Below are 63,642 nucleotides of genomic sequence, written 5' to 3'. Positions count from 1 at the left end.
TCATTCCTTTCATGTGACATTGTATGACTTGGGAGAGTTCGGTGTCCCTTGTGTGGGTTTGGCCTCACCCTTTGGCATGTGACCATGTTTGTGGTGACTTTCCAAGAGTCTGCTTGTTAACATCTCACCTACAGGGAAATCACCTACAGGGTTTTTGCTAGCGGTGCCAGGATGCAACCTGTTAGCATCTCACCTAGGGGAATCATCTACAGGGTTTTTGCTAGCGGTGCGGGGGTGCTACCTGTTAGCATCTTACCTACAGGGAAATCACCCACAGGGTTTTTGCTAGCGTGCGGGGGTGCTACCTGTGCTGTGCATGGGAGTAGGGGTATTGAGTCAATATGTGAATATAGTTGGCCGACAGATGTCTTGAAACTTGATGTCTTGTCTTGAAAACATTAATAGGTCATGATATTTCATTGTGTATTTCAGGTAATATCAATATTAATTTACAGTTGCTTTGTTTTGATTGATTAAAGATAAATGTAGTAACAATAACCCCATTACAGTTCCACTAAAATTACTTGTAAAACAAAATGTTAAAAAAGTAATTATGAAAATTCATTAAAATGGAGAATATAGTGTTTTGGAACCAAACTCTAAATATATATTTGAAATGGGGGCAAATAGTGCTATTGGAGCTAGTGAGCCCACACACATCTTTCAATTGTAGGGGTAAGGTGACAGAGTTGGGGCAACTGTTAAGGAGACAGAGAGGACGAGAAGTATATAGATAGATAGATAGATACTTTATTGATTCCCAAGGGTAAATGGTCGGCCAGTAACAATATATATTGTCCATCCTCTTTGCAATTGCAAGTCTTTTGTAGACAATGTATAATAAGAAAATGGAGTGATTGGGCATTAGGCCTCTTTTATTTAATCGTTGTTTCACAGTGTATTCTCTTGGTTGTTTCTCTATCCCATGCTATATTTTATGATTATCGAAACAAATATTTAGTAATCATTTAAAGCATAACTCTCGCCAAAATGCAACCTAAGGTCTTTTTGTGAATGTACCTGAGTCAAACTTTTATTTAAAAGCATAATTAGGATGTAAACACCCCTTTTAAGATTGACCATATAGTCGTTTTCGGGTCAAATGGCCTTTTGAATGAGAGTGCTAGAGGCACTATTTTGATGCGATCATACTACGATTAAAACACTAAGAATGCTCAACACAACATGAAACTTTACTCGAAGTATCACCAGGGTCTCTACACATGAACTCTAGCATTGAGAACATTCGGCCTCATTCACCAACCGAACCGATTTCTTATGAAGAAATTTGTTCTTAAAACCCACTTACGCAGTTTTTACAAAGATTATGTTATTCACCAATGTTGTCTTGTTCTTAGGTAAGAACAGAATCTACGAACACTCAAGAGCACTCTTGTTTTTGCAAAATCAATGGTTATTGCATTTTCATCATATCTGGAGGTATAAAATATAATAGAATTTAAATAACAACTATATATTTTATCATTTAGGATATTTTTTAATAAAAATATTATAATTATTATAATTTTTTGGCCTTTTTATGCCTTTAATGATTGAGTGAAAGTGGAGAGTGACAGGAAGTGAATGGGAGAGAGAGCAGGGGTGGGATCCGGAAAGGACCACGGGGCGGGAGTCGAACCTGGGTCGCCGGCGTACGGTGCAGGTGCCCCAACCAGTTGCGCCACAGCTGGGGCCATAATTATTTTTTTAATAAAATAAATCCCACTATTTTACAATAAATTTTAGAATGAATAATTAACACAACAAATAACACTTTTTCACTTTTTCTACTAGCTACTAAATATAACGACTAATTTACTGTTCAATTCCCCTCAGCAGTAGCCTAGAAATCTATACGCGCCCCTAGCGGCAGCATATTACATTTGCTGCCAGGGCTATTCTAGCAACTCTCCGTTGACTTGTGAGCTCTAGAAATCGAAACTAAATCTGGCATTGAAATCGTGTATAGAGTCGTTTGTTGGGCTTAACATAATGATTGATGGCAGAGTTGCAATGGTTTGGCTTGAATTCCCTGCTACTTGAAAACAAATATCCTATTGCGTCCTATGACTTGTACGTGCAGAGGGAATTTGAAAGACAACTGATTATCCCGACCCTCGGACTGAGCACTGCGAACGGTGAGTGCCCAGACCCTACATTTTAATCAGCAGTGCTTTCACTTCAAAGCATGTGTCATATATAGTAATCAAATTGTCTTGCTCATGTAGTTTATAATATATGGTAGGCTACAAATGAAAGCTGGTGCCTCAGCCTCAATTTGTGTGCACAAGGCCCTGCAGTGTCATGCCCTTTTATGGTGATTGACAGGGTGTTTACAGATGCTAATTAAGAACAATTGGCACGCCCTGTCAATTTAAGAAGAAATGGGATTCAGCATGAAAAGAACAAAACTGCGAACGATTCTGAGGTTTAAGAACACCTTCGTGAATCGAGTTTGAGTTTTCGTAGGACCTTCTTAAGACCACAGTTAAGAAAATTCTAGGAAGATATTGGTGAATGAGGACCATTGTTTGTGTACACAGAGTTTACTAAAAAGAAAGGTTTTGGCAAGATGCCGGCGAGTGGAAAAACCAACTGCTAAAGTTAATTGTTTAAATCCTTTCTTTTAAAGGACAATTCCGGCGCAAAATGAACCTGGGGGTTAATAACACATTTGTACGAGTTCGACCGTTCGCTGGGATTTATTTTCATGCTAGTCGAATGTGACCAGTTTTATTGCAAACCGCTAATTAGCTTTTAACGCTAGCCTTCGGGGCACACGTACAGTAGAAAGAAATCGCTATTTCTATACCACTAAAAAGGCTCAAAATAGCACCACACTTAAACAGTAGCATAATGAGGGTCTCTACATGTAAACCGAAGCATTGAGAACTTTGTAAGTGTACAGGCAGTTTATTAAATAGAAACACATTACCGTTCACGTCTGGTTGTTCACATATACAGGCAGGCGATGTGAACTAAAATCATGTAATTTGCTCAATATAGGCCTATCAGAAATAAGCTCCGATGTAACATAACTTGTATAGTGTACTTACTTAGTGGATGTCCATCTGGTCTCTCTGGTATGGATCGCCGCCTCCAATTTCTTTTCGGGACATGGAAAAAAGTTTCAACTACAGCCCTGTTTATCAATGAGGGGGAATCTTCAGACTCTACAAAACACTGCGTCTCTTGGGGGTCAAGACGCAACAGGTCCCACTCCATGCAACACAGGCACTCCTCTTCGGTGGCTATAGCTTCACAATGTCCGCAGGTAGCCTACAGTTTCTAGAAGTGCGAGGCTGTGTGCAGCATTGACTACAGGTAGCTCTCTCTCTCTCATAGCCCTTTCACGGAGCTCCGCAGCTCTTCGTTGGTAGGCTATATTCCGACGTCCAATAAGGGTTCATCCTCGATGTCTTCAAATTCGTTCAAATAGCCTGCCATCTCTTATGTCTCCTGTTGCGTTCAGTGCTTCTCTTTTGCACAGTCCTTTCTTTCAGCAACAACGTTTCACATGAGATTCACTTCACATCCCAGAGTTTCGTTTTCCCAAGGCGCCTGCCTGTATGTGAACCAGACGTGAACGGTAATGTGTTTCTTTTTAATAAACTGCCTGTACACTTACAAAGTTCTCAATGCTTTGGTTTACATGTAGAGACCCTCATTATGCTACTGTGTAAGTGTGGTGCTATTTTGAGCCTTGTTAGTGGTATAGAAATAGCGATTTCTTTCTACTGTACGTGTGCCCCGAAGGCTAGCGTTAAACACTAATTAGCGGTTTGCAATAAAACTGGTCACATTCGACTAGCATGAAAATAAATCCCAGCGAACGGTCGAACTCGTACAAATGTGTTATTAACCCCCAGGTTCATTTTGCGCCGGAATTGTCCTTTAAGTAAACTATATCCAACATACCCGGTTATCTTGCATGGAAGTCTATGCTGAATATATTTAATTATATGCAGAAATATAATATATTCTTTATATGCAAGAATATATTCTTTATATATAATTATATGCAGAAATATAATATATTCTTTCATTCCCACACTTTTTCTTAGTAGCAGACTATTGACTGTTCGGTGTGTGTGTGTGCTCAAAAAAATAAGGGTAAGGCTATTTGCACCCCTGGTACAATTAGCAGTGTATGCTATTCGTACCCTGGTGAAATAAGAAGTGAATTCTATTCGTACCCCGGTGCACACAGCAATGTGTCCTATTAGTACCCCGTCTGGTACAAATATCAATGTACGCTATTCGTACCCCGGTGCACACAGCAATGTGTTCTATTAGTACCTCGTCTGGTACAAATATCAGTGTATGCTATTTGCACCCCTGTGCATTTAATCTGGCATATTGATCACACAATGTAATAATATTTTTTTTTTTTTTAAAAACAAGCAACATGTTTTTTGTTGTTGTTACATAACAGAGTGTGAATAGCTCAGCTGTGTGATATACACTCTGAATAAGGTATGCTGTTTGCATCAATGTACAGTTAGAAGTGGATGCTATTCGTACCCAGGTGTTTATAGTACTGCATGCTATTTACACCCTGGTGCATGAACTAGCTAATTGTTGCAATCTCCGTTTGAGAACCGATTTCTTGTTCAAATTGCGCGCCTTCTCCCCAGAGACATGCACACTCACTCAGCCAAAACGCATCACACAGGAATCGAACCCCGGTCTCTCCGCCCTCGCCTGTGACCACTGCACTATCTGCTTCGACAAGAAGTTGATGTTGAGTTTATAGACTTGAACGTCATAGTCACGAAATTTCTGTTAGCTAACAAACTGACGGTTGTATGTGTTCACTGAACAAAGATTATGAAAATAAAACACAACTTTTCCATCTCAACTTTAATTTGAACAGATATTAGTCCTGAAACCGTTCAGAATTCTTCACTTTCTGCTGACGAAAAAACGAATGTCGGCCATGTTTTTTGGGCACGCGAGCAACATGTTTTTGTTGTTATGTAACAGGGTGTGAATAGCCCAGTTGTGTGGCCAAGGCTATTCGTACCAGGGGAATAGACACTCCGAAAAAATTAATCTGGGACATTGATTCAGGAGCATGAGTGAGAGTGGTGGTATAGAGTTAGTGTTGTTTTATAGAAAATGAAAGAGGATATTCTAACATATTTATTCTAACCTATTTTAAACCATAACTCTTTATCATTCCTCTTAACAATCCTCCTATGCCTAGAACAAATTAAATGTGCTTTTATATCTCCTAACCACCCTACTCTCCCTCCTAACTGCCCCACTCTCGCTCCTAACTGCCCCACACACCCTCCTAACCACCTCAATCCCACACATAACAATCTACTCCTGACTGCCAGTCTCCTAACCTCTCATGCTTAACTACCCCCACTCTTAACTACTCCACTTCTAACTGCCTTAACTACCCCACCCATCCTAGCACCCTTTAGCCACCACCACCCGTAGCTGACTTCATGATGATAATCTGGAATATCATGTTACACAGCACCATTGTATGCTCTAAATGTCCCTACAGTATGTCTGTAGTTGTAGAACCAGCCAGACAGGAACCTGTGCCATTGAATAACTGTGATGTTTTCTTTTGTAATGTTTTTTTTCTTCTTCTTTAGATGAGGCGATATCTTTTCACCAGACTGGGGTGTTTCCCAAAAGCAGTTGCTAACCTGTTAGCAACTTACTTGATTGGCAATCGGAAATTGCATTGCAACAAACAAAGTAGCTAACTTAGTTAGCAACTATGCTTTTGGGAAACACACCCCTGATTAGTAGATGTGGGGCTGCATGTAGAAGGCAACAACAAAGCAAGTTTTAGTAAACAAAACAAAACAAAAAGTTGTATACAGTTTGCACAGTAATAAACACTGATTGTAGAGCAAAAATACACACACACATGCAGACACACACACACACAAAACCACGCAGGTGGACGCACCCGCGCGCGCGCACACACACACACACACACACACATTTTAATGCTTTTATTTGCAACTTAACACAGTGGATGAGACTTACAAACATTGATGGAAGTATGCTGTTAAGAGTCATTCACACCAAAAATGATAACGATAACTATAACAATAAAAGCGTTCATATTGAACAACGATAAACAAAATCTCTCCTTGTGTCAATGAATGTGACGGCTAATATTTGGGTTCTGATTGGCTATTAGCTTATTATTGTTCTCAAAATCGCTCTGAAAGTGATCCCCAAAGATAATCATTCTTCATGTCAATCTCTCTCTCTCTCTCTCACCAAATGTTGCTTATGTCTATTGAAGATGTGATGTGACCAAACATTTGTCTATGTCTATGCAATATTCAATTTACGATAGATGTGACGAAACATTCAACTGAGGGGCAGCTGTGGCCTACTGTAACCGGAGGGTTGCCGGTTCGAACCCCGACCAATAGGAACGGCTGAAGTGCCCTTGAGCAAGGCACCTAACCCCTCACTGCTCCCTGAGCGCCGCTGTAGCAGGCAACTCATTGCGTCGGGATTAGTGTGTGCTTCACCTCACTGTGAGTTCACTGTGTGCAGAGTGTGTTTCACTAATTCACGGATTGGGATGAATGCAGAGACCAAATTTCCCTCACAGGATAAAAAGAGTATATATATACTAATTACTCACGTTTACTAAACGATTGCCTAGTTTTGCCAAGTTTTAATTACATCTCATTCGGAATCCCATACATGTTTCTGTACCCTGAGGTATTGTTTCATTCTGCTGTTTTGCACGTCAACTTCTTTGTCGTTTCACTGTGCTGTTTACTGAGTAGACTTCCCTGTCGTTTGATTGTGTTGTATCAATCAGATATGTCGTCTTTCATGGCGTTTGATTGACAGGTGGGTCCATGTCGTCTCATTAAATTTGGACATCAGCTTTGGACCTTTAGGCAAGAAAATCATTGTGGATGTGGGTAGAGTAGCCAATGTGACTGGTTCTTGTATTTATTAACCTAATGTGTCGAAGATTAGAATGATATAGGTGCCTATTAGAAGTAGGCAAGCTAGTAAAGAAACTGAACAACAAGTTAGACTGGCTGCTGAATCCTTCAGGTCACAGAACGCCTAATTCATAGATATAATTTACATAATATATCAGGCATTGCAATCAGTGCAAAATTTGTGAATTTCACTTCACAACACTTACACTTTAAATTATTTATGAAAATTACTATAGCCTATTTACTTTTAATTCCAAAAATAATTCTAATAGATTTATGCACCTATACATTATACTTTAACACATAAAATACACAGAGTACCTCTATAACCACCTCTAAATGTAGTGTACTGTATATGTTTCCTTTGTCATTCTTCAGTTGGTTGCACCGTAATGTCCTATGTTTAATTAATGTTTTTGTGCAGCATATTTTTTCAATGCATAACATTGACCAAACCTCAACTTGAACAACATTTCCAATATGGATCAAACTCCCCCCACAAGCAGACCAGGTGGATAAACATAGCACAGTTTACAAAGTAAACAGTAGTCGCTAACAATGAAACGATATCTAAATCGCCTGGAGGATACTAACCTGCAATTACTGACCAGCAATAGGGAGGTATTAATCCACACGATAGCGGCTTCTCCGCCCTGACCTTCCCAACAATCTCAGATTTCCGTTTCTCACTGGGGTTTAAGGATGAGCTTGTGTGTGTGTGTGGTAATATTTAAGTGTGAATTGGTGTGATCTTGTGTGAAAGGAGCCGGTAAGGAGAATAATAGGTTATCTGGTTGCAGGCGCCGCACAGCAGCATCCAGAGGCTGGTCCCGCCCTGCTGAGACTTCCCATTACCCAGGAGGCCTGATCAGACACCAAGTCTTGGAACACACACATACACAGACACAGACACACACACACACACACACACACTCAACTCTCTCTCTCTCTCTCTGTCACCCTCATGCACCTGTTCTACCTGCTCTCACAGGTACCCTTTCACACCCACTCACACATACATTTAACTTTCTTCCCCCCTCTCTCTCGATCTCTCACACACACACACTCTCTCTCTCTCTCTCTCACACACACTCTCTCTATCACTCTCTCTCCCTGACCCTCATTCAGCTGCTCACTCAGACATATACATTACCCCCCCCCCCCATACACAGTATGCACATATAACTCCCCCCCTCTCTCTGTCTGTCTCTCTCTTTCCCCTTCCCTCTCTCTCCCTCCCTCCCCTCCCCCCTCTCTCTCCCTCCCTACCTCCCTCCTCTCTCTCTTCTCTCTCTCTCTCTTAACCCTCTGAACACCCTCCCACCTCATGCTCTGTGTCCCTCCTCCTCCTCCTCCTTCTCCTCTTGCTGTTGTCTCTGCTGATGTGCGTTCTCTGACAGATTATCACAGTCTGTGAAGACAACAGGACTAAGCACTGACTTCTTCCTCCTGTCACACAAGCTTCCAACAGGTATGGCCTTTATGTGCTTTAGATCAATAGCTAGAGGACACACTTAAGAACCTATTATTTAGAGAATGTATTATTGAATTATGCCAGAAAGTGTGTGTGTGTGTGCATGATAGTGCTTTATAGCCAGTGATCTTTTCCTCTGTGGTCTATGAGGGTTTTATGTGTGTGTGTGCATTTCTTTGGCAATGATGGTTTTGTGTGTGTGTGTGTGCATTTGTTTGGGTTTTTTTCCATCTTGTTTGAGTATTTGTGTATATGGATGACATCCTCATACGATAGTGATCATTCTTAAACAATATCCTTTGTGTATTGATGTCATTTGTATGTGAATGTGTCTTCGCACAGTAGACAGTGCATCCACACCTGTGGCTGTGTGCTTGATAGAGCTTTATAGCCAGTGATTTTTTCTTCTGTGGTCTATGCTCTGTAAAGCAATGAGGGTTTTGTGTGTGTGTGTGTTTGTGTGTGTGTGTGTGTGTGTGAAGACACTTTGGTACCTGTTTGTTAATGCAGCAGGCAGGTGACTTCCTCTATCTGCTCCTTAAGGCCCCATTGCGTGTTATTATTGATCAGCAGCCCAGGCAACCTGTCTGTCGGGAGTTCATTAGTCGCTGAGCTTGTGTGAAAATGTATGTGCTTTATGCTTAGTCATAATCACCTGACATGAGGTGAGGCAGGTACTGTATGCACTCTTGTGTCATGCAGGCTTGGAATTTCACCATTCTGGGGGCAAGGCCATTTGGCCTTCAGTTGGGCATATTTGGTGGGGGGGGGGGGCACAAAGGCCACATGTCAGGGCACCAAGGCCAAAGTTAACTATACAGTAGTAGGCTATAAAAATGATCAAAGTTGTTTTTAGCCTATTCACTGCAGTAGACCTGCATCACTGTATGAAACATTACAAAAACATGAAACATGACATATTACATATAACTGTAAATCATCTGATCATCTAATAAAAACAGATATCTAGGCTATATATAAAATTTATTTTATATTTGGCCTGCTATGAAATCATGTATTGAACAATTTAAATGTAGCACAGCTCAGCTTTAAGAAACTCAAATAGCCTAGATTCATGCTTAGCATTTTGTGATCATTAAGGCTACTTTCACAAACTCTTAGTCAGCTGTCCTCTGATTTACCAATATCTAGGCGATATTTGTAACATTTATTTTGTATTTGGCCCGTTATGAAATCATGTGGAACAATTTAAACACATTGTAAAACTTAAAGCCCAAATTTGGAGACATCCATGCATGTCGAAATTTACTGCAATTTCAAAACTGGATTACTCTGGAACGGCTAACTGTACAGGGGACTGCTTTACACCTTTGTGTTCGGTAAGGTCTGCTGTTTATTCTGATATGTGGTTTGTCATGTGTTAAAAGAAGGGTTCGTGAAGTATTCCACCGAGATGAATGGGTAGGGAGATCATGGACGCAAAACCTTCAGTAGAATGTATGATTAAATTGAATTATATTATTTACTTTTCTCACGAACCGTTCAACACAGCAATTATCGGCTAACATCGTTTAAAAGCTGAGAAAAGCTCTTTCATGTGATACTTGTGATGTCTGTGTGATGAATAGGCTACTTCGCGAGTAGTTCAACTGAGAAGAATGGGTGAATTTGGACACACTTTGTAAACTTATGATTTTCAAAGGGGCTTCACGGCCAACGCAAGGGGCTACGACGGCCAGTGAAATTCCTACCATGGTGTCATGTATAAATAGTCAATAGCTTTGCACAAGCTAGCGTCGCTCAGCTAACAACCCATAAAGATGTTTACGCATACACACACACACACACACACACACACAGACATATAAACCCCCATATACACACAATGTCTCTCTCACACACAGACACACAGATTTTAGTGTTCTATTTAATTTAACAAACCTTGTGCAAACAAGAACTCAAACACACACACACACATTTCTTTCCAATGTTTTGTGAGCAAAGCTGCCCATCCCTGTTAACACCTAGTGTGGTGGCGTAATGTTAAAAAGTTCCCTTTATGTCATATATGTACAAGGAGAAGCAAATATGCACTTGTGGTACATGTAAACAGTGAATAGTTTAGCAAAGCTTTCCATTGGCAAACAACTGATTTTCCTTAGGAACACATACAGATGTTATCTCTCTTTCAAATTCAAAGTTGCGTTACTATTAGCATGACTGTATGGGAACAGTGTTGTTACATACCATTGTTACATACAGCATAACACACAAGAACATAAGGCCATAGAAGGTAAACAAAAACAAAACACATAAGGAGGGGTGGGGGTACCTCTGTGTGGGGTGGGCATACAACATCTAGAATTCTCTCTCTCTCTCTCTCTTCCTCTGTCACACACACACACACACACACAAACACACACACACACAGGTATAATGGCAAACAAGCAAACACACACACACACACAAACACACCTAAACACACACAGAGACAACATATGAACACACACAAAATATGTTTTGACAAGAGGTATCAGAAAGATCAGGGGCGTTTCTAGACTTTCAGGACAACCTGGGCCCGGCTGGGCCCGGCTGGACCGGATGTAAATGTAAAGATTTTTATATATATGTACAATACATAAAAGGTGTTATTATAGTAGACAACAGACTACATTAGACTGCTCAAATTATTAATTATTGAACTAGATGTACCGCAGAGCGGTACAAAATATGACCGCCGCCCAGTCCAGCAAATTTTTTCCACAAAAAGAAATCACGCTGAAAGGCCTATATGATTCTAACTGTCTCACTAAATTGCATTATCCACACTCAATTCTCACTGGTATCTGCTAGACAACAAGTACCAAAACATGATTAGTTCATAGATTTCACATGTAAAATTAATTTTATACAACCCCACCTCCATCTTGCCTGTTCATAATTCTGAGAAATTCTTGATTGTTTGTGTTATGTTTATGTTATGTGTGTGGGTGTGTGTGTGTGTGAGTGTGTGTGTGTGTGTGGGGGTGTGTGTGTGTGTGTGTGCGTGCTTGTGTGTGTGCCTGTGCATTCAAGCGTACATGTGTCTACTGTGTGAGAATGTGTCATACGTATGATTACTGTGAATGTATGTGTGTGTGTGTGTGTATCTGTTTGTGCACATGTGTGCACATGAAATGGGTTAATATGACCCCTGGAGGCAAACATACGGAAAAAAATGGTCATCCTAGGCCCTACAGTTCTGAAGATATTCACAGAGAACTGTGTCTGCCCTACCCTCCTTTCGGGGGGTCCAGTCCAGTGGGGGGGCTACAGATCAAAACGAAAAATGACGGTTCCATTGAATGGTGGGTGAATTTCGCCACCTCATTTGTCAGTGAAGATATTCAAGATAGTGAATGGTAGATATTCACATTTCAAAAAGTTAATTTTGACTCCTGCTTAGTGTTTAGCCTACTAATGATAGCTTGCTAGCCTGCTAGCGATCAGATAGGTAACAACACTAATAGCTGGCCTTTATGGAGTTGGTCGGACAGGACTAAGCTTATATTTCAGTTCGCAAACATGAATTCTTACCCTTTGCCTTTCGTTTGAAAAAGCCTTTTCAAGTTTCAATTGTTTTTTGCTGGCCATGTCATGTCTACTTTCTCAACGTACTGCAACCTATGACGCTGAACCACCCAGTGAGTTGACAGCAGTAACGTTAGTTGAGAGCACAGATCCACTGATCTCAGACCAGACCGTGAAGCGAAGCGACCCTCTGCCGCTCTCCACCCACCCCCAGCCCAGCCCAGCCCCGCCCCGCCCCGCCCGTTCTGCTTCTCCTTGTCAGAGTTTAGTGTTCGGGATTCCTTGTTCTAACAGGCTACGAGGGATAGAATGCACAGCAAAATAAAAAAAGTTAAATAAAAAAATTTTGGCTACCCGGGCTGAGCTCAATTTACCCCGGGCTGAAGCCCTGGTAAAATCGGCTGGCGACGCCCCTGAGAAAGATCCCAGGAGACATCCAGTGTTATTTATTGTGCACTAGTTATAACGCTGCTGTGCCTATGTGACAAAGGTGACAAGTAGGCCTACACCTGGAAAAACAAGAAAGACTTGACTTTTTTTTTCTTTCTCGTTTAAGATATTAGGCTACAGTGTTGTGCATTGTTCCGTTGCTTTCTATCTGTTAAGTACTCCCTGTGAAATGTTTTCTCTTCACTAAAGCACATCCATTCTTTTGTCTTGTGGAGCCCTTTTCTCATTGTTACTCATTCACTGTGGGTGTTTGGTATGCACTGATGTTTTGTTTCTTTTTTTGGACCAAAGGTAGAAGATACATTATTCTGGCTTTTCTGCCTTGATCATTTTGGTCGCAGCTGTAAAAATGCTTCACAAATTCACATAATATTTATTGCTATTAATAATGAATTTTCTTCAACCTAAACTCAGTTATCCCATAATGATAAAATAATGACAAACATATTGCAGACATATTTGCACGTTTGTTACACTCGAATGTGTCGAAAACAATACAACTTGCGTTGTTTTTAATACATCTCTGTGTCCAGATAGGGACAACACAGTTTGTGTCGTTTCCTTTTTTTATTTGTTGCACGATATGAAAATAACACAATAAAACACAATATGAAAATAACACAACTTGCGTTGAAAACAACACAACTTGCATTGTTTTTTATCACATCCACACACGTCCAGATAGGGACAACACATTTGTTTCGTTTTTAGGAAGGAAAACAACTGTATTACATTGACATACATTTTTTGACCCTGACGTGACAAGCCTTGGCACACCTGGATTTGGAGATTCGGATTTGGAGTTCTGCCTTCTAAAGGTTTTTCTATTGAGGATGCAGGATGTCCAGTTGGATGTGTTGGTTGTCCATTCTCCGGTCTCTCTGCTGATATTCAAATGGGGTCAAGTCAGGGCTCTGGTTTGGCCATTCAAGTCCATTCAGAGTTCTCCCTAAGACAACTCTGTGTTGTCTCGGTTGAGTAATTAGGGTCATTGTCCTATTGAAAGCATTCAGCCTTGGCTGAGGTCTTAAGCCCATTTAATGTATTATCAAGGGAAAAAAACTGATGTATCACATACATATTCTGAACATTTAGTTCAGTAGAAGCATCGTTGACAGCAACGTTGTCCATATCTACTGATATTTAAGTGGGTTCAGGTCAGGGCCAGTTGGTGGATGTCCAGTTCCATGTCATGTCTCTACCAATATTTAAATGAGTTCATATCATGGCTCTGGCTTGGTTATTCAAATACATTCACAACACAACTCTGCGTTGTGTTGGTTGTGTACTAGGTTCATTGTCCTGTTCTAAGTGAACATTCATCCTGGGCTGGGGTCTTAAGCACATGGATCAGTCTTTCCTTCAGGGTATCTCTGTACTTGGTGCCATTCATGTGAACTTAAAGCATGAGGCTGCAACAATTTCAAATGTGACAATGAAGGAAATACTTTCTGATGGCGCTGTACAGTGCTGGAGAGTTTTGACACTTTCTGAGGCCTCCTAACATTTTTTGTGTTTTTTGTGACATTCTGTGTTTTTGTTTACATGTTGTATTTTTCTTGTGTTTGTGTTTGCATTCCTGTTGACCAGTGAAATCGTTCCGACCCCATGAGAGGGTCTTCCGTGTCACAATGAGAGCCCCCTGTGTGTTCCTACTGCTTTACTCGGCCTTATCAGGTCCAGGTGAGTCTCAGGTGCACTCAGGTCCACCATTTTGTCTTGATTGTGATCTTGATTGTGAGTGTTTTAAATAGCAAGGGTGGTATCTGAAGCATGTGCTTTTCCTTTAATGTCAAACCTGTCTAAGTTAACAACAACAACAACAAGCTTTTCAAGGCTCCCAGAGCACTTTACTCACTGACCACCACCAATGTATAGCTCTCACCTGGACTGGTAGGGCAGCCATTATGCTCACCACATATCAGCAAGTTAAAGGAACCATATGTAAGATTGTGGCCAAAACTGGTACTGCAATCACTTTCAAATTACTGTAGAGCGGTGTATCCCCTACCCCTCCCCGTTGACTCGAGGTTGCCAACCCGGATGCCGAAACACTACTGACTTTGTGATTAGTAGATAGGTAGAGGGTGGCGCATCCGGACAAAACATAACATCAACCTCAGTTGAGGGCTGCAACTTCACTTTGTAAATGACAATATCCTGGCCGGACTATTGTTGTCAGTGATATAAGTATTTGAAATGAACATGATTTCTTAATGTCTAGTGACATATCAGGGCCATTTTATGATTAATTGAAATACATTTCTTACATATGGTTCCTTTAACTCATAGTAGCTGGTAAACCTCCTACTAAAAGAATCAGCTTGCTTTGTGTCACTAGGTGAATGGAGGCATAGGGCTCTACTATTAGGAGGTTTACTGCTTCCTCTGGGTTAATTAACCCAGGCTTGCCATTAAACCATGAAATACACCACAGGCCTATACAACCCAAACATGGGTGATGTGGATTTACTTCACTGTCCACCACATTTACATTTTAGAGATAAGGATTGTATAAAATGTTTATAACATGAACATGTTCGAGTAGCTGCGACATGTCTTTAAGAGCACAAAAAAATGCTCATTTGAGAATGGATTCAATGTTATGCTAAAAGTTTGCATCCCCCTACTTTACAATGACAAAAGGTGTACAACAAAGAATTTCTTTCGAATTCTTTTTAAAAAAAATGTATTTTCATCGAAAAAGTAATGTATGGTTAGTCTTTACTTATATTCCTTTATCATCAAAGTAACATAAAAGGCTAAAACATGTTTAAAAAAATTGCAGAAGTTTGCATTCCCATTTACGAAATGTTCAATAACTTTGTATGTATAACCTACATGTAGGGTCAGCTGTGTCTTTGTGCACCCTCTTAGAACCCTCTCAGGTGTACTTTGAGCCCAACTTTCCGGGCCTATGTCTGGATCCTGTCTGGATCAAAGTCAAACCATTTGATTATAATTTGCACATTTAACGAGACAGAGGAAACGCAAAATGTCACAGTGTAGCCACTATACACGTGAGATATACAAAACCTGAATTTGAGTGCTGGTCAACATCAAATGACATAAATACAACAGAACTGTCACGGTGAATACATGGATACATACAGCAGGGCAAGCCGGTTCAGTAGATTACAGACAAATGAAGAGTTATGAAACACTATATCCACCATTTTAATGATTTCTTTTTTTTACTTTTTTTTTCAAGTAATTTCAGTAGAACTGTTATTGGGTATTGCTATTTGGTTCATTTTTACTCAATGAAAACAACACATCTGCAATTTGACTGATATTACCTGAAATACACAATTAAATAGCATGAGTTTTTAATGTCTTTAAAAACGGAGATATAGCGTTCTGGAACCAAACTCTTCAAATATGCCAGGGAGAACTAAATACTGAGAGGGATCAAAAGCTGATCAGAGGGTACACAGGAGACTGGACGAGGTTAAATACACAGTATTACAGAACATTATACAAGGGGATACAAACTTTTTCACTGGTATAATAGGCCTTATGCACGAAAGGCTCTTAATCTAATAAGCTAGCTAATTTATTTCTGGTGGAGCGTTAGCAGTATGTAACAGCATATTTTGTTATATTCTGCTCTTTACATGACACTGAATACATTGTTTGGCCAATAATAAACATTTTAAAGTTGTGCACCCTAATGCATGTGCAATGCATGTGCACCCTACTGTGTTATCCAGGGGGCTAACGTTCCTGAGAGTCATTGCTATTGAAATCCGGAGACGACTTCTTATTATTATTTTTCTTTTTACCTTTTTGTGCGCGCTATTCAGCCCAAACCGCTTAACGTACAAATTTGGTTCAAACACCGTTCCGTAGATCTTCCAAGGCTTTACCGTCCTATCCGTTTTTCATTTTTGAGAAGTTTATACTTTTTGAGATATTTGTAATTAAAAGTGTATTTTCCCCCATAGACTTGAATGGGTGCTGTGATGTCATAATAGAGCCAGCTGCGCTCGTTAAGTAGTTCTCAGAGCAGTTCCCAGGCTAATCAGAACACTGGCACAGGTGTCACCTGTGAGAAATCCAACTGTCTCAGCTTCTAAGCATACAATCTAGCTCTACCTGAACTATACATCCTGTTAAAGTGTTTCCTGTGTGTCAAAATAAAAGTCCCAGCCATATCTCATGCATTCAGCATTATATCTCCAGAACGGCTTGACGTACATGCTTCAAATTGGGTATTTATGGACTCAAAGGTGAAGTGAGTTGATGTTGGAGATTGAAGGTCAAATGTCAAGGTGTGATATCTCAAGAATGCCATGTCACACAAGATTCTAATTTGGTTACTCCAAAAGCACCTTTGCAGGTATCACAATTACCCTACCAACCAGCTAGCAGCAAGCTCAACAGCCCCACCAACACCCTAACCAGCAGATTGCATCCCCTCGTGTAATTCCTCGGAACTGCATTTCTAGTTGTTCCATGACATTTCACCATGGAACATGTACCATGGAGTCTGTAAATTAGTAAATAAATATAAAAAAATAATGTAGTACACAGCATCTATTGATTATTTCAATTGATGCTACTATCTACTGTAATACATACTGTAAGTACACATGCATATTACTGAAAAAAACGTATCCTTTCTCCTTTGAAGGTGTTTCGTGGGTAGAAGCACAAAAGTAAGTAATTTTAGTCACTCAGACATATCTTATAATTATACATGCATCTGTAAAATGTGTTTCTGACTGAGTATAAAGGGTAGAACGTTGAAAGTTCTCATGTATCAGGTACTTTGTGTTGAAAGACGATACATACAGTATGTCCTATCATGGCATATTCTCCTCATTATATACAGACCATGCCATAGTTTGTGTTAGATGGCTTTCTCTTTGGTTAGAACTTCTAAGGGATACTGATGTTTGCCAAAGGTTTGCCACCTCACAGCAAATCACATCATGACATTCTAATTGCATTTATTTGATTGATTATTATTTTTGCCCTCATTTGGTCTTCTTGGTCTTTGTTGAATAAAGACTCTCCACCATGAAATGCATGTTTATGTCTCACTTCACTAATTCCACTCTGTCTCTCGGATTGTCTCTCTCTCTCGATCTCTCTCTCTCACTCTCTCTCTCTCTCTCTCACAGTGACACCTGCAACACCAGCGGCAGCCTTGCACAGCAGCAATGTGGCCAAGTGAGTTTGATGTAATCTGGAAAATATGTCTGCTATCTTGCCTGTGCACCCACCACTCCTTGTCACCTCATCACTGCCAATTGGTTAAGAGTGGGTCGACAGAAGGCACACGGCAAAATCCAGTTCTGCTTCATGCACTTGGCTCTGTTGTAACAGAACATCACAGGGAAATCATTTTGTTAGGTCTATATATTACTTAAGTTATAGATAGCTTTATGAAACTCTTCAAACGAATGTGTTGAAAACAACACTACTTGCATTGCATTGTCAACACATCTCTGTGTCCAGATAGGGACAACACTGTGCTGTTTCACACACATGGCTTTTAAGAGTGTGTATACCAGTCTTCAGTCAGTCCACATTTCAGTATACTCTAGTATTCCCTCAAAACAACAAGATAATCACATAAGCGAACAACTCCCAACATAAATATTCACATAGACAAAAAAAATATTCACATAGAAAAAAAAAGCACGGAAATAAGATTAAAAATAAATATAATGTGTGTTTATATTATAAATGTAATACCGGTATATAATGTAACAATAAAACACAAGCACAGTTACTATGAATATCTAAATAACTGATTAGCCAGATACCACACATTGTTGACCAGGATCTCTCGTTGACGTTCCTCTGTCCTCCCCCTCAGGGTTCCGAGTCCACCTCCAGGTTCCTGCAGTGCGCAGGGGTTCCGTCTGGGCCTCTTGCTGGACCCCACCACGTCCAGAACCTTGTGAACCTACTGGATGCTGCACTGGATGTCTACTCTTTCATGGTAAGTCTGTCTATCTATCTGTCTATCTATCTATCTATCTATCTCTATCTATCTGTCTGTCTATCTATCTCTATCTGTCTATCTATCTCTATCTGTCTATCTATTACACTCTAGATAGATAGATTTATCTGATTTATATAAACGGCCCCCAGACAAACAGCCCAAACGTGGCAATGTAAAGATGAATAAAACCACGGAATTGAGTTGAGTTCAGTACAATTGAATTGAATTTGTGTTGGCTCTCTAGCCTCTGAAAGCCTAGCATCAGCCGGGATGCAAATGCAGAGATTCAAAGAATGCAAATAAGCAGCGTTCATCTGTTCGTCAAACCAGAGAAGTCCTCTGTCCTCTTGACCATCGTCTCTATATTCTCACGGTTATCTCTTTACATCTATATAATCTCATCTGCTCCTTCTTACCCCCTGTCTGCTCCCTCTTACCCCCCATCTGCTCCTTCTTACCCTCTGTCTGCTCCCTCTTACCCCCCATCTGCTCCTTCTTACCCTCTGTCTGCTCCCTCTTACCCCCCGTCTGCTCCTTCTTACCCCCTGTCTGCTCCCTCTTACCCCCTGCAGAGGTCCACTCTGAGCCAGGGCCCTGCGCTGGAGGTGTCGGGTGGGATCCAGCTGACCCCCGAGGGCCTGGTGAGGGACGCGGACGTGCTGAAGGTGTGGCTGGAGGTGAAGATGAAGCCCCTCCTCTCCTCCGTCTCCCGCCAGTTCCTCCGTTGCCTCGGCAACAAGAACCTCAGCTGCGAGGCCTACCACACTGTGTACGTGTTGTTGTTGTTGTTGTTTTCACACACTCGCCGAAATCTTGTTTGACTCTTTATTTGATCGCTTTGTTTCAGTATGAGCATAAATGACCAGCAAACACCCTCTATAAAAGTAGCTGTAACTACTCGCCCTATTGCTCTATTATTCGGGGTATCTCCACAATACAGTTTAATTTTGAACCATAAAAACAAAATGAACAAAATGAACCATATAAACCATATGAGGCAGAATTTATGAATTGTATGAATTTTACTAAAAGTTGACAGCCCTAGATAGTTGACAGAAGAGCCCTAGAGCTATGACATCTGCTGGTGTGCATGGGAAAATGCATGTCATATCCTCATAACCTCCTAGTAAACAGAGTAGTAAAAATGTAGCAATGACACTTGAGCAATGAGCATTTCTGCATAAGAAATGTATGTAACCTGTTTTCAGGCAGATGTAGCTACAGTATGTCCCAAGCATGTTCTATCCATCGCTTAATAAGTAATAAAAAAAATAGGATCGAGGTTTTGAGTGATACTTGAACAACTTACATATGTCCAAAAGAGATTTATCAAACATATTTTTGGATATGTGGAGGAATATCGCCCGTATCTGATAATCACTCTGCCATCTTCTATCTGCACACGCGTTCTTGCTCTGCAGGGTTAGCGAGATGAGCGAGCACTTCTCTGGAATGGACCCTGTACGGCAGAAGTGGATCTACATGTTTTTCATGTACCCCTTCCTCTCTGATAACAGAACAGCGGGTAAACACACACACACACACACACACACACGCACACACACACACACACACACACACACACACACACACACACACACAAAACACACACACAAAACACACACACACACACACACAGATACACCACAAACACACGCACAGATGCAAAACACAAACACACACACATACTGATTTAATCATACAATCAAAAACTGTTTAAACATCATTGATGATAAAAAAAAATCAACTTTGCTTTCTTCTGCAAACAACTAATTTTACGTGCACAAATTGTAGTCCAACATCTAAGAATATATGATACATTTAAAAAAAAAAACACCCTGTCTTATAACACATGCATGAGTTTGGTAGAATAAATAATGTCCATTAGTGACCTTACCCTGTGGTCTCTTCCCTGCATGTCCTCTATTTCGCTTCCCAGGATGCATGCACCTGAGCAACGGCACTGAGGACTGGCTGATGAAGAACTTTGGGTCATTCTCTGTCATGGCAACCATGAAAGATCTCTCATCGCTCAACATGGTCTTCAGTGGGGTGAGTCGTTAAGGCCAGAGCAATACACTTGGATTAGCAGTCATACACTGTGATACAAATACATTGCAATCCAAATGTGTAAGAACTGTGTAAATACTTATACTGTGAATTGCTAAGGAGGACAGTATATGCATACAAGAGTACAAAACAACAGTAAAAACATTGTGAAAATAGTATTTCTCTACTATAAAACTAAGAATTGACTACTCCTACATACCACTAACGTAAAAACCACCCCCCCCCCCTCCACACACACACACACATGCAAACACACACACACACACACACCCCTCCACACACACACACACACACCTGTAGTTGGACGTGCTCCACTTGCTGACTCCAGAGCAGAGGGCGGAGCTGCTGCTGCAGCCGGAGGTGGCGGGGCTGGACGAGGGCGTCCTCACCCTGGTGTTCGACAGCCTGCTGGACCCCCTGCTGCCAGTCCGACCTCCGACCCCTACCGCCGCTCCTCGACCTGACCCGACCGGCTTCACGCGCGACCACACAACCTCACCTGGGCCTCACCACACCCAGCACTATACCATCCCTTACAGGGACCCAGCCAGAGAGGTGTGTGTGTGTGTGTGTGTGTGTGTGTGTGTGTGTGTGTGTGTGTGTGTGTGTGTGTGTGTGTGTGTGTGTGTGTGTGTGTGTGTGTGTGTGTGTGTGTGTGTGTGTGTGTGTGTGTGTGTGTGTGTGTGTGTGTGTGTGTGTGTGTGTGTGTGCGTGCGCGTGTATGTGTTTGTGTGTCCGTGCATGTGTGTGTGTTGTAGCGGTTAGCTATGCCTGAATACTTAAATGATAATAATATAATAATTAAATAGTAACTGGTGGGGTTTTTTTGACTGGTGGCAGTTGATGGGTTCTGTTTGTGTTGGGACGTGACGCGATGACGTGAGTGAGCGTAGGCCTGTCATTATTTGAATGAAGTCTGTGGCGAGGAGAGTGTGGGCCGATGGCGGATGAGTTGCGGCAAGAGAGAAGTTTACTGAGAACGGGAAGGATCGTGTGGATTCTATTAGGATACTCTGGTGGATTATTCTAAACCCTGGGAGCGCTTTTGGACCCCGACACCCTTTCCCTAGAATTCAGCAGGGAGTACATTGGAGCTTTCTTGGACAAACAGCGCTGGATGCCGGGTTTGAGCCAAACTTTTTCTGCTGTGACCGGTTTCCATAAGCCTGTTTGTAGCCTCCAAAAACCTTTTCACCTGCCCTCCATACCTACCGCTGCCCCAATCCCATTTAAATTCTTCGTTACAGCAAACTATAGCCTACTTTTCCAAGGCAGCGCCCACACAACAAACATCTCACTTCTTTCACCCCTGACTCCTTCAGTTGATATTTTGACCTACTCTAACTTTTGATTTCGTTTCATACATTTTCTTTCTTTCATTTTCTCTCTTTTGATTAGACATCGTATGCTCTAGGAGAACGATTCACTTTGTGTTGTCGGCCTATGTTAAGACCGACGTTGTCGGAAAACTGGTAGCCTACATTTCTTTAATGTTTCTGAGCTCAATAGAGGGTTGTTGAAGCTGACTGCTATTTATATGTATGCTATTGTAAGAAAGTGGGTTAACGAACAACTGCGTATTGAACATTTTGAGTTTGGTTTGAAGGGAGTTTTTTTTATTGTTTGGGGCGATTCCTTTGTTCAACTGCGCCTTGACCGCGGCTTACCTACAGCTAGGCCTGACATTGTTAATATGCCACGGTCTGAAATACTGTTGAGAACTTGAACATTTCAATACATTATTTTTTCATTTAAAAGTTCAGAGTGAAACCGAGTCTCCTTTCCCACATACAAAAAATAAGCTGGCGTAACTGAAATGACTATGTCCGGGTTTCAGTCACGTTACAGTGTGCATGTGTGTGTGTGTGTGTGTGTGTGTGTGTGTGTGTGTGTGTGCGCATGTGTGTGTGTGTGTGTGTGTGTGTGTTTGCATGTGTGTGTGTGTGTGTATGTGCGTGCATGTGTGTGTGTGCGTGCGTGCGTGCGTGCGTGTGTGTGTGTGTGTGTAAGTACTTGGAGAGAACTGTTTATAATGCAGTCAAGAAATAGCCTGGAGTGGCATGTTGATTTTTTACAGTAGCACTATATGGCTCTATAAAGCATATTCTGCATACTGTAAAACTATAGTGACCCAGGGTTGCTACAATTGTGTATTGCTACAATTGCTACAATTGTGTATTGTGTATAGTCATTGGCATGACTTTGTTTTTTTTTCCGTATGTTATCACCAGGTGGCCAATGGATTCATGTCTGTCTTGACACCCATGGGAAGCTTTGCCAGGGACTTGGTTTCCTTCACAAATCAGGTAACATAGAGTTTTGATCATAAAATAAATCACATGGGTCAGATACATTGCATTATACTGTGCTCTAATGACTAAACGTGTCAATGAATTTAAATAATGTATGCAATATACCGTCTTTTAATATATATGCAAATATCCTGTTAACTGCACTATATATATAATTATATAATAATATATGGTATAAACTCCATCATGCCATATTCCACCATAGGAGTGCTGTTGACATTATGTGTCTCTCTCTTCTCCTGTTCCCTCTCCAGCACAATCTCACCACCGTGCGAAGTGCCACTCTCATCCAGGCCATGCTCAACTGGACCTTGGCAGAACTGGCCGCTCCTTACAAGCAGAACAGCACCGCTCCGGACCAGGTGGACTTTGACCCGCTGGACGTGAACGACTGGTTTCAGCATGTTGTGGTTCCGGTTCTGAGACGGTACCTGCCCCGAGACGAGATGGAGATCCCACAGAACATCACCGTGGTGTTCCACAACCTGTTGTAAGCAATAGGAAGTAATGGATAGCTAAATTTGTCTTAATTGCAACTTACCTTGCTGTCTGACAAGAAATGGTTTTGGTAGATACTTATAGATTTAGTATAGATTTACCAACCCAGTCTCACTCCCTACTCGTCAAAGGTCTGACGCATGGTCAAGGGTCCTTGGTGTCAAATTCCAACGAGAAAGGTGTACCTTCTGCGTTGTTTTCCGACGTGGGGGTCCGTCAGATAGACATTCATGTTAATCCCTCATCGTCAAATATAGACGAAAGGAAATAAATGTCCATCAAAGGTGATGCCGTCACGTTAGACTAATGATTTCTTTGAAATGATCTAAAAACAAAAATCGCAGACCATCAGAGCCATAGGCTACCTTAGGTTACTTTGATCTTGCATAATTTTATTCAGCTTTGGTGTAGGTGACGTAAGGTAAAATAATAATAATAATAATAACAATAATCTCTAACTAAACTAACACGCGCATATCTCTGTATTGCGACCATTGTAGCTTACAGTTGTAACAGCACGTAACAGTCGTTTTACTCCCCGTATGCGCTTATTATAATAGGCTCTGCTCCTGCCTAGATTCAAACTCAGAACTGCCTGAAAGTTGCAGACCTGTTCTGGAAATACGTGCATTAATCCACTCGACTGTCAGACAACGCTATCTGCTTCGAGTAGGCCTATTAGGTAGGACTGTACAGTCCTCAGTACACAGTACAGTACTCAGTCCTACTCGAAGCAGATAGCGTTGTCTGACAGTCGAGTGGCAGCTTTCAGGCAGTTCTGAGTTCGAATCTAGGCAGGAGCAGAGCCTATTATAATGAGCGCATACGGGGAGTAAAACGACTGTTACGCGATGTTACAACTGTAGGGTACAATGATCGCAATACAGAGATATGCGCGTGTTAGTTTAGTTTAGTTTAGTAATTTGACGCCAAGGACCCTTGACCATGCGTCAGACCTTTGACGAGTAGGGAGTGAGACTGTGTTACGATTTACATGTTGAACCTTTAATTATATTATATATTATTAAAGGAGAAATCAGCGACTTTTCACATAGATCTCTGTTTTTCGAGGTCACCGAGTAGGCTACTGTCGGTACGAAAAATCCGAAAACAATCGGTTTTACCTAGCTCAAGTTGCTACACCCAGCAGCTAGCACAGCCAGGCCGCTACAGCGCTACACTCTGGGGGCATGTACATGGGAGCTCACAGACATGCCCCCGGAGTGTAGTGCTGTTGCTGCCTGGCTATGTTAGCTGCTGGCTGTAGCAAGCTAGGTGCTAAGCGATTGTTTTCGCTTTTTTCGGACAGGAGACGGATATGTGAAAACTCGCCGGATTTCTCCTTTAAGTTATATTATTTAAGTTCTTGAATTTCCCCTTGGGGATCAATAAAGTATCTATCTATCTTATATTATATTATATTATATTATATTATATTATTGATATTTATATTAATATTCATGCTTGATTTTAACTGTTTCTTCAGCCACATCCAGACCGGTTTGGAGCCAGACTCAGAGGAAACTGACTCTGATTCTGATATCTGCAGTGTGTCCATTGATGAGAGATCTTGTGCTGTAAGTCCTGTGCTGTTTTACGTTTTTTCATTTTGTGCGATTCGGTCAACTGTAAATATATTTTACCTTGAAGTGTGTGTGTGTGTGTGTGTCTATAGTGTGTGTGTGTAGTGTGTATTGATTCAGAAAACCCTTTGTCATGACACAGTTCTGTAATTGTTCTGTGTGTGTGTGTGTGTGTATGTGTGTGTGTAGCTCACCGATGCAGTGGAGGAGGTGGCTCGTGTCATGCACTGTGCAGCCAAGACCAACCTGAGTCTGACAGAGGAGACGCTGATGAGACTGGTGATGGAGCTCTCCGGCAGCCTCAACTCACTCATCCAGGAACTCGCCCAAATGGTATGGCACAAACAGCTTCTTCTCCTCTTCTTCCCCTGGCATTTTCTGTTGACTTATGTCTTTGCCTTTACTTCCGGTTCACTTATGCCTACGTTGTTTACTTCCTCACTACAGTATTGTGTCCCTGCCTCCATGTCCTGTATACAGATGCCTGTCCCCTTTACTTCCTTCAACGTGTGTCATTTCCTCTACTCCTGTGTCCTAGCATTTGTTTTGTGGACTGTCAGTGGCAATTGAGATTGGCATTTGAGGTTGATTTCAATACTGTGTCTCTGTTCACCCATGTGATATGGAACCCCTCACCCCCACCCTTACATTAGTACTTTTGCTTCTTAGTAGTGGTTAGTACTTCTGCTTCTTAGTAGTGTTAGTGCTTCTGCTTCTTAGTAGTGGTTAGTACTTCTGCTTTCTAGGCTGTCAATGTCACTTCTCCCGGCTCCTCCATTACTGTTCCTTCATTTGTCATCTACCTCACTTGGAATTCATGTTGGATGAAAGATGTTCCTTACCATTGCGGTACTGATTCTCAATCTCATTGTTTACATTTCAGAACTTCACCTCCCCTGACTCTCCATTCTTCGGAATCCTCGACCAGATCATCTCCGGTCCCCTGACGCAGGACAACCTCCATGACGTGTCCTTCATCAGGCTGTGGTTCCAGATCAAGCTGCGGCCTCTGTTGCCCTCACTCACCCCAGAGTACCTGTCCTGCCTCAGTGCCAAAGGATTCAGCTGTGAAACCTACCAAGCACTGTACGTTCATAACTTGATACTAACTATACACACCTCCACATTGAATTATGTTTCATAACACTTTTTTTATTGAGCACACAAGTATACAGCATCTTGTGTACAATACAGGTCAACTGTCAACTATGCCAGGGGAGATATACAACATAATTATAATAAAAAGTATACAGCATCTTGTGTACAATACAGGTCAACTGTCAACTATGCCAGGGGAGATATACAAAATAATTATAATAAAAAGAAAGAAAGAAGGGCAATTCCATGCAAAGGTCATCCTTACCATGGAAAAAAAAGTTGTACATACGCAAATAGAACTGTTGTTAAAATCTTCATTTAGGTCTATATTTTATTGTTTGTAACTGATCTGATTGAATTTGATGGAGAAATACACTCTTTTTACATCATAAATATGGTGTGCAACCATACAGAAACAACATTTTTCACATGGTAATATTATACATATTTAAAAAGTGGATAAATGGACCCAAGGTTCAAACAAATTGTGTCATTTGACAAATTCCAGATTGACAAGGGAATGGTAGAGTAATGTCTATGCTCAGCTTGCCTTTAAGAGGACAACTCCTTACATTTGTAAGGCTTTTGTTTTTAAGTCAGCAAGTTCCATGGCCATGTCACATCCATAACGTTTTATAGGAAAAGTTTATGCTACACATACAGTGTTGATGCGACAATGTCCATAGTGTCTGTGCAAAGCTGATTTATATCAATGTAAAGTGTGATGACCAAATTGTGCCCCTTTCTTACTTTTAAAACCTTTAATGGTGCGTTATGGATGTGACGTTATGGATGTTACATAATGTGAATTTACAAGACTGGAGACTTTATTATACCTCAAAGCTGATAAAATGTCTGTTCTGGGGCATATCAATTTCAACGCATTTCACCTTAGTGTTTACAATTGACATTTCAAAGATTATTAGGTTGATTAAAACCACAGGGAGGCCTTGCCTAACCATTAGCAAAACAAACATAATATTAAAATACCTCCAGTGATTAGCCTAGCCATAGCGTATTTTCAAGTTGCCTAATAACGAAAATCTGAGCGATTATCTTCCTGTAACTGTCATACTGTTGTTGTACAGTAACTGGATTATCGTGTTAGCTGGTGAAGATGGCTGACCTTGCAGTTGGAGTTAACATAGCAACCTCCTTCTGTTGCAGATCTGTTCAGCCTGCCGTTCACGTCTGCTTAACACAGTTTAATTTTAAATGTGACGCGATATGCCAGCATTTCAAGTGTCAGGTCCTCTGTAGCTAATACCCACAGAGTAACATGAGTAACGGCAGCAATAAACTAGATGTACCGCATAGCGGTACCAATTATGACCGCCTCTCAGTCCTGCATATTCTCTTCACAAAAATAAATCACGCTTATCAATTTGTCTCCATCTCCTACTCCTGCAACTCATGTGCATGTAAATGAGTGTGTGCATATGTGAGTTTACTTTTGTTTATAAGAGTGTGTGTGTGTGTGTGTGTGTATGCATGTGTGTCTGTGTGTGTGCATGTGCGTATGCGTGCCTGTGTTTGTGTGTTTATGTGTGTGTGTGTGTGTGTGTGCGTGTGTGTTTGCATGCGCACATGCGTATGCGTGCCTGTGTGTGTGTGTTTATGTGTCTGCATCCATGTGGGTGGGTGTTTGTGCATGTGTGTGTGCGTGCTTGCCTGTCTGTATGTGTTTATGTGTGTGTGTGCTTGCCTGTCTGTATGTGTGCGACTGTGCGTGCGTGTGTGTGTGTGTGTGTGTGTGTGTGTGTGTGTGTGTGTGCGTGTGTGTGCATGTGCGTGTGTGCACGTGCGTGTGCATGTACTTTATGTGTGCAAATCACAAATGAATGGGTATGGGTTAGGTTGATGCGGGCTCTTGAGACTAACATACCATAAATATTTTGTCATCTTGGGTGCAACGGTTCAGGGAGGGCTAGTTATTTAGGGGAGTGGCCACCAAGTTTCATGTTCCCTGGTGTTTCAGTGACCCGGGAATCACTGACCAAAATTGATGACGGTAAAAGAAAAAAATTAATTTCTTTTTTATATTTTAAATGACTTGTTGTCCTGATTCTTCCTGTGGATCTTAGTGGGCATTGAGGAAGCAATAATTTCATCGCTAGTTTTTCATGATTACTATTTCAATTGTTTCATGTCAAAATTCACTACTTAAATATGTGTTTTATGTTTGTCGAGGAATGGTGTAGACACGTCACATCCATAACGTGAAACCGTCACATAACGCCAGTTTTTCCTACATAATGCATTACAAAAATGACGCATAGTTTCAAAAACACACTTTTTGTGTTCATTCAAGTCTCCTTCATGCTACATATATCATAGTTTCCATACCTGTCAACACTCCCGTTTTTCCCGGGTTTCTCCCGTATTTCAAGGTCATCTCCCAGCACCCTCCCGTTTTGTTATTTCTCCCGGAAAACTCCCGTAATTTGCATGGCCATCAAACTTCATTTTAAAATCATTGATCCATTCAGGTTGCCAGATTGTGTATGAAATACACCCTACACGATCACTTAGTTTCAATTTCAACCGTTTTGTCATAGGCTAAAACCTGGCAACCCAAAACCCAAATAAGGAAGCGGGTGCCGACTGCCAGCCTGAGTCTCGTCGTAAGCAAGCGGGCTAGTTGAATGGCCTACTCCAGAACTAGCTGTTGTGAAATTGTTGGGAATTTAATTGATTAACACATCACATAAACTGTTATTGAGTGTTGTTGATACACTGAACTTGTGCCCTCGGAACCAAATCTGACAGCAAGCAGCTACATGTCTGGCATAAGGTATGGTGAGGTAAAAGCAACGACCGAAATGCAGTGTTGAAACATGAAACGTATTAAATATGCAAACACAGATCCGGTATAAACACTAAATAAAATCTCCCGTTTTTGGAAAGCTAAATGTTGACAGGTATGACATAATCCCAACACAAGTTTTAATAGAGAACAATGTTTTTGATGCATGATAATCCATAATACTGTCGCACTGTTATAGCAGAAGTGCAGTCTGTTACTCTGCTACTCAGAGACATGTAATGTCTGTATGTATGGATCTATATGTTATAAGCATGTATTATCTTACACTACAGACATGTAATGTCTGTATGTATGGATCTATATGTTATAAGCATGTATTATCTTACACTACAGCCATGTAATGTATGTATGGTTCTATATGTCATCAGCATTAGAGACAGTCAGAGGCTTGTAATCTTATCGCCTTGTCTTGTGTCTCAGTGTGAAGGCTCTGGGTGATCACATGTCTGACATGCATGAGAGGGGACCTGAGATGGTCCTTCAGCACTTCATCATTCCTTTCCTCTTCAACCCCAACCATACAGGTGGGCCACAGCACCATATCATTGTCCAAAGGCCACAAACACACATGTAATATTACTGATATTAACAATGTACAAACATGATATACTGCCTATATAAATGGAAATGATGAGTAGGATGGTAGGCTTTCTATTTACTAAAATGTATCTAAATGCATTCATTTATTTAACCTATTCTCTTCATTTTTACATTTAGGCAACCTGTATGTTTCAATAACATGTAGCCCTACGCCAAATGAATGTTATGGTTATGAATTAATGTGTGCACTTTAATGGATTTATAGAATTTATGTTAACGTATTTACCCCCCTCCCTGGCTGTAGACCCTGGCTGCGTGAGATCGGTTGAGAACAGCACTGACTGGATGTTGAAAAACTTGGGTGGCTTCGCTCCCCTGGCTACACTTGTGGACATGTACCAGCTCAACCCCGAGTTCTCTGCAGTAAGATCAGATTGTCAACACACTATCGGTTAATACCAAAGATTCTAGAACAGAGCGCTCTGTTCTAGAATCTTTGGTTCACACTCTGTTAATAACAATTTATGATCACGGTAAAAGCTAAGGGTTGGATTTGATTAAGGTGATCTTCAGTAATTTATCAATAACACTTTTACACACAGTAATTTCCTGTGTATTAGCCACATTGTGTATAAGCCGCAGGGCAGTGTTTTATGCAAGTTAAAAGAACAAAACCATATTAATACCATAACTGCCCTTGTGCATTAATCTCATAGCTGAAGACATTTTGCAAAATCAATGTATAAGCAGCCGTCTGTACTGTTTGTACTGAATGTATACACTGTGTTTGTGTGTATACATTCAGTACAAACAGTACACACATATACTGAATTATACTGTACATACAAGGAAGCACAAAGAGGGATATTAAGAAAGGAATGCATGCATATATGTGTGTGTGAGTTTCTGTATCTCCCCCTGCCAAGTAGGACTATTTATTGCCAATATCTCCTTGCTCCTCGAATGTATTTCCATATTGTCAACTCCTAACCGTCTCAATTGTAAAGCACTTTGGGTCAACTTGACTATATTGACTCGACTTGACTATATGAATGTGTTCATGAGTGTTTGCATTTATTTATTTCCCTTACAGATTGAAGTCATCCCCTTGCTGTCCCCCAGACAGATGGCAGAGCTCATGGTCGTTCCTCTCCCAAGGCTGCCGCCGAAACGAGAGGTGGTCGACCTCGTCTTCGACCACCTCTTGGGAGACCCCATTGGAAGGAACATGCCTGAAGTCCTGGAGCACCTTGTGCAATTCAGCCATGATGTAATGAACACTCATTCGATTTCTTACCTGGACGATATAGTGTTTTTTGCATATATGTAGATGATGTTTGCATGTTGCTTGCATGTACAGCTTAGTCATTGTGTTGCTAGTCTGTGTTTACTTGTCTATTCATGCGTGTATTGATTGATTCATTTATAGATGGGAATGGACTGTGAGACCTACCAGATCATGTAAGTGACTTTGTAAAGGTTCTTCTTCTCAGTCTCATCTTTTTTCTGTTCCCAATCAAGATTTTTAATTAAAAAAAAATCCAGTCAATTTTCTGTATGTTTAAAAACTAATTTTTTGTAGTATTGAGAAGACACAAAAGGGCTTAGGGCGCTCAGGAGACTTCAGATAATTCCTTGCTCAGGTGCTCTTCTGCGACGGGTGAATGCCCATAGATGCCCTGATGAAGGCCAATATGGCCGCAACGCGTAGGCCCATGTGTTTTTAACCATTTCTTACCATGATGAATTAAAGGCTTTTTATACTTTTTCAACTCTTTTTTCTTTGGATACTTAAGTATTGCTTTGATTTGTTGTTGTAGAGTGGAAAAGCTGTATGATGTGTTGTGGTCTGTGCCACGCATGATGGAACCACAGATCTGGGCAGCAATTCATAACATGAGACAACCTGCAGGTGAGCGGACACACAGACACACACACACACACACACACACACACACACACACACACACACACACACACACACATACACACACACACACACACACACACACACACACACACACACACACACAAACACAAAATATTATTTACATTGATATACTGTTATTGATTTCTTTTTCTCTCAGACTGTTCACTGCCTGTGTTCGACGTAAGTATACCTTTATACCTCTTGAAAATGAATGATTTTTTTTTCATGTAGTTTGTAAGCTATGTTTTTATTATGTATCTTTTTGCATTCTTTGTTTTCTAATAGTGTCCTGTGATACACTTTAATGGTAAGTTGTTGAGATCTGCACTTTGACAAATACTCTAGCATTGGTTGACTGACATTTATTCGTTTGGCAGACACATTTATCCAGTTTATTTAGTTTACTAGAGGAAAGAAAACAATCAAACATGTCTATATCCATGGAACAAATTCAAACTATGTCGCATTCTCACTTTTGTAGGCCAGACGTAGTTGAGTGGATTAAGAATAGAATTAATTACACTGAAATGTAGTTTTTACTTATAGATATTTAACAGTGGCCTGTCTTAAGAGTAAAGGGTGTGCTTGTCATTGTCAGCCAACTGATAGGCCTACATGTACTGAATACAGCATTGACATGATGTCTGCATCTGCTATTTCTTGACGCATTTATGTTTCTGTGTATCTCCAACAGAGAGCAGAATGTGTGCTGGAATTAACAGGTATTGTATTCTATAAAAATAAACTCATTAATATAATACCCTAAAATATTTAACTGACTAAAGACAAAATTGAAATTGTGTGTTAGCTAATGTTTATTGACATGGCCCCAAATCTCTATTTGAATTTCATTTGTTGTCTTTTTCCTCTGAATGACATGCAGCTCTGAGCTGCAGCACCACCTGGAGGCTGGGCATGTACCCTGTGAATACACTCTAATGGAGTACGCCTGCTCAGAGGTAAGGCCCACTGAGGAGTTTTTCTTCACGCTATGCTAAGTGTACTATCTCTACAGTATATGTTCTTTATCTGAATAGAGTGTATCTGAATAATGTCTGTATATTATTAGTCTGCTGCACTGTCTACACAGCTATACTATCTGTATTCACTTTAGTTAAGGTTTAAATTCTGTTTAAAACTTTTAAATAGAAATGTGTAATAGCAAGTAGTAGGCCTATGCTATCCTGTTTAATCTCTTGTTTAATGCGGCCATACTTTTTCACTGCATATATTTACAGTGATTCGCCTCCTATATCTGTCTTATTCTGCACATTTGGATTCATTCTTAATCAAAAATAATGTTTATTCTTTTTATTAATTTCTTTGATCAAAATTTTTTTATTGTCACTGGATGAGTAACTGGTGTGGTGATGACTTCATCAAACATTGCTAATAATTTGATATCTCTTCTTTTTCAGCTGTCAGGATTCTCTGCACATAACCTGACCCACCTCCTGATGTGCAAGCTGCCCAGCAACATGACTTACTCCAGCGAGACCTGGAAGCTGCTCCTCACCAAGACATCTGCAGTTCTGGATGAAGCTCTCGCCATGTTCTCCAGCATGGCCTCCAACATGGTGAGCCTAATGTTTGTTTCTGTTGTAAAAACTGAATGTGGTTATAGATGGATACATTTCAAACTAGGCTATGCTCGGGGATGATAGCAAAGTGTGGTCAAAACTGACTTATACAAAGACACACTTTAAACAGACACATTTTCTCGTATTGAGGTATTGACCTTATTGGCTCTTTTCCCATGTCCACCACCAGTCGCATCCTCTGATTGGTCAGTCTGTGTCCAATTTCCTGGACGTGCTGCGTGACATGCGACTGGACCAGTTCACCCCAGAGCAGTGGCAAGACGCTTCCTTCGTGGCGTCGCTGTTGAACGGCACCCACCCATTCTTGGCTGCCGCCTCTGGAGGTTTTCTCCACTGCCTCACCACCAAGAACCTCACCTGTGAAACCTTCCAGATCATGTAAGTTTAACATTCATGTGTACGATACAATGTAAAACAAAGTGATGTGTTGCAATACATTACAATGCTTTATATAACATGACAATATTTATGTTATACTTTACAACATTGGATAAAAGTGGGCCTTTCTGCTAAATTAATCAATGTAATGTAATGTACGATGTGTTATGGAAACACATGATATATTGACAGATCTTTGCTATTCTCCATCTCCACACATTTCCTCTGTTTTAGCATGTGATGGGTTGCACCAATGTGGGGAAAAACATTTATCCCAAATTGCTTCTCTGTACGCTAACTGTGTGAATAATCCTACATTGCCTTGACCTTTCAGACTGAGAGCGTTTGTGCAGCAGTTCCACTACATGGAGGAGCCTAGTAGGAGGATGGTGCTGGAGTCTTTCATCCTGCCCTACCTAAACAGCAACTCCTCAGGTAGCCCACTCACCACCATTTAAGTGTTATAGCGTTTAGCATTCCCACAGATTAGCATTCCCACAGATTGGCATTCTCATAATAGCATTCTTAGCAACACTTTACCTAACTGTATGTCATATGATGGTCTCTAAGAGAAACATAGAGCTCTAAGAGAAGCAAAGAAAGAGCTTTAAGAGAAACATAGAACTCTAATGTAAAGGATGGACAAAATGCTATGTCAGGTAACATTTACATTTACAGTTAGTCATTAAGCTGACACTTTAATCCAAAGCAACTTCCAACAATAAAGGTACGTTGCCACTAGAATATTTTAAGTGCAGTAAATGGAAACAGGTCAAGCAAAGTCAAGGGAAGGAGAAGAGGGATATTCAGGATAGGGAAGAAGGTTAAGTGCTAGATAAAGCATGTCCAGCTGCCAGTATTCCTAAGAGAGGAGGTTCTCTCAGAAGAGTTGGGTCTTCAGGTGGTTTTTGAAGTGGGGTGTTCTGTATGTGGTATACTGTATATGACTGGCCTCTACTGCATGAACAGAAACCTAATCCACACTTTTATCAATGAAGAATTCAGGAGAAGTGTATTCAGCGTAGGTGGGATCAATTACAACCTTATTGGCGTTTGAAACATCTAATCTAAACTCAATATACTCATGAAGACAATCTGAGGGATAAAAGTACACACACATGTACATATGTAAATGTCCGGGGCTGGTTGCACGCAAGTCTGTTGTTTGAATCCCTTTGTTAATTATCCCTTTTCAGTGCGTCTATAGGTGACAGTTGATGAATGTCAGTCACTTCCAAATCCAAGGGACTTGTGTTGTACATCTCAGTTAGTGTATTTGTATAATATACAGTATTTGATATTTTGTGTGTTATTTGCTTTATTTTGTTATTTCATGGGTTCTTTAATGCTTCTCCTATCTCTCTCTCTCTCAGGACATGCTTGTGCCCTTAATGACAGCTTTTATTGGCTGCAAAACAACTTTGGGCCTTTCTCCCTCCTTGTGGAGCTAGAAGATATATTTGAGCTCAACATGGCCTTTGATCCAGTATGTACATCTCTCTATTCAATAATCACTATCTTATACCAGTGTCTCTACATAGTAGATTAGAATCAATAATGGACATGATAATCCATTTAGTAGTGTGTATGCAGTCATTTGAGAATGATATCCTGATTGTACATAGGACATAGTGATGAATCTCTTGCATATCACTCTGTACTTCTCTGTCATTCTCTTTCTATCCTGCTCTCTCCCCCGCTCTCTGTCTTTTTCATTCTCTGTTATTATTTTACTTTTCATCCCAACATACTCCTCTCTCTCTCTCTCTCTCTGCAGCTGGAGGTGTTGGATCTTCTCAGTCCAATGCAGATGGCTGAGTTGATGGTTCTGCCTCTCCCTCATGCCCAAGGGAAAGATGAGGTCATCAGCAGAGTGCTGGATCACCTCCTAGAGTCACCTGTGGAGAGGAATCTTCCAGAAGTTCTTGGTCTCACCATCATCCTTGCCACACAGGTAAAAAGGAGAATCATTACAAAATCTAGGAATTCATATTAGAAACTATTAGGTATTGCCAAACAGTTACTCATACTCGGTCCAGTCCCCTTCAAAGACTCTTGCTTAACACACTTCTCTTACTTCTAACTTTCCTAGGATGAAGCACCTTGTGAGTTCTACCAGGCAATGTAAGTCCAATCAACATTCCCTGATGTACCTTAAGGCCGAGGCTGACCAGGCTTACAGATAGATTTTATTGATAAAAACAGACTGTACTTTTGAGTTTTATTCCATGTGATTTGGTATCTGCATTGTCTTACCATACAATTAGGTATCTATGTTTAATACCTCAAAAAAATGCAATTGTCCCAATTATCTTGTCATCCTGTGATGTGGTATTCCTCACACACTTTTTGTTTTTGTCAAAAATTTGCAAGTAGTTTTCCTCATGTTGGCTCCCATTATTTTGTCATACTGTGATGTGGTATTTCTATTTTTTTGTCTATGTTTATGCATTTAGCATTTTTGTTTGTTTGTTTTTGTTCTTCCTATCCTTCGATGTGCGATGCTGTGTAGAATCCCAAGACTGAGTGAGTCTGTGACATCAGTACCAGGAGTTCTGAAGCCCATCATCAGAGGAGCTGTGGAAAAGCTGCTCCAGCTCAGTCCACTAGGTGAGTAGCACACACACACACACACACACACACACACACACACACACACACACACACACACACACACACACACACACACACACACACAAGCAGGTAGACATTTTCCAAATATTCATGTTCACATTCTCATGAACTCTTTTCTTTCTCGAGCAGATTGTGCTGTTCCTCTGCCTGCTCAGGTGAGATAGTATTCTTTTAAGAGCAAGTCTGACTCTAAACAACATTTATATACAGATATTTTGATGTAAATTTTAACAGTAAAAATTGTGTTTACAAAATGTTTACATTTGACTTTTGTTTCGCTTCATATTTAGTGTCCTACAACACCAGTTAATGGTAAGTTTCAGTATTGCCATGTTTTGTCCACTACCATTTTGAGAAAAGGCTGTTAATTTGGATACCTAATTTGGATACTTAATTTGGATACTTCTTTTTTTGTATAGAAACCAGAATTTGTGAAGGTGTTAACAGGTAAGTTCAATTCATGTCATATGTAAAATAAAAAGAAAAGTTGAACAGACGGAATAGAAACCTATAAAGGAGTGGAAACCAGCTGATCATATTTTGTCATGTCAACAGCACTCTCCTGCAGTCTCAACTGGCAGCTGGCCTGGTCCCCTGTAATGTCAGTCTGGAGCAGTATGCCTGCTCAGAGGTGAGACGGGATAAAGGTGTCCTGGGTAACTTTGATGTAAACAAACATCTCTTTGGTCACATTCATAGAATGATGCACCATGGACATGAATTAAAATAATCAAGTAAAAAAACGCTTCGCCAAATGATTTGCAGAGAATACTATGACACATGCAAGAGATAATACTCAATGAAGACAAAACTCAACATGCAAGACACAAGTACATAATAAATATTACATGGAGAAAAAAAATGCTCCAAAAGTGTAACGATTTTAAACTCTGTGTTGCTTATGTGTCTGTACAGCTGTCAGGATTCACGGCACAGCACCTGGCCCACCTCCTGGTCTGCAAGCTGTCCAGCAACATGACTTACTCCAGGGAGACCTGGAAGCTGCTCCTCACCAAGTCCTCTGCCGTTCTGGATGAAGCTCTCATCATGTTCTCCAACATGGTAATGCATTGGGGTCTTTTGTGACAAATTTGAGTTACTTTTGTCATTTTCTAAAGTATTAGGGTTCTTCTGTTCTTCTATTCTTTAATTTTTTCAACATTCTTTTTGTTTTTGTTCCTGCTCCTGACAGTCTCTGAGGATCATGGGTCCATCTGTGACTGATGTCCTGGATGTTCTTGGAGAGCTCCGTCTGGAGTCGCTCAGTGACATGCAGTGGGAAGACATCGACTTCATCTCCTCTCTGTTTGGTGACCGTCTGCGGCCGTTCTTGCCCTTCGCCTCCGGAGAACTTCTGCACTGTGTCAGCAGGAAGAACCTCACCTGTGAAACCTACCAGTACATGTATGTTCCAAAGCGAGAGAACAGTAATTTCACAATGTCACATTTTTTGGCAAACAGTTATTAAGTGAGAAAATTGAGTAGGTTGAGTGTTCAGATTACCAAATAACGGGAGGACAAGCGTGAAAACACATTATTATTGTGTCTCTCTTGCTCAACTCAGCTGCAGAGCTACAGTTACAGTACGTTGCTTGGTAACAGTAGATGGCAAAATTATTGTTTGGAACTATTTTTGGGGGGCGGAGAATGAACTAACAAAATTAACGATAGAAAACACAATATGGTGTATTTTTACTTGATTAGTTGTGTGTGTAACTGTTGTACATTTGCAATATGGCACTTAAGATATACCCACGACTGTGGTTCGGCACCCCCACCTTTGCTCATAGCTTATTTATGATAACATATGATGCAGTATGACTCAGTATAGTATGATGGCATGCATTACTATTGCATATGATATGACATATGTAATTATTATGCTATTCTATCATTAAATCACTGCTTTGTAACTTTCAATTGTATAATTAACAATTAACTGTATTAATTTCTCCAGTGTGGGTGAGCTGAGTTATCAGTTTGATCTCATGACAGAGGAGCAGGCCAAGAACGTTCTCAAGTTCTTCATTTTGCCCTTCCTGTCCAGAAACACATCAGGTCAGAATTAAGACATGGGTTCCTGAAATATGTTTGTGATCTCTTAATGCAATAGTCTATATTTGTATGTGCATTGTATTGTCTGCATGAATACTGCATGTCTGCATCATGTATATCACATGTAACTGATTTTATGTACTTGTGTTGTCTCTCCTAGATCCAGGATGTATCTCCAACAATAGCATGGCGTGGCTTCTCAACAACTACGGGCAATTCTCTGGCCTTGTCCCGCTCAAAAGTCTACTTGATGCCAATAAGTACTTCAATCCGGTAAGTGATGTGTTTTATCCACATACTGTAAGAAACATTTATTTCTGTGGCGCAACTGGCTACTGGTTTGTGTCATTTCCTGATCCCATCCCATGTCTCTCTCCCACTCACTTCCTGCCATTCTCTCCACTTCCTGCCACTCTCTCCACTTCCTGCCACTCTTTCCACTATCCTGGGATCCTATCCTTTTGGGAAACGCACCCCTGTTAAATTAAAGGCATACAAAGCTGTACAGCACACATTAATATTAAAACTCCCCATATTGTAACACCAATATGGCAGTTGTCTACACATATCCTATCCCTTCGGCGGCCAAAAGTTGACGTGAATACATTGTGCCAAACATGCGGTGTATGTGCATCGACAGGGCTGGACTGGGACCAAAAAATGGCCCGGGCATTTTTGGCCATGGCAGCCCACCATGATTATTTATACGATATGCTGAGGCACACGACATACCAGAGGATATATGCGCACATTTATCATCCATTCTGGGAAAGCAATGTTTCACTAATATTATATATTACAAATAATAACTGTAAGCTATAACACCTGCAAACTATAACTTTATGGCAAGCTAAAATAACACCGAGTCTACTCATATCATTATTTGAAAACAAAGGCTATTAAAACACACACACACACCCACTGGTGACCACCTCCAAACCAGCAAGGACGAGGTTGTGCACAAAACTCTATAGGCTACTATTATTATGCATGTTTTAAGTCTGACTGAATAAAATGAGTCCTGTAATTATTTCGTATGTTGAGCATTTACACTCTTTTAGCCTACAATCTCCCCAGATACTATTAAGTGAAGATACACACATCCCAAAACATTTTCATTGTTACAGGCTATCATAATTGCTGTCTCATTCTAGTGTCTTTCTGAGTGCATGCATGTGTAGCCTAGGCCTACTGTACGTGTGTACCTGCCTGTATGCGCACAGAAATGTGATAGGTTTGCTTGTTGTACTGCGTCAAGATTGACAACAATTTCGACCAATCATGACTGACTTCAGATCTCAAAAAGTTGAGTGCGTTCTGAGGCCGACCACTCGTTGATTTGTTGTGGATAACTTATTTTATTTTTTCTCCTCTCCGCGTCGACGACAATCGAATAGCGCAATGTAAATGCAGATGGCTTCTTTGCTACTGATGCATGTTGCAGAGAAACGCTCAAATGCATGTCAATCGAAAGCGGAGGAGCAGGTGGTCACCCAGCCCTCCACACACACACACACACAACAGCCCTCCCTGCATGAAACGTCCCTCTTCATTCTGCTAACATTTACAGTAGCTATTCTTCCTCAATTTGTCCCTGCTGGGTAACGTCTCCTCCGTAACGTCTCTGTCCACCTCCTCCGAATCCACCGGTACTTCTCCTTCCTCTGTCACTACACTGCACATCAAACGTAACGTCTCTCTCCTCCTCCTCCGAATCAACCTGTATTTCGCCTTCCTCTGTGTTAATACACTACACATCAAAGCTGTGTTCCACTCCTTCAGCCTGTGCAATCGATGTCGACGGCCCTGCACCTGCTGTAACAGTCGACCTTGGGGTGAACATTTCTGTGATTTTGACACATTTTGCTGCGTCCACTTGTAGGCTTTTTAGCCTTTTGTCTTGCAGCTTCTGTGCGCCCCCCTTGCGCTTTTGTGGTTTATTAGGCCTACTATCCATTTTCACAATTTCACAGACGGAAACTAACTTCTCTCCGCGGTCAGACGGCTCAAATGGCAAAATTTGATAACCCTGGGAGGGGAGGGGGAGGGCTGAGAGATGTCATACGACTAGCCCAATGTCCGTCAAGAAAATCAACCAATGGGCCGCATATTATTATTATTAAATCATGACAGCCCCGGCCCAAAAATGTGCGTCGGCCCACCGGGCATTGCCCGGTACGCCCGATGGCCAGTCCATGCCTGTGCATCGATCATATCAATCATGTGTTGTGATCTTGCCACTGGAACGAGTTTGGTGTTGTGAAGCCTTGCGCACGCAGTTCTACCCGAAATAGATGCCCAATAAGTGCCCAAAGTGCGTTACAATATGGCTGTCGAGTGGAGGAACTTGCCTAAAAGGACTTTGCTCTCTGTCCCCCCTTTTTGTCCCCAGCTGGCCGTCCTGGAGCTGCTCTCTCCCCAGCAGAAGGCGGAGCTGATCCTCCTGCCTCTCGGTGGCCTTCCCCCCAAACAGGTGGTCATCAGGGTCGTCTTCAACCACCTCCTGCAGCCTCCCCAGCAGACACAGATGCCCGAGGTCCTGCAACATCTAGTCAGGATTGCACAAGAGGTAAAATGCTACATAGACAATACTTCATTTCAGATTTCAAACAACTTTGGAAATTCTTACTAATGCTTTTTAAAAAGAAATCACTATATCACAATAACGTCAGCAGACATGTTTTTAAATACTGATTTTATTTTGACATCTTATTTCTTCACAGAACGAGATACCGTGTCTCACCCTTCAGTCAGTGTAAGTGTGGTTCAGATCTTATTTACTGTCAATAAAATTATTCATGCTGGTGATTTAAACATATTTAAAAAGTTTAATGCTGATGCACATTTTGCTAATATTAATAGTATAAGTAGTTACAGTAATCAGCAGAGTTGTGGACTCGAGTCACATGACTTGGACTCGAGTCAGACTCGAGTCATGAATTTGATGACTTTAGACTCGACTTGACAAAATCTAAAAAGACTTGCAACTCGACTTGGACTTTAACATCAGTGACTCGTGACTTCACTTGGACTTGACCCATTTGACTTGAAAAGACTCGCTACTTTCCTCGAACCAAAAGATCAAAAAGTATATTCACACGACACTGACTGCTCTATCTCCTTTTGCACCTGTGTGCATAACGTGTGTGGCATGACATCCAATCAAATTAGATCCACCACGTTGTTTTGATCTGACAGCATCGATATGTGAATGGCCATGAACACTATCATCTACGATACACAAAAAAAAACTTGGTTAATAACTTGCCGCGAACCTAGACAACCGTTTTGATTACATAGACTCATAGCCTATACCTCGGTTACGGTCTCGTTCAGTAAGTAGGTTAGCCTGATGCGCGGTCTGAAGCCAGCAACATTAACTTCTCTAACATTTAACTTTATAACTACCCAGATGTATTTGTAGCCTATGTGATGTAGGCTACTTCCCTATCAATAATGTGTAAATTGCCATGAACGCAATCATCTACGATACTAGAATAAGGCTTGGTTAATAACTAACTTGCCGAGAATCTAGACCGTTTGATAATATTAGACTCACCCTCAGTTACGGTCTCGTTCAGCCTGGCATTGTCTTCGTTATTAGGCTACTATGAATCCAGCAACATTCACTTCTCTAACATTTAACTTTTTAACTTTAAGATAATATGACGTGTAGGCTAGTATGAGATAGGCCTACTTCCCCATCGATAATGTGTGAATTGTCATCATCTACGATGCACTAACAAGGCTGGTTATAATGAATCAAACTTGCCGACACGAAAGGGTAGCCTACAGCAGTGTTTCTCAAACTGGAGACATGCCAGGTGAAAAACAGTTTTTAAAAAAAAAAAAACATTTATCTGTAGCCTAGGCCCAGGTAGCACCCGATGCGCAATGGACGCACTGTGTTATTCATAGGGAAGCACTCGTGTCAAGGCAGCTTAGTTAGTCCCGACCTGAATGAGATTTTGAACGAGGTTGTGAGAGTGGTGAGTTTCATCAAGACCCGGCCCTTAAAAGTGCGTCTATTCTACGCACTTTGCGAGGAGATGGGAGCTAACCAAAGCTGTACTGTTTCACAGCGAGGCAATGTGGCTTTCCCAAGGTAAAGTGCTGTTGCGCGTGTTTGAGCTCCGAGTCGCCTCTTCTTGGAGGAAGAGCGCATGTTTGAATCTGCAAGAACGTTCACTAATGAACATTTCTTGACGATCTTAGCGATATATTTGGAAAGCTCAATGAGTTAAATCTCCAGTTCCAAGGCAAAGACAAGCACCTACCTCACCTAGCAGATAAGATTACTCCATTTACCAAAAAACTTGAGGTATGAGACAGGCGCCTTGATCGCAACAGTATTATGCCTTTGAGAATCTGACTGAAACGTCTGCTTCGGGAGCCACTCTTGTGATCCCATGTAGGCTATTAAACAGTAGGCCTACATCACATCCCTGCAAAGTTTATTTCAAAAATATTTCCCAACCAGCAGCGCTCAGTATGACTGGATTATGGATCCATTTAATGCAGCATGTTGGTTTTTCATTGAATATATTGTACAATGCTGTAAAATATTGGCCTATGCTTCCTAATATGTTGCTGGAAAACATAAATGTGTGTGTTTAATTTACAATGGCACATTATGTATTTATTTATTATTATATCTGCAGCACCAGCAGATTTGAACTCTGGTGAAGAGGATATATTTAGAACTTGTCATTATACATTTGACAATTTTAAGCTTGACCTACCACTTTCTTAGAGCGATGAGGGATAGGTGGGGCTCGAAAAGGCCCCCTTGATCAAAGTGGGGAATGAAAGAAAAAGTTTGAGAACCACTGGCCTACAGTAACATTCGGTCTCATCCTCGTGACAGCCTAGCCTCGTGAGACCATCCTGATCTTGCGAGCTTTCAAGGTTTCACTCGCAGATCAGTCTGGCAACTTTTCGTTAAAGAGAATTTGGAGCAGTTCACCAAACGAACGTCCAATCAGCGTTGGCTTTGAGGCGGGTTGAGATGTGACGCAACGAACAACATGACGGCATCCACAGATGAGATGAGCATAGCTACTATATCGCGCAAGTTTTATTCAAATTAGAAAGTATTCCTGGGTAAGCTGTGAAGCTATGAGTCTCAGCCATGCAGCTAAGAGGAATGAACGACATAGACATCCTCCACGGCCGATTGCAGTTCATAATGGAGGAATATACTTTCTTCAGAAGTGTAGGGCCTACCGTGAAAACTTGATGGGAATTGTCGTTGATTAGGTTCATGTCACATACAAATGGTAAGTTAAAACATCTTAACGTTAGTTACGTTACCTAACTTAATTGTATGTTAAACGAAGGCATTAGAAGAACACTTTGTTCATCTAATTGGTTGATTTGGCCCGTCAATAACCACCAAAGGTGGTGATAGACAGATGGTTTATCCAATCAGCTAACCAGTATTTCCGCCCCTTCCCAAAAGTTCTTCAATGAAAATTCCCAGATGGATATGCGGAGCAAATCCATCTGGCGGAGTCAGGTTAGTGACAGCCTGCAGCCTACAGTTATTTACTTCTAAGCATTTATTTAAAGTAACTATCAAGAAAACATTAGGCCTATGTGTAGGCTATTTGTAGGTATGTGATATAATACTTTACAATCGATAACATTTCCATGAATATAATCATCTAGTTTATGCACTAGAAAGGCTTATGTGATCGGTTGATTACTGGAACTTGCCGAGAACCCAGAGGTGGGACCAAGTCATTGTTATGCAAGTCACAAGTTAGTCTCAAGTCTTTGCATTCAAGTCCCGAGTCAAGACAGGCAAGTCCCGAGTCAAGTCCCGAGTCAAGACAGGCAAGTCCCGAGTCAAGTCTCGAGTCAAGACAGGCAAGTCCCGAGTCAAGTCCCAAGTCAAGACCGACAAGTCTCAAGTTGAGTCCCAAGTCCTACCGTTTGAGTTTCGAGTCCTTTCGAGTCCTTTTAACAACAGAGAAATAATATTTACACAGATCATGTACTGTATGCTTTTAAGATTTGTATATATTTATTAAACCTTTTTTTGGAAGAACGTTGTTCAAACACTCATTTCAAAACCTACGTGTAACCTTAACCTTTTCAACCATGTCACCACGTTATAAAATATATCCTCACTCTAAAAAATTAAATTAAAAATAAATAAATAAATAATATACATGTAGCCTAATATATGCCTCTATCAGTTTTATCTACCGCTCTGGTTTTCACATACAGAGCAACACTGGCTTGATTGGCTGTGCTCGAGTGTTCTCATCGCTACTCTTTCTACCGTTCACTAGGTTCTTAATCAGTAACTTTAACTTTCAGTAACTCTAACTTTCTCCCCCCAGATCAGAGAACCTGTACATGAGTCTGTCATATGTGCCTCCTGAATTAGAGCATATCATCTACACAACCGTTGATCAACTTAGAGGGAACTCACCACAAGGTTCATTACTTTTATATGCAATATATTGCTGATGTCTACATATAATGTATTTATACTGTATAACGTTCTTTTCTGTTTTTTGTCTGAACAGGTTGCATACTTCCACGGCCACCTTCAGTAAGTGTTGCTATGTGTTGTGTGTGCCCGGCTATGTTGAATTGACGATCTATAATAATATATAGATATATAATCAGATATACTGACTGTGTCTCTTTCTTTTCCACTCTAGTGTCCTTTCACAAGGGTAAATGGTAAGTTCATCCTCAGGCAAAGTCAATGTAATCACATGCAGTACATATTATGTCTGTCCTTTTTTACCCCGGAATGTTGGAATGTACATAATACTTTCCTGTGATCTTTGCAGAGACTGAAATTTGCTACAGGACAAACAGGTTTGCACAACCACTTTTTCTGTATTTCTTCTTAATCTAATGCCTAGAACATTGCATATTTCCACAATGTATACTTCTGCCCAATTTACAGAGCTAGGGCAGCATAGGTACATCAGAGTTTGTAACTAGAAAAGCAATGCCAGAGGAATTGCAATAGTGGATGGAAAGCTGCTGGCTTAATGTTGGTGGGGAGATTCCTGAAAAAAAAAACAAAAAAACATTGAGTCACTTAATCTTTGAGATCATACAAACCCTTGTACCAAAAAACGTTGTGTGTCAGGGGTTCTTGAGATATCACTATCAAGGTGGGTTTGAAATTCACATTTGACTTCATCATTGAGTCCATACAAATGTTCACATCAAATTTGAAGCATGTACGTCAAGCCGTTCTGAAGTTGTGACACAAGCACAAAAGCTGACCTTTTGAAAATGTAGTTCCCAGAAAGCCTAATTGTATGCAATGCTATAGGCTACCTGCAAAACGGGGCTTTCAGTTGGTGTTGATATCTACTCATTCTGCACCCAGATAACAATTAGTCATTGAATCTATGTTAAATAAACTTTGTCAATGTTAAATCATTGAATCACCGTCGCACTGCAACATTGATTCTACATCACTTTTGCACTCTTCGTTAATATTGAAGCAACATTGAAATTCTAACTAGCCTACCGATCAACGGGATTTTAATTGATATTAAACCTCAGTAAACCACTATTAATCTGGGAAAATATTGGAAAATTCATATCCTGCTTTATTTTCAGCCAGGATAAATTTGACTAGTCCGAGGTATGTCTGGTTTAGGCTACACAAGCTTGCATAAATAACCATTGACAACTTAGTTATCAGTTTGAAAAGCAAGTGCATTTATTCATTCTTCTTCATTTAGAAATTCATGTGTGCTGTGCTTTCCTGCCATCCATTTAGTAGCCTATAGCATAGACCACCCTGATCCTCCACCATCCAGTAGCAGAGTGAAGCGGCACCTAACAGAAATAGAAGGGGGGGAAGAGACAGCTGTTAGATGATTCAACTGAACAAACTAGAAGCTAAGCCTACAATCAAGTCATTTTACGTCGCAACCTACCGCTCATACAAACGTAATTCAAAACAAAGCCTAAGTTTCAGCCAGTGACTGTTTGCCATAGAAGGCCAATTCCCTCGTCAGGCCAGCTATCGCTAGGAAAGGCGGCTGACAATTTGACTGTGAAGTTTATTATTACTTAGCTGCTAACACTACCACCGCCATTGCACACAGAACCTAGACCTAGAAATATTTCCGAGGTCTAGCTAAACATAGCAGCTACAAGTTAGTTGCTTATCGATGACAGGTAACTAAACGCCAGCTTGCTTACTTGTCTAGCCGAGTCGTTAAAAATAGACTTCACATACTCCATTCGAATAAAAAACACAGATTAATTGCAACTTACATTGGGTGTGGTAGGAAAGCGTCCATTTCGTCGTAGTTTGTTGGACGAAGCAGACACCAAGAACGTAAACTTTCTTGATGAGAATTGAGCAGTGTGAAAGCAGTGTGGTGGTTCAAAAGCGATTAATTACAGGATGTGTAGGACTAGTTTAGGGAGTGCCAGATTGTATGCAGGTGGACCCGCACCTGATTATATTACGACCGTTCTAAATGAGTCATAGAGAGTCATTGTGATGTCACAGAGAGAAAAATAAGTTTTCAAACATTTTTAATCCCCTATTTCTCAAAAAGTATAAACTTTAAAAAAAATCTGAAATGATAACTGTCTTTTCCAATTCCAGACCTACACAACTTTTCAACATGTCTGTACGTTAAGCGGTTAGAGCCGCATTAATTTTTGAAAAGATAAAAAGAAAAGGTTATAATAAGAAGAAGCCAGGAGATTTCAAGATAGTGGATTCCATCCACTATAATGATACACTCAACTCACGTTGCAGTACAATGCACAAAGTTTGCGATACGATTTTCTTGTGATTGTTTTAACAGAATAACCTGACAAATATTCTGACGTCTGATGAACAAGTGAAATCAAAAGCAGATTACGCCCTATTCTGTTTAAAACTTACATTATGTACAGTACGTTACAAAAAGTGCAGTGGATTAGGATCGCAAACTCTGTTTTAAACTGGTTTGTTTTGCCCACTGCTTCACACCTCATGACCTGGAACATGTTTGTGGTTTCATAGCTCTGAGTTGCAGCATCTCTTGGATATGGGACAAGTACCCTGCCAATACAGCGTGTCAGAGTATGCATGCTCTGAGGTGAGGTGCTGTTTTAACCCATTCATGTCTTATTACTTTGTATGTGTCCTCTTTGAATTTGTCCAGCGCTTCTAGTGAAAATAAAAGTTTACATTAAAAGTTAACCTACGAATTTTAAATAAAAAGATCTTGAACTCTAAACGTTGTGTAATTGGTTCTTCACGTACAGCTGTCAGGACTCACTGCAGAGCACCTGACCCAGCTCCTGATGTGCAAGCTGTCCAGCAACATGACTTACTCCAAGGGGACCTGGAAGCTGCTCCTCACCAAGACCTCTGCAGTTCTGGACGAAGCTCTCATCATGTTCTCACACATGGCCTCCAATATGGTAATGGGGATCTTTTGTGACACGTTTGTTAGAGAGATACTTTTTACATCTCTGTGACATAAAGTGACAGTGATATTTTAGCAGATAATGGGTGTGGGTTTCGAACCCAGACCAATCCACTGTCAGGAGGCACCACGGCTGCCTTGCTTTGCCTGTGCAGTTTTTGGAATTTGGTATTTGGAATTTGTTTTTAAACATTATTTTATTTTTGTTCCTGCTCCTGACAGTCTCTGAGGATCATGGGTCCATCTGTGACTGATGTCCTGGATGTCCTTGGAGAGCTCCGTCTGGAGTCGCTCAGTTACATGCAGTGGCAAGACATCGATTTCATCTCCTCACTGTTTGGTGACAGTCTGCGGCCATTTTTACCCTTCGCCTCTGGAGACCTTCTGCAATGTGTCAGCAGCAAGAACCTCACCTGTGAAACTTACCAGTACATGTATGTATGATGTGAAGTATTGATACACATTGTGTTCAAAATTGCAATGTAAGAAATCAGACACTGTCATGAAATACAATATACTACTATATTGTATAGTAATACATAAATGACAATATGACACAATTTGATAGAACACAATATAATACAACTGAGAGCAACTCAGCACATGATATGATATTATATGGGAAATCCTATATAGGATGTAGGTATTGAACACTTCTTCTGTGTATATCTGAAAATGAAATGAAATACTATGCTGTTGTATATGTATATCACATATGTACAAATGTGTAATTATTATGTTATTATATGACTATTTGAATGTTTTGTGACTTCTTCTCCAGTGTGGGTGAGCTGAGTCATCATTTTGATGACATGACAGAGGAGCAGGCCGAGGATGTCCTCCGGTCCTTCATCCTGCCCTTCCTGTCCAGAAACACATCAGGTCAGAATTAAGACATGGGTCCAAAAAAGATCACTACTTTGTCATGTATGTTCTGTTACACTACACTGGCAATATATTCCCACCTATAAACCAAAGAATTTCTTCAGCTATGAGCTACAGTACACACAGGGGTGGGAATACATTTCTTTTCTTCATTCTCTGATCTGATCGACTTTGTTTCTGAGTGTACATTTAGTCTCACATGAAACAGTTTCTCTATCTTCGCTATGAGTGACTTAGGCTTTATATCCCTGTGAGTATTTTAAAAGCAAAAGTGTCATGATGCTAGTGGCATAACAACTTTTGCATCAGAATTTTTTTTAAGTACTTAATGTTTTATAATAAGCTGTGGTTAATATACATACAATACATTATTATAATAAATTCAATACAATATATTGCTACTTATTTTTGCTTTAATCACTGTTCTGCATTTTATGCAGACTGTGTCTTACATGTGGGAAATTACTGTATTCAGATTGTAAGTGTACTTACAAATTATTCTCACTGGTTCTATTTGTAGTCTATTGTACAGTCTTAAAACTAATAACTAGTTTGTGTTGTTTCTAACCCATTCGTTTTAAGAAGTAAGTATAATCAAATTTGTACATTTGCACATTTGCAGACTCTGGATGCTTCTCCAACAACAGCATGGAATGGCTTACAGATAACTACGGACGGTTCTCTGTCCTTGTTCCTCTCGAAAGTCTATTTGATCGCAACCAGGACTTCGATCCAGTATGTGACAAATTATTTTATCAATCAATGACTAATCAGTCAATCACATCATTTGTAGTGCCTTGTGTCACATTTCTTGTGTCTGCTAAATCTTTCTCCCTGCCCCTCCCCCTCCCTACCTCTCTCTTTCTTTCTTTCTCTCTCTTCCTCCCTTTCCATCTATCTCTCTTTCTCTCTCTCCCTCTTTCTCTCCTTTCCTCCTCTCTCTCTCTCTCTCTCTCTCTCTCTCTCTCTCTCTCTCTATCTACAGCTGGAAGTGTTGGATCTTCTCAGTCCAAAGCAGATGGCTGAGTTGATGGTTCTGCCTCTCCCTCATGCCCAAGGGAAAGATGAGGTCATCAGCAGAGTGCTGGATCACCTGCTGGAATCACCTGTGGAGAGGAATCTTCCAGAAGTTCTTGGTCTCACCATCATCCTTGCCACACAGGTATAACATTTTCATTACTAGACATAAGTATTGGTCTCTTAGTTACAGGGGTAATGTATTTTGGTAGATTGACTCAGTTTTGCATATTTCTGTCATACATGTCTTCAGTTATCTTAAATGGAATAGATATTTTAAAGGATATACCTGAACAACAATGTATAAGTTGAACTGACCCCGATCATGGTTCTCTCCCTCCTTTAGCATGAAGCACCTTGTGAGTTTTATCAAGTGATGTAAGTCAATTCAACTTTCAATATTACTAAAACATATACAGTAGGGCCAGATGTACGTACATTTGCGAATGTAGCGTTATCAGCGTCATGGACACACCGCAGATTGCGAATGCTGTCAGACCCAAGTTTCCATCATATTTATCAATTGTTCAATCCTTAGTGTAAACTTCCCCTTTCTCTGCCTTTCTCCGCCCATAAACGCAATTTACGAACGTCCACAACTGAATGGCAGCGCTTACATACAAGCGCAGTTGAATTAAGTTAACTGATGACAACATTAAAAAGAATCAAACGTTTAGCGATCATGAAATAATACCATACATGATAAGATGTAAACAAGCAGGGAGATAATGAAGATCAGTAGTTCTACTCAAACTACTTGTGCACGTAGGCTATGGAAGATTGGTCAAATCTAGCAAGTAGGAAAGTTTAAGTGAATGACGTGAAAGTGAAAGTAAGACATTCGAAAGGCCAACGAAAGTTAAAGTTGCTTTTGGTAGTGCAAATACTTTCACCACAAAAACTGGTGCTCTAAATAGCGATTCTGTTGTCTTTGAAAGGTTGTCTTATTGACACATTGAACTGCAATTTGGATTAACTCCTGCTTTTACAAGGCGGAAGTATTTAGGCGTAGAAAAGACGTGCGCTTTCAGGAGCAGTCTTTGTACATACCGCAAAATACATAATTAGGCGCTCTTTACTCTTCCCCTCCCATCTTTTTACGCTAAACTCCCACTTTCCCCTGGATCCTCCCATGAATGCATATGCATGACATGACAAACGCAATCTGCCACTTTCAGCTCCCGCGACAGGCAGTTTGCGCTTTTACATTATTGCGGCCTGTTTGTACATACCTCGCAATGATTTTACACGCACATTGCGAAACAAATACGCCTGAAGTGGGCGCAAAAGCGTTAGTACATCTGGCCCATAGTGTTTAAGCTTTTAAAGAAAATTCTTGAAATATTTCAGCTTTATTTCTGCAGTTCTAAACTTATCTCATGTAATATTGTCATGTGTCACTTGAATTTGTTTGTTGTTTTGTAATGTCATCTGACTTTTGTTTTCTTTGTTGTTTTGTAATGTCATTAAGCTCACAGTTTGAGTGTTTGTGTTATTGTGACTCCCTTGACGTGATATGGCGTGTAGAATCCCAAGGCTTAGAGGATCCCTGAGTTCAGTGCCGAGGGAGTTGGAGCCCGTGGTCAGAAGAGCAGTGGAGCAGCTGGACCGCCTCAGTCCCAAAGGTAAGTATCCTTTCATCAGTGCACACCTTTCTGATTCCTTTGAGCAAATGCTTTGGCACATTCACACAAATGCGCAACTGTGCAGTTTTTCTGCATCAATTCATTGTTTTAGGGCATGATGTGTGCGAAATGATTTAACGAGTCGTCATTACTCGTTACTTACCAAGCATATATTTCCTTCATTTCAATGTTCATTTCAGTTACCAAAATAATATTCAATTACTTTGGTGGAAATAAAATAAGTGCACTTTGGTGATCAATCACTGTTAGTGAAAGCAAATACCAATGTGGCAAAAAGAAACACGTTCCAGGGAGTATGGTTCTATTAAAAAATGTCATTTGACTGGTTTGGTATTAAAAAACAAAATTACTTCGTTCTGGTGTCACTTTAGGAGCTGTGGGCTTTGGCAGACAATTGTTTTGAGGAATGCCTAACATTTTTTCAAACATTTCAGATTGTTTTAGGAATTGGACCAAATGTTGCAACCAACTAGTCGACCTGATGTTTAGGGGACATTCAGACATTTCCCCATTTAGTCAGGGGGCCTATATGGTTTCTGTGGGTTTGAAATGTTAATTTTTGGAGAGTGGTTGGACTGTCTTTAGAGGTCATTGAACATGGAGAAAAATTATGTCTCTTATGTTTTTACCTGTTTCAACCCTATTTTTTTTAAATTGTATATTTCACTTTAATTAACACCATACATTTTGCCTAAATCACTGGCTATGTTGAATAAAGTTCACAAAACAGTTATTTGATTGTATGTCAAACAATTAGAGATAAGATCAATAACCAATCAGTTGGACCAAATACACTTACTCCATTGCTGAAAGATAGCAAAAACATAACAGAATCACAGATGAGACCTCGAACAACATTTAATTCATTTACATATACACAACATATTAGATCCACAATTTACTCATCAAAATCTACAACTAGTCTACTAGACCCTATTCCTACACACCTTCTTAAGACTGCTCTCCCCTTCCTGGATAATGTTTTGCTCTTGATTATAAATAATTCAATGCTATCAGGGCATGTACCGCAGTCGTTTAAGACATCTGTTATTAAGCCCTCCCTCAAAAAACCTAGCCTTGTATCAATAATGGTCCTTCTGGACCTCAGTGCTGCCTTTGACACCATAGACCATGACATACTACTTAGGCTTGAAAATTTGATAGGCATCAGACTCAGCACTCGCTTGGTTTAGATCATACCTTCCTAACCGTCAACAATTTGTACAGGTCCATAATAAACCATCTACCCAGATTATGGTAAAATATGGAGTGCCTCAAGGCTCAGTACTGGGGCCCCTACTGTTTAGCAGATGATACACAGCTATACCTCTCCATAAAACCTAATGAATTAACCCCGTTAGCCAAACTTGACACATGTATAAGAGATATAAAGACATGGATGATGAATAATTTCCTGCTTTTGAACTCAGATAAAACAGAAGTCAAGGTTTTAGGTTCTAAAAATATGAGGGATATCCTATCCACATCACAGGCTACATATAGTGATCTTCCACTGACCTCATCCACAAGTGTTAAAAACCTAGGAGTTATAATTGACCAGGACCTAGCACTAAATAATCACATAAAACAGATCACCAAAACTTAATTTTACCATTTAAGGAACATTTCAAATATAAGGAAGTCCTTATCCTTACCAGATGCCGAGAAATTAATCCATGCTTTTGTCACCTCAAGGATAGACTATTGCAATGCTATTACGCTGGCTGTAATAATACCTGTCTAAAGAGCTTACAGCTTATACAAAATGCAGCTGCTCACACACACAAAAAATATGAACATATTTCCCCCATCCTAGCATCTCTACACTGGCTACCTGTTAAAAGTCATTGACTTCAAAATATTACTTATATCTCTTGGTTGGTTGCCTGCATCGAAAGAGGGCACCTCATGAAGACGCTCTTTTGTCTGCTTCTGACAGAAGAAGCACTTATCTATGCTGGCAGCAGCTGCTGCTGAACAAGTGTACAAAGTCCCTCTAGATGGACTTGATGCAGTTGGAGGTGTTGCTGCAGGTTCAGAAGATGGTCTACCATGTCTTTTCTGAAGACACTGAGTCCTGCCTGCTTTACATGATTTCTAGTAGCCTAGTGAATCTTACCATGCTGCAGATGCTCACTGTTCCAGGTGGATTTGTAGCAGTTCCTGTGCCAAACTGCTTTGTTCTGTTGTAAAATAACTGCACTGTAACATTGTAATCATTGGCTGATCTGTGATTAGCATTCTCCATACTCTCTCATGGACAAAACAAGAAATTTGGCATATGTCTCTAGTGATGGGTCATTCACCAGTCCACACATATCTGCCACTAGATACATAGCCCAAAATCTGTTTCTTTTAGAATGTGTGCCATCACCTGACTAACAGAAAGACACACCTCAGAATATAACCTAACTAGACTGTGCCACCATGAACTAAAATGTGCTTGCTCAAATGTAGAAGGCTAGAAGGTCACTAATATCACCAACCATGAAGAACAGAGTACTATGTGCTTCAGGTTATTCGATATTCTAAATTCTATAACTGCCAGCTAAACAGCCAACTGTTACTGCTAGTGTCTCTCTTTCTCTTTCTCTCTCTTACACACACACACACACACACACACACACAGACACACACACACACAGACACACACACACACACACACACACACACACACACACACACACACACACACACACACACACACACACACTCACCTGTCTGTTTGTCTATCTGATCCTTTTACCCTTTCTTTTCTTCACACTTACATAGGCTACTGAAGGCCTTACAGACTTCAGCTGATACTAGCTATGTAAAAGTCTATTAAACTTGATTTAACAGAGATCTCTGCACTTTGTGCTCTGAATGGGTGTAGACAAGAACGGGCAGAGCGGGCTAGGCCTACACTCAAGTACACAAATAGGCATGAATTATATTGATGTATTATTTTTTAAGCGGACAATTTTGAGAATGTTAGGCACAATTTCTTGTTAAAGAGATCAATTATCAGCCTAAAAATGTTTTATAATGTTGTATTGTTTATGTGGTCCACTTTTGCACGCTACCTTGTAGAATATCTTTGCTTTTTGGCACCAAACCCTATGCTATAATACCAGCAATGTGAGGTTTATGGACAAAACACCAAATTTGACCTTTTCTGAATTTGACCTTTGATTTGGTTCCCTCGAAACCTTCTACTCTTAAGAACTCCTAGAACAAAGATATAATACTCTCCAAAAATTAACATGTGAATCCCACAAGCCCCCAAATTAGACATATAGGCCCCCCAATGAATTGTTTCTTAACAGGTTGATACATGTATGTAGTTATTTCAACCACTTGGAACCTTGTTTTGAAAGTGGTGTTGGTGGCATGAACCATGTTGAACCATGTATGTCTGCAAGTAATGATGTTTGATTCAATTTGTTCAAAGCCTGGAGGTGTTTGTAGCATGTCTCATGCAATACGGATGTCCCGTTGTTTCTCAACAGGTTGATGTTGTTAGTATTGTATTGGCTTAGTCTATTTCAATGACTTGGAACCTTATTTTGAAACTGGTGTTGGTGGCATGAATGGCATTCAAACTGATACAAGATTTTCAAGAGTTTCAGTGATAAGTCTTTTTTTTTCTTAAATCTGATATTTGTGATTTGAATCTCATATGTCTGCAAGGGATGGTAATGCTTGACTCAAAGGCTGGAGTTGTTCTTAAATATATGCCATGCAATGGGATGGGTCCCCATTGTGTCTTAACAGGTTTATATAGTGGGAAGTATAGTCTATTTCAACCACTTTGAATATTTTTATGAAATTGGTGATGAATAGCATTCCGGTTGATACAAAATATACATGGGTTTCTTGTGATAATTTAAAAAAAAAAATGTAACCCATTTATGATTTAAACCCTGTGTGTCTTCTAGTGATGATGTTTGATTCAATTTGTTCAAAGGCCGAAGGTGATCGTAATGTGTGTAATGCAAGATGGTTTTCCCATTGTTGGTTAACAGGTTGTTATTGTGGGTACCGTAAAATCTCTTGCATGAAATTGGTGTTGGTGACATGGCTAGTATTCAGTTTCAGGAGTTGTGGGCTTTGTCAGGTCTTCTAAATGTTCTGAGAAATGCGCAAACTTTTAATGAAAAGTTTTAGACTGTTGCAGGAAAATCTGCCAAAAGTTACAGCCGGCTAGTCAATCGCAACAGACAAACGGACAGAAAAAAATGAAAAGGTAACAAACTAACAATTTGGGGTTGGGACGACACAAACTAAAACAGAAACAGCATGACAGAGAAAAATAAAGAAAGAGAAAGTGTGAGAGAGAAAAAGAGTGAACAAGAGAGGGAATGGGAGAATGTAAGAGCTAAAGAGAGAGAGAGAGAGAGAAGTGGTGGAGGCATCAGACAGTAATGACGTCCATTGCCTCTGCCCTCACATTGCCACTGCATAACCAGCTCAGTGTGGAGTGACCAGAAAAGAAAAACAACGGAGAAATCTGTGAGTAGAAAGACAAAAAACACTAATGTTTTAACGGTTCAAAATGTTCATATACTATCTTCTTTTTTCCATTTTTTTCCTGCCTGGGATAGATTGCTTTGTGCCTCTTCCAGCTGAGGTGAGAGTTGTAATAACATAATTACCCTTAGACATAACATTTACATGCAGTCAAGTTTGTGTTGTATGTTAAACATGTCTGTACTTTATTTCTGACTCTGTTATTTAATTTCATGTTTAGTGTCCAACAACACCATTCAATGGTAAGTGTAACCAAACTAGCCGTTAAAGTTTGATGATTTAACTTACTTGACTTGATTTTCTCATTTTTCCTCATGTGTCTCACTAATTTTCTATTCTAATCCATCTCTCATTTTCCTTCTGTAGAGAGCCGAATATGTGATGGTGCAAACAGGTACATTTAATTCATATTGCACAAGTCCAGCCAAACTCAAATAATAATAAAAATAAATTGAAACATCGGAGTTTCAGTGTGCAGGATACAGATGCCATAATGATGGGGATTTTTGTACTGTATAGCTCTAAATTTGAGAAGTACATTGTTTTGATGAAAGGGGAGAACCACACAAACCTCAGATAAGTCATTCAGTCAGACTGATTTCTGATACAGCCCTAAGCATATCATGTTTGTTGTGTCAACAGCACTGTCCTGCAGTCTCATCTGGCAGCTGGCCTGGTCCCATGTAACTTCAGTCTGGAGCAGTATGCCTGTGCAGAGGTGAGATGAGTTAACCCTTCAGTTAGTACCGTCACACCCATAGATATATACGGTCACACAGGTGTGGCGAGAATGTTGGAAAATTAACGTTCTAAAGAATATCTAAATAGAGTACCAAAGTGTGACGTTCCGTTTCCATAATGGCAGAATCACTGGATCTAAACAAACTTTCGAAGTGGCTTAAATAGCATTGAATGTAGACATGTGGCATCATTTCTTGCTAATAAATTGTTTTAAATGTAGGCTATAGCCATTTAGACATGTTTTACCTGCTAGGCAGCAGCATAGGCAACACGGATTCCCTGGCAAGTGTAATAGAAAGAAACAAAATTCCGGTGGATATTTCACGTCTTCTCATGCTAAAATAAAACTCTGTAGTCACAAATTAGATTGTATTGGTATGAATATATGTTGTATGTGATTCCTACAGTGTACAAAAATATACTAACGTCTTAGAAACGTTGTAAAATTATTGAAATAGATTAAGAAAGCCACCGCTGGTGATTACTATGGTTAGATTGATTTGTTTAGATCCAGTGAAATTGCTGCCTTGACAACGCTACGTCATGGCTTCGGTACTTTGTTCAACATTGAAATTGTTGCAGAACAGAAATCTTTTGTTAGAATGTTCTGAAAGGTGTTCTGAGTAACTTTGATTCAAATAAATAAAGATTAGCATATTCTTGGAACAATGTGTGTGAGCATTCATTTAAATTGAATACTTAAAAAGAAAATTGATTTTGATTCTCAACTCATGGTATATGTATGACTTACTGTTTATGTGTTTGCACGTACAGCTGTCAGGATTCACTGCACATAACCTGACCAACCTCCTGATGTGCAAGCTGTCCAGCAACATGACTTACTCCAGGGAGACCTGGAAGCTGCTCCTCACCAAGACCTCTGCAGTTCTGGATGAAGCTCTCATCATGTTCTCACACATGGCCTCCAACATGGTAATGAGGAGTTGCACGTTTTTGAATTTAATTTCCAAGATATTTTGGATTCTTTTATAACAAAAAAAAACACTCCTTGTTTCTCGATCCCACTCCTGACAGTCTCTGTGGGTGATGGGTCCATCTGTGACTCATGTCCTGGATGTTCTTGGAGAGCTCCGTCTGGAGTCGCTCAGTGACATGCAGTGGGAAGACATCGACTTCATCTCCTCACTGTTTGGTGACCGTCTGCGGCCGTTCTTGCCCTTCGCCTCCGGAGAACTTCTGCACTGTGTCAGCAGGAAGAACCTCACCTGTGAAACCTACCAGTACATGTATGCATGATATTACTGTATAAAATTACAGTATATAATGTAAACTATCTAACAATTGACATGTTACTGTATATTTCTCACATTCAAGTGTTTCCCTACTAGCTGTTATGTCTTGAAGTCTTCATTTCTTCATGTGTTTCTCTTCTTCAGAGTGGGAGAGTTCGATCAGCAGTTTGACCACATCCCTGAGCCACAAAGAGAAGCTGTCCTCGACTTCTTCATCAAACCGTTCCTGGCCAGAAACACCTCAGGTATCAGCGCACAGCTGGACTATGCCTCCCTCCCCTTTTTCAAGATGTCTGCTTCCCATTAGCCATATCCTTAAGCGGCATTAACGGATTATGAGCCACAGGGCCCCTGGGCATGGTAGACCTGTTCAGTAATCCATCCCTGGGTAAGGACCATTAGATGAGGTTGAAGTAAAGTCCCACCTTCACTGTAAAGTGCTTTGGGTGGTTACATAAAGCGCTATATAAATGTTATTTGATGTTGTTATGGCAATCTAATCAGTACAAGGCTAATCAGTGAAAACAGCAGCTGGAGCAACAGCCAGAGTAAGATGACTATAGTACAGTATGCACCTCTTGTTTGTTTGGTCATTTCTGGATGTGGGAACAAAAAGGATGTGCACTGCTTCCAACAACATAGAATGCTAGTGGCAGGTGATGGCTTATTAGCCTCAGAGCTTCCCATAGTGGGTACGCTTTCCGGATGTTCGCTTACCCACTTGCTTCCAGCAAGATGGAAGTTGTGCTGTTCTGTTTTTGACTGTCTCTAAGAAGAGACCCTCTGCAATTCGCCTGTGTTTCAGACTCAGCGTGCCGCACCAACGACAGTGTGGCGTGGCTTCTCAACAACTTTGGGCAGTTCTCCGTCTTTGTGCCTATCAGGGACCTCCTCGCCCTCAACGACCTCTTTGATCCAGTAGGTCACCTAGAGATGACATTTTAAGAGCTCTGTTTGTTGAAGAGTAATTTTGCAAACATTCATGTGTTTCAGATGATATGAAAAAGGATTTTATATAAAACTAATGTGAAAAGGGATTTTATGTCACATTTTTTTCCAATTAATTTTTATGTATGTTTTTATGTATTAAGCATGTTTTTGTTTTCAATTATGAGCATAGCTGTGACATAGCTGTTGAGCACATATGTCTCTCTCTGTCTAATTCTCTCTCTCTCTAATTCTTTCTCCTTCTCTCTCTCCTTCTCTCTCTCTCCCTATAATTCTCTCTCCTTCTCTCTCTCCTTCTCTCTCTCTCTCTCTCTCTCTCTCTCTCTCTCTCTCAGGTGGCAGTCCTGGCCTATCTCTCCCCAAGACAGATGGCTGAGCTGGTCGTTCTCCCTGACCTCCCTCGTGTAGACATGGCCATCCACACGGTGTTCGACACTCTCACTAAACCTCCCAGGGTCACCCAGCTTCCAGAGTTCCTTGGACACCTCACCATGCTCTCGAGAGAGGTAGGCTTCACGATTTAAATCTACATTCTTATACTTTATGTTTAGTTATTCTCTATGACACAAAAAAAAATGAGGATTGACTTTAATTCAATATTTTTGTTTCAAACCAAGGTCATGATCCCCTGTGACTCCTATAAGATCATGTGAGTATAGACCATAGCTGGTGTTTTTTCTGTGAACTTTTATTTATTTAAAAATAAACATTTGGCAGAGACATTTTAGTCCTGTCACATGTTTTTTTTTCCTCTAAAATACTCTAAAATATTTATATTCAGCATATTCCACATAGTATCTCCATACAAGTCCAGATATTGCATGTTTGCCTTAACGTTACACGTTATGTCTCAGCTTTGAGAGGCTGTACTTGGCCTTATCATCTGTTCCTGGTGATTTTGAGCCTGTGGTCTGGGCCACCATACGCAATCTGATGCAGACCGCACCACCAGGTTAGTCTCGGTTTTTAATCTCTTAAAACCTACTAAACAGGAATCCCAAAGATGAATACATATGTAAGAAAATGTGTGAAGAAATGGTAACATTTCATCCTATAATTGTGTAAGAAAGAAAAAATGAATGTGGACATTACTATCTAGATGTAGATATTACTATGATGTTGCTGTGATTATAGTTAATGATTTATTAAATATTCTTTCAAATGCATGTTTATGTTGGTGAATAAATAAATGTGACAAACACATTTGTTTTTGTTTTGTTATTTACAGTATGCATGCCTGAAACTAAGGTAAGTTTGCAAGTATATATATATATATACATATACATGTGTGTGTGTGTGTGTGTGTGTGTGTGTGTGTGTGTACAGTATATATCCAGTTCATTCTGATCTATTCAACTGTGTCTTCTTTTGTTTGACCTGTTTTTTTTTTTCATAACACCTTACAGTGTCCAGTGACAATGGTCAATGGTAAGTTTTGTGTTTAGAAATAGCCCTCATCTTACATAACAAGCCACACTACTATTGGCAATGAAATTCATGCATTCATGTACACCTTTTTGCAGAGACCACCATGTGTATGGGGGTGAATAGGTATGTCGTTTCCTGTCCGAACACCTTTTACTCTCATAATTACACTTTTATGTCTACTTATATTTTTGTCAATTCAGAATATTACTAACAATTATGAATTGAAAGCATCTTGATTTACCATAACTGGATTTGGTTTACACTACAGCCTAGAACTACAGCACCATCTAGAGGCTGGGGCAGGAACTGAAGTCCTTTGCGGCTTCGGTCTGCGTGAGTTTGCCTGCGCAGAAGTAAGGATCCCAATAAATTAATTTCTGTGTGGTTCAATAGTCGGACATATTGTGAGGGTGCCCACTTGATAACCCCAATGACATGCTGCATACTGTATACTGTTAGATGGGCCATTTGTCTTGTGTTTGTGACCATTGGTTGGCAGATTGGTGGTTAGCGTGCTTTTCTAAGTTAATTTGGGTAGCTGCTTCAGAATGTGTTTTTACCTTGGATTTTGGCACAAGGGATTATAACATCTAATCGTGTGTATTAATGTAGTGTACATTTTTAGGCTTTGAACTAGCCACTTAACCTCTCTTCTCTACAGCTGTCAGGATTCACAGCACAGCACCTGACCCAGCTCCTGATGTGCAAGCTGTCCAGCAACATGACTTACTCCAGGGAGACCTGGAAGCTGCTCCTCACCAAGACATCTGCAGTTCTGGACGAAGCTCTCATCATGTTCTCCAGCATGGCCGCCAACATGGTATGAATATCAAAGGGCACTAACATCAACACTGGAACCAACAGACATACAGTTAGATACACTGTGTACAAGTACATATACACAACCAACATAACCAAGTAAAACAAAAATATACTGTGTAACCATAGTGGTTGATTTGGGGTAAAGACAAAAAACAATCTACCCTATTTCTTCATATTTAGATGACTAGCATCTATAGTTTATCCGAAGGTTGGTGCTTCACCTCTTTAATCCTCGCCCTGATATATACGCTCACTTTGATTTCTATTATTTAAACGTCTTTTCTAAGTTATTTTCTGTTTATTTTCTTGGTTTACCCCAGTCGCTGTCCATCAACGGTCCCTCTGCGTCTGCAGCCCTGGATGCCCTGCGGGAGATCCGTCTGGACAGGCTGACCACTGAGCAGTGGCAGCAGGCCAACCTGACCACGGCGCTGTTCATGGACAGCCTCAGACCTTTCCTGCCCTTCGCCTCACCACAGCTCCTGAGCTGCGTCATCGACAACCTCAGCTGTGGCACCTACCAGTACATGTGCGTTCACAGATGATGATATAATAGATTGCGATGCGTGACGTGATCGTAAGATACGATGTGTTACGTGCATTACATCACAAAGAGCGATGCTGTTGTATAAGAATTGAGAACAATGGAATCTAATGGATTGGAATGTCGAAACTGGAGTGCGCCGCACTCGTGCAGGTGGCGATACATGCGCCCCTTAAGAGTAGCAGAATCAGAACCCTAATTAATGTCATTAGTATTACCTGGGCCTACTGTATATTTCATGTCAAAAATGGCTGCTGTGAAAAAGGTCCATTGGTTAGTTCCATCCATTTCTATCTTGACTATTTTCTCTCTGCCTTAGGGTGAGCGTATTCAGCCACGGATTTGATCTCATGGATGAGAGTCACAGAGAGGGGATTCTGGAAGATTTCATCAAGGTGTACCTGACCAACAACTCAGGTATCCATTAATAGTTTCAATAGATTCAAGAAAAGCTGTGCACAGGGTCTTTGTTCCCTTAATAAGCATCTATTAACCCTTTATTAAGCCCTTAATAAACCCTTAACAATTCATCTATTTTTCACCCCAGCATGCCTCTCCAATGACAGTGTGGAATGGCTACAGACAAACCTTGGGCAATTCTCAGGCCTTTTAAGCATTGGTGATCTGCTCCAACTCAACATGAACTTCCGTCCCGTACGTTCTGCTTCTGACTTGTCTAACAACTTATAACCGCAACAACTTCTGCCATACGGAAATGATAATGAAAGTCTTTGATCAAATCTTCACTCTCATAATAGAGCAGAGTTGCATAGCACTGCCTCTTTGTTTGGTGGTAGGTTCAGATATTAATGTGTATTTATATAATTTCACATGGATTAAAATAAAGGATCAGTCCAAACACAGCATTTACTTAATTCGCTTTTAAATCTGACCGGAACTACAGAGATGCAAATCTTCCATCTGCTGCCTCTGTAAACATTTAGCCTACCTTTCCTTTTTCTACATTATTGCTAAAACACAGTCTATTCAGGTGTGAAGTAGTCATATATCTTGGCATTGCACATTTCAATCTAGCATTTCTGTATCTGTAAACATTTAACCTTGTGTCCTTGTCCCCCTCCCCCCTCCCTCCTATAGCTGTCAGCCCTGGCAGTCCTGTCTCCACGTCAGATAGCGGAGCTGATGGTTCGTCCTTTCCCTGGTCTCCCAGGACAGGCTGAAGTCATCAACGCCGTCTTTGACCACTTGACTGCAAATGGACAGAAACTTCCGGAAGTCCTTCGCTCTCTGGTCACACTCTCCGAAGAGGTACTGTACAAGAAAGCGAGATTGATCCCACTATTTAAGTGTCTGTAAAGGATGTGGAATGCTGTGGCATTCGGGTTTAACTACACAGCCCCACAGCACTCATCCATTCACTTGAATTGTATCTCATATAGCACCACCTGTGGTACAAAGTGATATTACAGGAGAGTCAGCCCAGTTCTAGCTGGTTTGCATGCTAATTTTAGCGGATACCTAAGGATGTTTTTTCCCATTCTGTTCTTATTTCGGTTAGGTAATTTTTGAACATTTAAAATAAAATATCCATAATGTCTACAAAAAAAAAGTACACATAGTATCTTTAGGCAAGTAATGCAAATAGTCTTATATAATGTAATGTTTGTCATATTTTTGCAACACATTGCTAATATTAATTCTAAACCTCTAAAGCCAACCCAAAATACCATATTATGTTATAACACCAGGACTTAATGTGAGAGGTAGTGTGATTTATCAATTAGGTATCATGTTGTACATTGCACCATATGACCCACGTCTGTCTGTCTCATTTCAGGTCATGGTACCGTGTGGAGCCTATGAAGCACTGTAAGTGAAATTCAGAAACATAAAAAATATCAAGTCAATGTTTCTTGGGTTCAAATTTACTCCTGTACACGTCCTCTCCAAGTAATACATTTAAAAGTTAGTGATGTCAGAAAGTGAAACCTGTGATTAGGTTGCTTTGCTTTTTACTTGCTGGTTATCAGTAAACAAGTAAACAAACAAACAAACAGCATTTTAGAGGCGCAGAATATTAATTTAAATTGTTGCCCCCCCCCCCCCCCTTTAGTTTTAAGCGGCTGTATCACATCCTGCCCTACGAATCTCGGGTGGTTGAACCTCTCGTTTGGGCCACCATAGACGACCTGATGCAAACATCACCCAGAGGTGAGGAGTTTTTATTCAACGGCTTCTGTATTCTAGTCAAACAATAGAATAGCACCTAAAACACATCAACACCTTTCTGAATCTATGTTTTGTTTTGTCTTTTGAACAGACTGCATACCTGTGGACCTGACTGTAAGCTCATACTCAATTTCAGCTGCTTGTTTTATGGTTACATTTCAAATTTACATAAATAGCCAAAACTCACAGTTTAACTCAGAGTTGTATTTTAATTGTATTTTAACTATCTTTTTAATTCCTTTTTTCTTTCCAGTGTCCCATCACACCATTTAACAGTAAGTTGCAAAATGTTAGAGGTTTCCATTCATGTTTATACTGTATGTACAATAATAACTCTCAATTCT

At 40.4% G+C, this 63,642-nt stretch overlaps 3 protein-coding genes and 5 long non-coding RNA genes across 8 annotated transcripts in view; 7 read left to right on the top strand and 1 right to left on the bottom strand.

Moving 5' to 3' along the window:
• Positions 1-5,969: 5,969 nt before the first annotated feature.
• LOC143127183 (uncharacterized) lies at positions 5,970-7,778 on the bottom strand. Its single transcript, XR_012987532.1, has 2 exons — positions 7,545-7,778; positions 5,970-6,893 (listed from the first exon to the last, which is right to left on the bottom strand). It is a non-coding gene; the product is annotated as an uncharacterized LOC143127183 (long non-coding RNA).
• A 577-nt stretch (positions 7,779-8,355) lies between these two features.
• LOC143118569 (uncharacterized) lies at positions 8,356-31,527 on the top strand. Its single transcript, XM_076279603.1, has 20 exons — positions 8,356-8,421; positions 13,996-14,088; positions 17,042-17,066; positions 17,535-17,583; positions 18,236-18,361; positions 18,937-19,133; positions 19,786-19,889; positions 20,304-20,416; positions 20,735-20,989; positions 22,666-22,740; positions 23,001-23,236; positions 24,731-24,821; positions 25,017-25,160; positions 25,711-25,913; positions 29,173-29,276; positions 29,597-29,715; positions 30,386-30,562; positions 30,722-30,753; positions 31,113-31,204; positions 31,508-31,527. The coding sequence occupies exons 2-20, from the start codon at positions 14,037-14,039 to the stop codon at positions 31,525-31,527; spliced, it is 2,214 nt and encodes a 737-aa protein (XP_076135718.1). The 5' UTR covers positions 8,356-8,421; positions 13,996-14,036.
• A 3,101-nt stretch (positions 31,528-34,628) lies between these two features.
• LOC143127177 (uncharacterized) lies at positions 34,629-35,325 on the top strand. Its single transcript, XR_012987530.1, has 3 exons — positions 34,629-34,687; positions 34,979-35,155; positions 35,294-35,325. It is a non-coding gene; the product is annotated as an uncharacterized LOC143127177 (long non-coding RNA).
• Positions 35,326-35,729: 404 nt separating this feature from the next.
• LOC143127166 (uncharacterized) lies at positions 35,730-36,447 on the top strand. Its single transcript, XR_012987528.1, has 5 exons — positions 35,730-35,811; positions 35,965-35,990; positions 36,126-36,147; positions 36,255-36,282; positions 36,391-36,447. It is a non-coding gene; the product is annotated as an uncharacterized LOC143127166 (long non-coding RNA).
• Positions 36,448-37,822: 1,375 nt separating this feature from the next.
• Positions 37,823-40,343, top strand: LOC143127171 (uncharacterized). The gene is made up of 3 exons (XR_012987529.1): positions 37,823-37,893; positions 38,051-38,163; positions 40,283-40,343. It is a non-coding gene; the product is annotated as an uncharacterized LOC143127171 (long non-coding RNA).
• Positions 40,344-41,939: 1,596 nt separating this feature from the next.
• Positions 41,940-57,370, top strand: LOC143118544 (uncharacterized). The gene is made up of 19 exons (XM_076279579.1): positions 41,940-41,995; positions 44,241-44,338; positions 44,430-44,455; positions 44,568-44,589; positions 44,703-44,730; positions 46,904-46,979; positions 47,149-47,307; positions 47,535-47,746; positions 48,094-48,194; positions 48,820-48,932; positions 49,183-49,359; positions 49,561-49,592; positions 50,742-50,839; positions 55,447-55,472; positions 55,593-55,614; positions 55,739-55,766; positions 56,015-56,090; positions 56,888-57,046; positions 57,149-57,370. Exons 1-19 carry the CDS (start codon positions 41,940-41,942, stop codon positions 57,368-57,370), a joined length of 1,731 nt encoding a protein of 576 aa, XP_076135694.1.
• Positions 57,371-58,929: 1,559 nt separating this feature from the next.
• On the top strand, positions 58,930-59,865 carry LOC143127160 (uncharacterized). The gene is made up of 5 exons (XR_012987526.1): positions 58,930-58,963; positions 59,169-59,266; positions 59,543-59,562; positions 59,721-59,742; positions 59,838-59,865. It is a non-coding gene; the product is annotated as an uncharacterized LOC143127160 (long non-coding RNA).
• A 149-nt stretch (positions 59,866-60,014) lies between these two features.
• The window catches only part of LOC143118533 (uncharacterized), a 9,908-nt gene continuing 6,280 nt past the window's right edge, over positions 60,015-63,642 (top strand). The window contains exons 1-10 of the mRNA XM_076279574.1: positions 60,015-60,095; positions 60,404-60,562; positions 60,885-61,093; positions 61,428-61,525; positions 61,656-61,762; positions 62,207-62,377; positions 62,907-62,938; positions 63,183-63,280; positions 63,390-63,412; positions 63,552-63,573. Coding sequence (XP_076135689.1) covers positions 60,443-60,562; positions 60,885-61,093; positions 61,428-61,525; positions 61,656-61,762; positions 62,207-62,377; positions 62,907-62,938; positions 63,183-63,280; positions 63,390-63,412; positions 63,552-63,573 — 880 coding nt within the window. The 5' untranslated portion in view covers positions 60,015-60,095; positions 60,404-60,442. The remainder of the gene's footprint in view (positions 60,096-60,403; positions 60,563-60,884; positions 61,094-61,427; positions 61,526-61,655; positions 61,763-62,206; positions 62,378-62,906; positions 62,939-63,182; positions 63,281-63,389; positions 63,413-63,551; positions 63,574-63,642) is intronic.

Source organism: Alosa pseudoharengus, unplaced genomic scaffold (genome assembly GCF_046254945.1).
Source record: "Alosa pseudoharengus isolate Yale_2024_CS ecotype anadromous, Long Island Sound unplaced genomic scaffold, YU_APseudo_1.1 YU_APseudo_1.1_scf_1, whole genome shotgun sequence".
Taxonomy (NCBI): Eukaryota; Metazoa; Chordata; class Actinopteri; order Clupeiformes; family Clupeidae; genus Alosa; species Alosa pseudoharengus.
The sequence above is the reverse complement of the archived record's forward strand: the minus strand, read 5'-3'. Positions and strand labels throughout refer to the sequence as shown.

Excerpts from the sequence above, each read along its gene's own strand:
- LOC143118544 (XM_076279579.1), top strand. The coding sequence starts at position 41,940 with ATGGGAGCTAACCAAAGCTGTACTGTTTCACAGCGAGGCAATGTGGCT. Across the intron at positions 44,590-44,702 it reads TCCTTTCACAAGGGTAAATG|AGACTGAAATTTGCTACAGG; the intron begins GTAAGTTCATCC and ends TGATCTTTGCAG. Across the intron at positions 50,840-55,446 it reads GGACCGCCTCAGTCCCAAAG|ATTGCTTTGTGCCTCTTCCA; the intron begins GTAAGTATCCTT and ends TGCCTGGGATAG.
- LOC143118569 (XM_076279603.1), top strand. The coding sequence starts at position 14,037 with ATGAGAGCCCCCTGTGTGTTCCTACTGCTTTACTCGGCCTTATCAGGT. Across the intron at positions 17,584-18,235 it reads CACAGCAGCAATGTGGCCAA|GGTTCCGAGTCCACCTCCAG; the intron begins GTGAGTTTGATG and ends CCTCCCCCTCAG. Across the intron at positions 22,741-23,000 it reads TGGTTTCCTTCACAAATCAG|CACAATCTCACCACCGTGCG; the intron begins GTAACATAGAGT and ends TTCCCTCTCCAG.